This window comes from Panicum hallii, chromosome 8 (genome assembly GCF_002211085.1).
Source record: "Panicum hallii strain FIL2 chromosome 8, PHallii_v3.1, whole genome shotgun sequence".
NCBI classification, from domain to species: Eukaryota; Viridiplantae; Streptophyta; class Magnoliopsida; order Poales; family Poaceae; genus Panicum; species Panicum hallii.
The window spans coordinates 7,184,213-7,254,747 of record NC_038049.1 but is presented as its reverse complement, the minus strand read 5'-3'; the positions used below and the strand labels follow the sequence as shown (position 1 = coordinate 7,254,747).

General features: G+C 43.9%; 5 protein-coding genes and 2 long non-coding RNA genes across 19 annotated transcripts; 4 read left to right on the top strand and 3 right to left on the bottom strand.

Moving 5' to 3' along the window:
* Window positions 1-10,737: 10,737 nt before the first annotated feature.
* LOC112902058 lies at window positions 10,738-13,568 on the bottom strand. 2 transcript variants are annotated; one of them, XM_025970956.1, is made up of 2 exons: window positions 11,429-13,568; window positions 11,017-11,348 (listed from the first exon to the last, which is right to left on the bottom strand). In XM_025970956.1, exons 1-2 carry the CDS (start codon window positions 13,061-13,063, stop codon window positions 11,157-11,159), a joined length of 1,827 nt encoding a protein of 608 aa, XP_025826741.1. In that variant the 5' UTR covers window positions 13,064-13,568; the 3' UTR covers window positions 11,017-11,156. The 2 variants fall into 2 exon arrangements, with proteins under 2 accessions (XP_025826740.1, XP_025826741.1); XM_025970955.1 differs by having other exon boundaries at window positions 10,738-13,566.
* A 1,595-nt stretch (window positions 13,569-15,163) lies between these two features.
* Window positions 15,164-16,707, top strand: LOC112903181. Its single transcript, XR_003230748.1, has 3 exons — window positions 15,164-15,656; window positions 16,143-16,216; window positions 16,358-16,707. It is a non-coding gene; the product is annotated as an uncharacterized LOC112903181 (long non-coding RNA).
* Window positions 16,708-18,318: 1,611 nt separating this feature from the next.
* LOC112903455 lies at window positions 18,319-19,099 on the top strand. Its single transcript, XR_003230811.1, has 3 exons — window positions 18,319-18,672; window positions 18,757-18,840; window positions 18,928-19,099. It is a non-coding gene; the product is annotated as an uncharacterized LOC112903455 (long non-coding RNA).
* A 23,228-nt stretch (window positions 19,100-42,327) lies between these two features.
* Window positions 42,328-46,685, top strand: LOC112903593. The gene is made up of 4 exons (XM_025972840.1): window positions 42,328-42,744; window positions 43,150-43,761; window positions 44,729-46,252; window positions 46,370-46,685. Exons 1-3 carry the CDS (start codon window positions 42,328-42,330, stop codon window positions 46,184-46,186), a joined length of 2,487 nt encoding a protein of 828 aa, XP_025828625.1. The 3' UTR covers window positions 46,187-46,252; window positions 46,370-46,685.
* Window positions 46,686-46,963: 278 nt separating this feature from the next.
* On the top strand, window positions 46,964-50,174 carry LOC112903458 (putative cysteine-rich receptor-like protein kinase 20). Of its 3 annotated transcripts, none has more exons than XM_025972728.1 (7): window positions 46,964-47,173; window positions 47,430-47,620; window positions 47,710-47,980; window positions 48,172-48,403; window positions 48,491-48,641; window positions 48,749-48,940; window positions 49,234-50,174. In XM_025972728.1, the coding sequence occupies exons 2-7, from the start codon at window positions 47,483-47,485 to the stop codon at window positions 49,255-49,257; spliced, it is 1,008 nt and encodes a 335-aa protein (XP_025828513.1). In that variant the 5' UTR covers window positions 46,964-47,173; window positions 47,430-47,482; the 3' UTR covers window positions 49,258-50,174. The 3 variants fall into 3 exon arrangements, with proteins under 3 accessions (XP_025828513.1, XP_025828514.1, XP_025828515.1); XM_025972729.1 differs by having other exon boundaries at window positions 47,014-47,173; window positions 47,433-47,620; XM_025972730.1 differs by lacking the exon at window positions 46,964-47,173 and having other exon boundaries at window positions 47,480-47,620; window positions 47,723-47,980.
* A 3,894-nt stretch (window positions 50,175-54,068) lies between these two features.
* Window positions 54,069-62,292, bottom strand: LOC112903592 (NAC domain-containing protein 21/22-like). The gene is made up of 3 exons (XM_025972839.1): window positions 62,106-62,292; window positions 60,896-61,167; window positions 54,069-54,533 (listed from the first exon to the last, which is right to left on the bottom strand). The coding sequence occupies exons 1-3, from the start codon at window positions 62,290-62,292 to the stop codon at window positions 54,069-54,071; spliced, it is 924 nt and encodes a 307-aa protein (XP_025828624.1).
* Window positions 62,293-63,662: 1,370 nt separating this feature from the next.
* On the bottom strand, window positions 63,663-69,901 carry LOC112902343 (disease resistance protein RPM1-like). 10 transcript variants are annotated; one of them, XM_025971369.1, is made up of 4 exons: window positions 69,672-69,794; window positions 68,226-68,290; window positions 68,002-68,107; window positions 63,663-66,701 (listed from the first exon to the last, which is right to left on the bottom strand). In XM_025971369.1, the coding sequence occupies exons 3-4, from the start codon at window positions 68,084-68,086 to the stop codon at window positions 63,973-63,975; spliced, it is 2,814 nt and encodes a 937-aa protein (XP_025827154.1). In that variant the 5' UTR covers window positions 68,087-68,107; window positions 68,226-68,290; window positions 69,672-69,794; the 3' UTR covers window positions 63,663-63,972. The 10 variants fall into 10 exon arrangements, with proteins under 10 accessions (XP_025827154.1, XP_025827152.1, XP_025827155.1 ...); XM_025971367.1 differs by having other exon boundaries at window positions 68,226-68,723; window positions 69,672-69,785; XM_025971370.1 differs by having other exon boundaries at window positions 68,011-68,107; window positions 68,226-68,723; window positions 69,672-69,785.
* Between the last annotated feature and the right edge of the window lie 634 nt (window positions 69,902-70,535).

Genomic DNA, 70,535 nt, shown 5'->3' with positions numbered 1-70,535 from the left:
AGAGATGTAGTCATCATCGTTGTCGATGCGGTAGTCGTCAAGTTGGACGTGCTCCAAGCCTTCATTGTCTAAGTGCTGGATTTCTACGATGCGAATCATGAATACTCCTCACTCCAGTGCAAGGTCTTTTGTTCTCCAGGTGGTCTTACCTTCTTATTTGTCAGAATAATCGAGAGGTCTACCTTCCTAGAACGGGAGTTCATCGGAGTCGGTAGCAGAGCGTGGTAGGCTGAGGTCGAGTAGTTTGGAGGGTTTTGTGTCCTTCCGATACGCAAGCTAGCCCAACGGATTTGATGTCTTCATCGGAAACAGGAAGCCCCATGGTGGCTTCCCCCTCTCCGAGTTGTAGTAGACAGTCCAAGTCTTCCTCCAATGTGGAGAGGGACTTGCAGTCGTGTTCAATTTCCCTAACTGGGTCAGGGGATGGCACTTCGCCGAGTTGATCGATGAAGTTGTCGAATTGGAGGTTGAATGCTGCAGCGGTCGGTTCTGCTTCCTTTGAACGGAGGGTGGCTTCCGCAAGCCTGATGCAATCAGCAGTGGATCGGTTGACTCGATCAATTCTGGAGAAGATGCCGCCTACGCCGGCGAGAGGGCGTTGAGGAGTCTTGGGGCGATCCTAGGCCGAGGAGCCCATGTCACCAAGGCGTTGAAGAGCAGCTTCTGCGAGCTTGATGCACCCGGTGATGTTGCAGCCCACCCAATCTACTCCGGCAATTAAATCCACAGTGTTCATTAGGGAACGAGGGATTGCCCAGAGATGGCTTGCGTAGTTCCCGATTAGATCGAAAAGTCAAAATTCACTGAAATTCTCGACGAGGTTGTCGATGTCACGAGAGGATGTTGATGCAGATACCTCCAGCTTCCTGGTGTTGGAGAGGTGGCTGTTAAAAACAACCAACCATTGGCGATGCAGACCTAGGAGCCGAATGTGAAAATCGTGCCCTCGTTGAGCATAGCGCTAGTGAAGTTGAACGATGCCATCGAGTTCGCTTGGTGATGGTCGATGACATCCCCTACCTGGCGCGCCAGCTGTCGGTGTTTTACTGCCAAGCCCACCGAGGGATACCCCGAGGTGGTAGGTTTTAGGTGGGGTGTCGCCGAGATCTGGAACTCGAAGATGCAAGCAACACAAAGATTTAGACCGGTTCGCACCACAAGGAGCGTAAGACCGGTTTGTATTGCCTTAGATGTGGATTGGTTTCGAGGGGGTCCATGCCTACCCTTATATAATCTGGAGGGACAGGGTTATGTGACATTTCAGGTATTTTGGGGCAAGACACACTAGGTTTAGTGTAAAGTTGTGTTTGTTTTTGTGAATGTGCTTAAAACCTAAGTGCAAGTTAAAGGGTGTTTTTGTAATTATGGAAAAATTAGGGTTCTTTTGCGAAATGTGTTTGAATGAAAGGTAAATTCAAATTGTATGAAGGTTAGTTTTGAAAAAGAAAGTATTTACTTTTAAACCACTGTAAGAAGTAGATTTACTCTAAGGTTTCAATTGGAATGTGAATTTTAAAAAGGTTTTATTTGAAATTGGATAGTTTGTCGGATTTTGAAATAGTTTCAAAACCCTAACTCTTTTGAAGCTAACCCTTAAAGCAAAGTTGTAGTTCTTTTTAAACTCTACACTTTTGCTTTTGGGCATATTTTCATTTGGGATATGTTTTGAAAGAAAATCTTACTTTACAGTGAATCCCTTGAACTTTTGAAAAATTGCGAACAAGTCCCCGTCATCTTCCTCCCTCCCCCCTCCCTCTCTGTTGCTCTGCTGCACTGCCCACCGCCCCTCGCCGGCAATCTCCCAGGCTACCAGCTGCCCCTCGCCGCCCTACCCGCACCACCTGGCCCTCCAGCTCGCCCTCCCGCCGCTCGCCTGACCCTCGCTGGCTTTTCCCCGCCCTGCCACGTCGCGCCACCGTCGCCCGCAGCCGCCACGCGTGCTGCCGGCCGCCAACAGCTGCTCCAGCTCACCCGTGCCTCTTCTTTGTTCCGTAGCACGTCCAGGAGCCCTCCTCGACTTCTTTTATCCTCTCACGCGCTCGCATTTCGCCCCTCTTCTTCTTCTCCGTCAGCACCGCCGCCAAACCTCCACTACAGTCTCTTCTCACCACCGTCAGCCACCTCCGCCGCCCCACACCCGCAATCCCGTGCTCCATCGGCACCACCACATCCCCCTAAAGCTTCCTAGCCAGCTCTTCTCCATCCCCTCATGCTCACACAACCAGAACGCCGCGCTGGTAGTCCTGTCCACCGCCGCCACTCGGCCTCACCGACATCCCGATGCTTCGCCCCCTCTTGGCCCTCATCGAGCTCACCACCAGCACCACATCTACGCGTAGAAGCTTCCTGGCCATTTTCCCATCACCTTCTTGCACTCCGACCGCCGGAACACCACCGCCGCCTCGGTAACTTGCCGCGCCGGCTCGGTCCTCCGTCGAACCGCCATCTCTACACCTTCCTTCTTCGAAACCTGCCACCCCCGACTCCGCCGTGAGCTCCTGAACCTTGTCCCCCACTTCCCCCTCACCGCCGGTGAGCCTCCTCACCGGAATTTGATCGCCGTCATGCTATCCCTCTGTTCAAACCGACCAGGGACCCAATTGCAAGTCTTCTTTTCTTTCTAGGGTCTTTTCTGCAAAAATATCATTACCCCCTCAATTCAAATCAGCCAGCTTTGAAAATCGGTAGAAATTTGTAGAAAAATTCAAAAATTGTCAAACCAGTTCTGTTATACTCTAGGAGTCTTGTTCAACAACTTTTGTTACTAAAGTTTAGTTTGAAACTTAATATTTTAAGTTCTATTTTAAACTCTATCAAAAGTGAATCTTTTAAGTATCTTTTACATGTTAGCTTTATTTCATGTAATTTTTGGTATGCAACTTGTATGTGATATGAGTGAACTTGTATGCAAATTTCACCATCAGTATTGCATTCTAACTTGAACTCATTTAAATTTGTGCAAAGTAAGCTTGAAATGAAGGAAATTTATTCAAGCATGTTACTGATGCTTTCATGCTTAAATCTTTTTACCATGTGTTGTTCTGATACTGAGTAATTCATAATAAATTTTGAATAATTTTAAAGCACTATTTTGCCATAGGTTTTGACTTGAACTTGAATGTTGAATTTAATTCAAATACCTTAGTTTCTATCTTCAAAAATTTATGAACAATTTGTTGCAAGCTTATCTAATAGAGGTGAACATACTTATAAAAATTTAAAGCTAGAGCCTCTGTAGATTTCAAACTAAAAACAAAACTTGTTATCTTAAGTTTGAATTTGTTCATTTTTATACTACTATTCTGTTAGGTTTAAAAATATGAAAAATTAACAGAAGTCTTGTATTAACTTCAGGTGTGTGTAGTTAAATTCCTAACCTCAGTACTCCTATGCTTGAAGCTATAGAAATTAATTATGATGCTAGTGAAGTTAATTGGTTTAATTTATAATAAGTAAATTTGAATTCTTAGAATTCAAATCCATTGTTTTGTGATGTATTGAATGTGAGTTGTTGAATTGCAACCTTATCCTGAAGGAAAGTTATTGACTTAATAATCACTTAATTCAAATCATTGCATATCATGTAGAATCGATGACGCTTGAAGACGTAACCTACGAATCGGTCCCGGAACCCGAGCAGGGTATATCTGAAGACCAAGTGAACGTCGCCGAAGATCTTACTGAAGCCCCGAACCAAAGTTCGGAAGTTATTGACATTCCTGACCCCAGCCCCACCCAAGAAGGCAAGCCCCGGTGCATAACCCAATTTTTTTTAAATTATGTACTTATTATGTTATATATCTATATTGGGCATTAAGTTTTAGGAGTTGTAATGAAACCCTAGATGCATGAAACTTAGGAACCTATGTAATGTTTTTTCGAGTCTTTACCGAATAGATGCTCTGCTAATAGGACCGGCAGAAGTCGAGTGATTTCGTGTCACTCGCGCGATATAGGAGTTGATTGTTTATCTTTCTGCAATCACTATAAGGATAACGGATGGGGTTATGTATGATATCATGACTTGAAAGAATACCCTGTCTGTGTTGATTTAAGTTTGATAAGGTCACAGTGTGTGGTAGTGGTGGTCAAGTGTTTGAAAGTACTAGCCACATACCGTAAATATGGTACGCGGTAAGCCTATTACCTGATTGGCCCGGCAAGTGGACTTACCCCACCACTCGAATTTTGGTTTTTGTCACACACACGCAAACACCGACATATGGGAATACGTTCTGCGTAGCGGATGGGAGTATGGCCGTACAGTCGCGCTGCAGGCGTACGTCCCACACAGTGAATGTGCGTATGGTCCTACAGTCGCTTGTGGTGGCCCTGATCCACGACCCGAAATAAGATGGGAACGGTTGCTCGAAAAGTTAAGTTTCCGAGCGTGTGAGTTAGGATCCCTTGCAAGGTTATGAAATTCGATTCAGAATCATTCATTTCTCGCGGAGACTGCGACTGCTTGATACTTCTGCCACATAGAGTAATAACAGTAACAGTTAATGGAATAATTTTGATGTATGCTTAATATCTACCTTGCTTGACTAGTATAGGTGCTTACCTAGAATGGTTAAAAGAAACTAGAATATGAAAGCTAATATATGAAAGTAAGGACATACTCTTTGTTGCTTTTTAGCAAAGGAAAACTAGAGCCGTTCAAACCTATCATGGTCTAGTTATGGGCTAAGTATACCCAATGTCGGGCAAGCCTTGCTGAGTATTAGCATACTCAGCCTTGCTAGTAATATGGTTTTTAGGTATGTCGTTCATGACTCAAGAGGATAGTCTAACTTGGCCCGGTACTATTCCGCTTGGCCGGTCTGTGGAATGGCATCCGTCCCCAGCCAGTAATGATCCTTCGGAGTAACGCCATGCTTTGGGCTAAGTATGGTGCCTACCTCTGCGACGTATGTAGTCACGTTGTTGTTTTCGCTGCTAACTCTAAATACTTCTCGGTAAACTTGAAGTTTCTAATAATGCTTGTATAAATTTATATTAGCTAGGATGAAATAAAACCCCTATGTAATAGTGTTTAATTATCCTGTGGTGTAAAAGTTGCAACCTGTTGTAAGGCTGGACTCGTCTTCGTACGAGGTAAACCTACATCGATCCTGTGTAACCATGGTTGAATCGGGCGGTGACCCGACAGACCAATGAGTTGTTCCGTTTGAAGTGCACTAAGCTTCTATCGCCTGCCTAAGCGATGACTAGCGCGCTTGAGCCGGAATAATTCAAGCGGTTCTGCCACAGGTTACATGGAAATGCTAGCCCGATACTAGCTTAGGAGTCCTACCCGACTACTATTCGGGTAGTTTTCTTCTATTCCGACTAGTCCTACTCCTGTACGAGTAGTTTACAACAAGCTTAAGGTATAGGACATGCCCCGTCCCTTATTCTGGAAAGTCTATACCATGTGCGCAGTCCCGTGGCCCCGGGTCTGACAATGTTCTCTCATCTAAGACCTCAATGCGAATACTACTATTCTAAGACATGGTTTTCTTGTCCCTTGCGGCAATATAAAATAGATATCCATTAATACCATACCCTTTCTATGATGTGACCTGGCTAGATGGGCTAGCTGCCAATCTTTTGATCCTTTGTTCTTCCACGGTCTCCCCATCTGGTAGATCCAGGTCCTTCAACCATGCAGTCAATCACCGCTTGTGCTCTCTCATGATCCAATCATCCGAGCGGCCATTAGTTTCTGCACGAATGCTCAAGTGTTCATTGACTAAAGGTGTCATTATCGTGAGATGCTGCAAGATGCTATAATGTGCTTGTTGCACACCTTTGAAATCCTTGTTGATGAAGGTTTTCCTCCCAACTGTGTCAACTCCTTCCAACCTCCCAAAAAAGCGTGGAACGGGCAAACCAATGCCTACTTTATCCATTAGGTAACCTAGGCAACACTCGATGATTTCCTCAGTACTATATCCCTCTATCATGGACCCCTCAAGGTATGCACGATTCAGTTCGTACCAGTTTAGAATCGATATGAAACGCTCATACGTCCGAATTTCATGCAGGTAAAGTGGACCAAGTTCACGTATCTGGTCGACCATGTGAATCATTAGGTGCTCCGTTATATTAAAAAATCCCGGAGGGAAGCACATCTCGAGCTGCGCCACAGTCTCTCCAATAAATACTTGGAGATCCTTCAATTCATCTTTGTTGATCATCTTTTGAGAAATCTTGTTGAAGAAGTAGCACAACAGAGTAATTTCCATCTTCACATATACTGGCTTGATAGCTCTGATTGCAATAGGGAGGAATACCGTCAACAACAAATGACAAATGTGACAGTTATAGCCGCATAGCATGAGGCCTTTCATCGAGACTAGTTTCCTTATGTTGGATAAGAAATGACTTGGGACTATGATCCCCCGTAAGCTCTCGCACATTGCCTTCTTCTGATCATGTGTCAAGTTGTAGCTAGCTGGGTGAAGTTCATATCTTCCATTCACTTTATCCACAGGGTGAAGATCTTCTCTTATCTTCATGGCTACCAGGTCTTGACATGACTTTAAGGTATCCTTTGTCTTTGCTGATGTCTCCAGAAGGAGCCCAATTGTGTTACCAAACACATTCTTCTTCAGGTGCATACCATCGATTGCATGGCGGACCTCAAGATCCGCCCAATACGGCAAGTACTTGTAGTAGAAGATGGATTGTTGCTTGAATGGTATACCTTCGATAGTTGCCTTATCTCTGTTTCTCTTCTTTCCATCTTCCATCATCTTCCCATAGTTGATTTGGATGGTCCTGACCATTTCGAAAACATAGGGCCCATCTCACTTTATTGGAGCAAAATGTAACTCAGGCTTCCATCAAAAAAGTTGTAGAACTTCTTCAGTATTGATGTCCTTCCACCAAGAAGCGCCTATACCCAAGGTAAACTATCTTTCTAGAACCTTCCAGGAAAGATGATACGGTGTCATCCACGCAGACCGTGCATCCTGTCCTACCTTTGATCTGTCCCGAAAGGACACACATAGCTGGTAATCATGGATGGTGATGAAGATAATGGCTCTTATATTAAAGGTCTGCCGTGTAAAACCATCAAAGATATAGATACCCTCCTTCCATAGAGTTTCCATCTCTTGCATTAGAGGCTCAAGGAAAATATCAATATCGATGCCAGGATGCTTGGGTCCTTGTATAAGGATGGATAGTAGAAGATATTTTCTCTTCTAGCACAACCATGTAGGCAGGTTGTACATCATCAAGATCACTAGCCATGTGCTGTGAGTGCTAGTCCTTTCACCAAACAGATTCATTCCATCTATACTCAACGCAAACTAAACATTCCTCGGGTCCTTTCCAAATTCTAGATAATACCGCTCATCGAACTTCTTCCACTGGCGAGCATCAGCTAGATGTCGAAGCTTTCTGTCACCCTTCTTGGGCTTATTTGAATCCCACCAGCGCATCATTTCAGCTTCCTTTGGATTGGAGAAGAAACACCTTAGGCAGTTGGCAACTGGGAGGTACCACATAACCATCGCAGGAATTCTGCTCTGCTTCTCAGAGATGCCTAAAGTAGGGTCTGGTGGCTCAACAGAGGCAACACTATTTGTGGCATCCTTCCTCTTCCTTTTATTCCCATCTGCTGGACCTTGATTGTCGCCACCACAATAGCCGGTATTGTTTTTGTATCGACTTGCAGAACATACAGGGCATTTGTCCAAGTCTTTGAAAGTATCCCTACGATAATGATTTGGGCATGCATGAATTTTTTCTACACCTATCATGAACGGGCTGACAAGCTTCTATGCTTGATATATGTTATCAGGCACTTTATTGGGCTTTGGAAGCAACAGAGTTAGGATACGTAGAAGATTATTGAAACTACCGTCTAACCAGTTGTGCTTAGCCTTTAGGGTCAACAGCTCAAATACGAAATGAAGAACGGTTCAGTGTTTCGGGCATCCTTTAGATGCTCGTATATATTTTTCTCTGCCGATTTTTTCACTGTCATGAAGTTTGCCAACCCCTTTGTACTACCAACCAATAGCTTTGCTTTCGTGTGATGCAACAACTAGCTTAGAAAATCACCGTCATCAAGTTCATCGTCGCTACTATCATCACTGCCACCATTGATAGGCCCTGCGTAGACACCATCACCATAGCCTCCACCAATATCTTCATCATCGCCGCCAGTATCATCAAAATCATCATAAGCATCAAACAATCTATTAAACTTGATTTCTTGTATGATTTTATCAAGTAGATTCTCCATCGGAGGTGGTGCTTTCTCGCCATGATACGTCCAGATCATGTAGTTATCTACAAAACCACCCACCAACACATGCGACCTGATTGTAGTTGCGTTATTGAATACTCTTATATTCTTGCAGGTTTTGCATGGGCAAGGTATCATCTGTGTCTTCTCAGTTTTTGCTCACTTTTCCGCAGATTGAATGAATTTATTAAGTTATCCAAGGAAATAGGCCTCCGTCCTTCATGCTTTGTACATCCATAACCTATCCATCTCCGAACAGCAAAAATAATTTAAATGGATTAAGAAAAATCTCTTCAATAATTTGATAAATAAATGGTAAATAAATGTATACTTCTATATATGCGTAGATATTGGAAAAAAATCAATTTAACATGTACTAAGTTAAAAAATTCAAAACCCAACCTATTATTGCACCACTAAATCTTAGGGAAAAAACTATCATGCATGTGTGTAAATATAGAAAAAATCAAATCTTCTTCTCTCTCCTCCATGGATCTAGAAAATTATTTACCTAGAAATGAGGCTAAAACTTAAAGTTTGAGCCCAAATGGTTCATAATCTTGTTCTCCTACTAAAATAACATAATTTCATCCAAAAGTTTAAACCGAATGGAGCCCCAAATAGCCATCAATATATACCTTTATATATACGTAGATATTGGGAACAGTCAACTTAACATGTACTAACTTAAAAAAAAATCAAAACCCAACCTATTATTGAACAACTAAATTTTAGGGAAAACCTATCATGCATGTGTGTAAATATAGAAAAAAATCAAATCTTCTTTTCTCTCCTCCATTGATCTAGGAATTTGTTTACTTAGGAATAAGGCTAAAATATAAAGATTGGGCTCAAATAATTACATAATCTTGTGCTCCTACTAAAATAGCATAACTTCATCCAAAAGTTTGAGGCAAATAGAGCCCCAAATGGTAAATCCACACCATAGAGATCTAGATCTAGCTAGAGGTAAGAGAGCTCCATTTGAGGCTTAAAACTATCCAAAATCCTTAGAAAAGATATAAAATTAGTATCAATTTACCTCCAAGAGACCCAACTCGAAGGAAATCAAGTTTAAAATCTCCCCTCCCCTTTTTTCCTTTTTTGGATTTCCGGGCAGCACCTCCCCTGAGCAAGCAATGGACTGTCGGGAGGAGCAAGAAGGTTTGCACCCAGATTTTTATGGGTATTTTTAGGGACGGGTGATGGCGCCACCTACCTCTAAATATGCATTTCCGGGGGCGCGTGGCGCCATCACCCGCCCCTAAAAATACCCCTATTCTCAGGGGCTGGTGATGGCGGCACCCGCCCCTGAAAAATTCTATCTTTAGGGGGTGGTGACGCCATCACCTGCTCCTAAAAATGGGGCTCAACTGCTGCAGTAACTCAACTTCTTTTGTAGGAACAGGTTATGCCTCTAGAAAAATAGAGCGTTGCTATAAATCGTTTCTGTAGTAGTGAGTGCTGGTGGTCCGTAGGCGGTCGGCCTACTGCATATTTGTGCTGGCGGCGGCCAAAACTAACCATCATGCTAGAAGGTGCCAGAAAAACCCTTTCCGCACTAGTTATATTTTTATTTTTTTAGGACGTCTATTTTTTCTAAGGGCCAGTCACATTCTGGCCCAGCTCAAAAAATAACCAAATGTCCTAAATCTTCGGACCGCGACCAGGAAAACAGTACCTTTTTTTACTATGTCAGCAAGTTTGCCATTGGAGTAATAGTTATTTTATATCTGTCACATCTAGAGTTATATCATGAATCCAAACATGTATGGACTAAAGTTTATTCATCTAATATTTAGTCATCTAAAGTTTAGTCCACGGATCTAAACAGACCGCTCTGTTTAGATCACCTAGCACTAAACTTTACTCCATGGACTAAACGTAGACCTAAAATTTAATCCATTAGGTAATCCAAACAGATGAACTAATTTAAATGTAGAATAAAGTTTAGTTTCACCCCAACTAAAGTTTAGTCCATTATTAGTCCTCAAAATCCACCTAATTTAGACTAAACTAACAAACGAACTGTGATAAAGACTAAACCACCCCTCACTATGCGCACTTAGGTATAACATCAACAAAATAATATTTCTATATTTCTATATATGTGCCACCTAAAGTTTAGTCCATGGATCAAACAAGCATAGAGTTTAGTCAAGACTAAAATTTAGTTCTAGGCAGTGGCAGATCCAGGCCCCAAGCTGGGGGTGCTGCGGACCTGGGTGCTGCAGCCCAGATCCGCGGTACATAAAACTTCAGTATTTTCAAGTGCAAATCAGCTTAAATAGAGTCAAATCAGTCCTAGTATTTTCATATAAAATCATTTTACATTGGACCAGCCCTGGCCCAACTGCGATTCTGGATACGCCCCTGGTTCTAGGTGGTCCAAACGGGGCCAAACCAAAGTTCTAGCGCCAATACAACTCTAATTTTTAAATGAAGCCGCAAAATTTGTACATATAAAACTAGTGTGAGCTCTGGATCTCCCGTCGTTGCAAGCACACACGGACTGTACTTTAAACTCATAAGAACTCCATGGATTGACTACTAGTATTACACTGCTTATCAAGGCTCAGGGACGTGCCGAGCCGGCCTGCTGGTGATGCCGGCGTGGAGCAGCAGCACCCACATGAGCGTGATGAGCTCGCCGCCGTGCTGCAGCACCTGCATGTGGCCCTTGACGTTGTCCGATGGTGAGAGGTAGAGCAGCATCTCCGACCAGAACTCCGCCAGGAGCTTCCACACCGTGTCTTGGCCTCCGTCTCCAGCCTCTCCGTCTTCGGATCTCTGCTTTTCAGCCTCCTCCACAAGCTGTTTTCCAAGCCTTGAGCCTTTCTTCAGCACCTCGTGGGAGCGCTCGCTGCCGAAGGAATCAACCAGGCGTCCGTACACGTCAACTTCAAGGTCATCAGGACCGCTGCTCCTCAGCAGCGCCGCCTTGATGCTGTCCTTCACCACCTGGTAACGGCGCCTCGTCCAGGCGGAGTTGTCTGGCAGCAGATCTGGAGCCTCCGCCACCAGGTACATGCAGTATCGCGACAAGCAAAGGGCAACGCCCATGTCGGTGGCCGTGACCTGCTCGGGCGGCAAGGGAGCCTTTCTGGAGGAAGAGGAACACCTGTTCTCAAAGAGGCCCGTGGCGATGCACCACACAAGGATCGAATCGGTGGCGGTGGTTACCTCGCCGCCAAGGCACGCCCAGGTGATGCCATGGCGGAACGCTTGGCGCCGGCGATGCACTGCAGCCGTGCCGGCACTGAGCTGCCCGCCGCTGCTCCTGAAGGCGCCGAGGATGGAAGCCTTCACCTCTGGCGGGACGGTCAGAGTGTTGCGGCGGCTCCTCATTTGGTCGATGAGCCGTTTGAAGAAGTGATGAGCCCATGACTGCTTGCCCAGAAGGCTTCTTGGCTTGGTGAGTAGCAGTAGGTCGGTCTGACCCATCTCATCCTTCCACTGCTTGGGAGATTTGCAGCGTCCTAGCAAGCACGATAAGATCCTCCGGGCCCAATGGCTGCGGCACCTGATGTAGTGGCCTACAATGCTTATCTTGGTCCAGTTTGAGCGCACGCTGGCAACCATCTCCGACATCTCGGTCCACGCTATGACCAGGGCGAGAAGGGCGGGGAGCTTGGGCAAGATATATTGGGCTGGTCTTTCATCCGAAGGACCACCGAAGGCACCAAGTAGCAGGATCAGGAAGACGAGTGATAGGACGAGTAAGCAGAGGGAAGAGAAAATCAGCATGGACAAGACGAAGTGGAGGCCAGCATACAGGGTGCCCAATGAGGCAACGGGAAGAGGGTAGTAGTAGAAGTCACTCGCGAACGTGAGCTCACTGGCTATCACCCGGAAGATTCTCTCGTGGTCGTCTTCTCGCCCGAGCAGCCCATCCCGAACGAAGCGGAATGCCCAGCTCGAGCCGGTCTCCGCGAGCTGGTACCCGGCGAACCGTCTGCGCAGGCACTTGAACAGAGCGAAGGAGAGGCACAGATCCTTGAGCTGTGGGACTAGGAGGGTTCCACCTTCCAACCAGACTCTGTCCAGTGTGACCAGGCTACTTGCTGGCTCATCTTCCAGAGCCGCCCGCCTGAGACGGTACCCTAGAGGGCTTTCTTCGATGTCCCGTTTTCTCTCTCCCGTCACTATGAGACGGGGTACTGCTGTGGCTGCTGGGACAGCTTCTTGGAGCTGCACCATGTAGCCATCCATGAGCTGCACATTACGGCCGAGCGCAAAGGAACCGGTCGCCCTATGGAAGGCGACGAACTTGAGCACCATCCTGCATGCTCCAAGTGCCCAAAGCGGTGAAATGAAGAGAATTACGACCTCCAGCTTCCCGGCATTATTGTCGAAGAAGATGTGGTAGATGACAAGCCCCGCCACCCAGAAGGAGTAGATGAGGCTCTCCATGGTCGGCCGGACCTTGAGGCTGTTGATGTCATCGTCGGCGGCCACAGGCGTGGCGACAGCAGCCACAGCTAGAGCTTTCATGTCGGCCTTAGCCTTGAGAAACTGGACGAGGACGAGGGAGACAATCAGCCATAGCTGATCTTTCGGATCCAAGGACCAGAGATTGGTGGTCATGTATGACAGGACGTAGGACATTAGTGGCAAGTAGGCTGCGGACAAGCTCCAGAGGACGAAGCGGAGCGCCGGATGGCGGCTGCAGCGCCGGCGCGAGCCGAGCCACATCAGGAGCAGGGCATGGACGGTGACGATGGCAACGAAGATGGTGGCCCTGATTGGTGGATCCATTGCTGCATTGACTAGCGTCGGCGTGGCGGGTGCCATCGGAGAAGGTTTGGGAGAAGACATGGTTGGCGACTGCGCTCTGCGGCGGCAAGATTACTATAAGCTAGACATGCAGCAGCTGAGCGCCGAGGAATAGGCTTTGTTAGGAAAGTGCGCCAGTGCCAGCATTCTTAAAGAAGACGGACAGGGAGGGGGACAATAACGTACATACTAGGCAATCTCCAGGAAAGAACGTCCCTCAACTTGCCCCAAAGGCCACTAGAGTGGACATGCAGGCTGCAGATACTGCTCAATTCTCAGCATGCCTACTTTGAACAAGTCAAAAGGAAATTCCACTGCTGATAATCATTGTTTGGTGAAGCCACTGCTGAAGACTGTCCCTTGTTTCGAGTCAAGATGGACGCGAGCTGTGGTGGACCTAGCCCCAAAAGACTGTACAGTGACGACCTTAGCCGACACCGTATCCAAGTACACAGGTAAGCAGAAAACCAGGGGCGACCTGACGACAGAAACCACGTGACAGGAATCATCACGCCCACAATGAACAACTTGCTGCTCCATTCCAATTATTTTGCTCTCTGGCTTTTGTCCCAACGCAAACGCCAACCCGAAAGGAATCAAGTATAGAAATGCACAGAACCTGGTTTGGCATCATCCCCTTTCTTTCTTTCCTTTTTTCCTTGAAAAGAAGCATCATCCCCTCTCCGATGGCGACTTCTGGTAGCTAAATAATAATAATAGTTTTGTTTGAAGGAAATTAATAATAATAGTCGTTTTTAGCTAGCTAGCTGTAGCAAAAGATTATTGTAGCTAACTAGTCATTAGCTGGATCCAGCGACTAATTTTTAGTCCGGGCCACATCGGACATTTGGATGCTAATTAGGGGAACTAAATGTGAGCTAACTATAAAACTAATTGCATAAATGGAGACTAATTTATAAGATTAATATATTAAGACTAATTAATCCATCATTAGCACATATTTACTGTAGCATAATATTGTCAAATTATGGACTAATTAGGCTTAATGGATTCGTCTTACGAATTAGCCTCTATTTATGCAATGAATTTTATAATTAATCTATATTTAATACTCTTAATTGATATTCAAATATTCGATGTGATAGCACTGACCGAGGAACCAAAACCCTGAATAGATCATGCTATTTTTTGCGCCAAGACTTCTACAGCTCTCTGTGCTGGCGCCAGTTTTTCTTTGTTCTTTTTTTTTTTGCCGAAGAGTGCGAGCTCTCCAATTGGCACCAACTCTTTTCTTTTTGGCGGAAGACTGCAGGTAGCTCTGTTCCATTTGTCGCCAGTACTGAAGGCCTTGTGTTCCCTATCGGCAAAACGGCAGGTTGCTTTTTTTTTACCGCCAACAGAGACAACTGCATGATCCTATTTTTTTTTCCGCCAACACAGGCAACATGTAGTGCTACATTCTGAAAATGTTAGGTTGGAGGATAAAGGCACACCGTCGCGGGCCCATGTCCAGTGCGGGTGCCACGGCCGATGCCCCCCTCTGCAGCAGCCATTTCACTGGTCGACCAAACCCCCCATGGTGTCAAAAGACTCCATGTCGTCCGCAGCCTGGTGATTCAGATCGAGGCCTCCCACGTAGGGATGGCAATTTAACCCGCGGGTTCGGGTTACCCGCGGGTACCCGACCCGACGGGCACGGGTCTGGGTACGTATTTTGACCCGTGGGTCTTACCCGAACCCGACCCGTGAAAAAATCGGGTCGGGCGCGGGTCTTAATTCCCGCCCGCGGGTAACCCGTCGGGTAACCGAATTCGGCCCATATCTAAATTTGGCCCAGCCCACTAAACTAAAAACCCTAGCTCTCACTGTCTCACACCACCACTCCACCTGAGTACCTGACCACCCACGACCCACCCCACTACCACTACCAGACCATCTCACCAGCCGCCACCAGCCACCCAGGCACCCAGCCCAGGCCGCCGCCTCCTGCCCCGGCCGCCGCACGCCGCCCAGGCCGCCGCCTCCTGCCCCGGCCGCCGCCCGCCGCCCAGGCCACCGCCCGCCTCCTGCCCGCCCGCCGCCCAGGCCACCGCCCGCCGCCCAGGCCACCGCCGCCTCCCAGGCCACCGCCCGCCGCCCAGGCCACCGCCCGCCTCCTGCCCGCCCGCCGCCCAGGCCGCCGCCCGCCGCCCAGGCCGCCGCCTCCTGCCCCGGCCGCCGCCCGCCGCCCGGGCCGCCGCCTCCCGTGCCGCATGTCCTCGCGCCCAACGGCCGCGGCCAGCTGCGCCACCCGTCCTCGCGCCCGCTGCCAGCCACGCCGCCCGTCCTCGCGACCGCATCCGGCCTCCTTGCAGCACGACGCGGCCGGCACTACGCGCCCAAGGGCCACCGCCAGACGCGCCCCCTCCTCGCGGTCTTGCCTTCCGTCGTCACGCCCACGGCCGGCCTCCTCACGCTCACGTCCGCGGCCGCCACCACACGCCTGAGGCCACCGCGAACCGCGTTGATCGGAGCCACCACGTCTTCCTTGACGCGCTACTGCACGTCAACGCCGGAGCTGAGCCCGTGACGCCTTCTGCAGCGACCCTAGGAGCATCCTGCCACGCCGAAGCTGAGGCTGTGACGCCTTCTGCCTCCACCTCGCGCTTCTGACGCCGTCTTCAATTAGACTGAGGTAATTTTTGATCGTTTTCTTCAGAAATCAGTACATGTTGTGCTCTACCAGTGAATGTGCGTTGTGGAAATCGAATGTTTATTTGACTAATTTGTTGCTAACCACTATAGCACTGCTAAGTTGTATTAGCCATGCTGCAGCACTGCTGCTTGTTAAGCCTAATTCATGATTTCAGATGTTCATATTTAGATAAGATGGGAATTGGGACAACATTACAGGTATTAAGGGAATGGGGTTATCTTTTGAAAACAATAATTGCTAGTAAGTGTTGTAGTGTAGTGCTGCTTGTTATGGCTGTGATCTGAAATTAGTTTTGCAGTATCTCCAACGCTAAAATTTGAGTATAAGAAGAGATGCTACAGCTTCCTTTCCTTTTCATATGTTATAGCTAATATGTTTTGTTAATCTGTAGCAAGTACTGCATGTACTAGGTTGAAACTTGGGTCAGATTATTGTGATTCTAAATATTTTATCTTTTTAAATCAGAACCAAACAGTGGAAGATCATGAATTCAGAATAGAGGCGGTTCAAGACCATGGGGAGAAACACAACAATTGCTGGTATGGAATTTTTAAGCTTTTCATTGTTTTTACTTCTGCTACTAAATGAGACTCGCTATGAATAATAATGCTATAATTTTACATAGAGCTAATTACCTTAAGTTTCAAACATCATGTAACATTAGTCGGATGGTCTTGTAGGAACATAAATTTGGTCCAGAGAAGGCTGGCACTTTAAACACATCTGCTCAACATCTTCGGTCATCCTCATCTATGGCATCAACAAGTGGATCTGGCTCGCGAGCTCCTCGTCCTCCTCGTGCTGCTGGCGGTACTCCATCCTCAAGCATTGGCGCCAGCAGCGCTACAACCCCAACATTAAGTGTTATCCCTACTACTACTCCGAGTGGTACGCCATCGTCAAGTGCTGAAGCTCAACCTGCGGCAGCACAACCAGAACAAGGTATAGATCGTGTGGTTATAGATGATGAAGATGATGTTCCTTTTGTGAAGAAAAGGAAGCTCAAATCTGATGTTTGGCTAGATTTTGAACAAGTAACCGTTAATGGCAGAACTAGAGCTGAGTGCAAATGGTGTAAAAAAACATTAGCTGGGGATGGTAGAGCAGGCACGACTCACTTGCGTAATCACATTGCAAGTTGTCAATCGAGACAAGTTAGGAAAGGTTTAAAGCAATCAACCTTGAAGTTGGGTAAAGATAAGAATGGGGCAGTATTACTGGACAAGTATGTCTTTGATAAGCAAGTTGCTAGGAAAGAACTCGCACTAATGATATGTCTTCATGAGTATCCACTTTCTATGGTTGATCATGCTGGTTTTAGGAGGTTTTGTGCAGCAATGCAACCTCTTTTTAAAGTAATGTCTAGGAACACTATTAAAAAAGACATATTGGATATGTACGAGGTGCAAAGGCGTTCTATGCTGAATTTCTTCCAACAATGTCAATCTCGAATTGCTGTAACAACTGATATGTGGACAGCAAATCATCAAAAGAAGGGATATATGTCAGTTACAGTGCATTTTATTGATAATGATTGGAAGTTGAAATCTTTTCTTTTGAGGTAAATGATGTATTTTCTATTTTTATACTATCCTATTAGCTGAAAATCATACTATCCTATGTTGATGCATGCTGTATTGCTGTTTGTAGGTTTATATATGTGCCCGCTCCACATACCGGTGAAGTCATAAGTGATGTACTTTATGAAGTCCTACAAGATTGGCAAATTCAAAAGAAGATCTCGACAGTTACTCTTGATAACTGCAGCAGCAACGATACTTTGATGAATACTATGCAAGATAAGCTACCTCTTTCCTCTCTCATGTTACATGGTAAACTGTTACATATGCGTTGTGCGGCACATATTATAAATCTTATTGTCAAAGATGGAATGGCTGTGATGGATGAGGGCATTGAAAGGGTGCGTGATAGTGTTGGATTTTGGTGTGCCACTCCCAAAAGACATGAGCGTTTTGAGCGCACAGCAGCCCAAATGAATGTTAAATATGATAGAAGGATAGCTCTAGATTGTAAAACTAGATGGAATTCTACTTATATTATGCTTAGCACTGCATTAGAGTATCAATCAGTTTTTGATCGCCTAGCAAGTAAAGAAAAACTCTGTGCTCCTTTTAAGCCAACGGAGGATGATTGGATATTTGCTAGGGAGCTATGTGGTAGGCTGAAAATGTTTTTTGATGCAACAGAGTTATTGTCAGGTTCCAATTATGTGACAGCAAATCTTTTTTTCCCCAAAATATGTGGTATCTATTTAGCTATTGAGAAATGGAAAACTAGTGGTATCCCAAAGGTAGAAGAGATGTCAGCCTTGATGAAAGATAAATTTACAAAGTATTGGACAGATGTGCATGGCCTTATGGAGATAGCCACTGTTTTAGATCCTAGGTATAAATTGATATTCATGAAAGCATTTTATAGAACTATTTATGGGGAAGAAGCTACAGATATTGAAGTGTCTAGAGTTAAAAGTTTATTGTATGAATTGGTATTGGAATACCAAGATTTTATGGAGGGTATGGCAACAACTGATGCTCTAGGTGCAGCTAATAGAAACGTTGCCCTAAATGAAGGAGATGATCTTATGTTTGGTATATTTGATAAGTTCTTGTTAGAAAAACCCGAAGAATCCTCAACTTATTTGCGCACTGAGTTGGATTTGTATTTGGAGGAGCCAACATTGCCTAGAACTCAAGAACTTGACATCATTAGCTGGTGGCAGTATGCAGGAATTAAGTATCCAACTCTTAGAAGAATTGCTCGAGATATAATGGCAATTCCTGTTACGACAGTGGCATCAGAATCTGTGTTTAGTACTGGTGGAAGGGTAATTAGCCCGCATCGAAGTAGACTTGCTCCTAAAACAGTTGAAGGGTTGATGTGCATGCAAGCTTGGTCTCGTGCTGATATGTTAGGTGATCAATCTGGTTTCATGAATGCACTAATGACTTGTTTGGAGGATGAAGAGGAGGAAATGGTAATATTAAAGTTAAACTCATTAGCATTTATATTATTTTTGTTTGTTTATTGAACCAACTCTTAACATTATCATTATTATTAGGATGATCCTGATTCTACCATCATTGATTGAAATATAGGAAGATTGCAACACAATCCATGCTGCTTTTTCATGTCAAGTGATTAGGTGAGGTGTTTCCTCATGCTGTCAAGTGATTCTACCATCATATTTTCATGTTGTTTTCTCATATGAGGTGTTTTCTCATATTGCTAGGCCTACTTGCTGCTTGCTGCTGCCTACTGGATTGTTGGTAGGCCTAACTGCTGGTGGTTCTTTATATGTGCTAGCTGCTGCCTGCTGCTATGCTGCTGGTTGTATGAACTGTAATTTGTGGTTGGAATTGTACTCAATAATGCGTGTATGATTGTAATTTCTTGTTGTATCAACTGAAATTTGTGGTTTTACTTGATCAATTGACTTTCATATTCATATTTTCATGTTATTCAATGCGGTTCTACTTAGTATTGCTGTTGGAATGCTGTTGCATTAGAGTTTTGTTAGTTGGTCAGTGGTTATGCTGTTGTATTTAACTGTATATCGCTGTTTTTGAAAAACCCGACGGGTACCCGAAACCCGCCCGAAACCCGACGGGTTCGGGCATGGGTACGAGATTTTACCCGCGGGTACGCTCGCGGGCGGGTATGAGCTGTGGCCGCGGGTACGCTCGCGGGCGGGTATTTGCTCTATCCGACCCGAACCCGACCCGTTGCCATCCCTACTCCCACGGCCCGCCTAATAGAGGACGAGCCCGACGAGCAGAATGCGCTGGCGCCAGAAGACGCCAGCCAGTAGCCAAAGCGGCCTCGATGCCAAATACGGCTGGAGAGGAGGCACGCCGGTGGCTGGGGTGACGCAAGCAGGACAGGGAGCGGGGAGGGCAAGAGGCGTGGACGGCGGCGCCGACGTCCCGTCACAAATCGCTTTACAGGATTAGCTTCTTTGCATCTGAAGGCCAGGCCTCTAGGGTGCAGCGTCGTGCAAGATGAATTGATTGGACTGGAACATTCCGCGCCCTTTGCGCGCTCTATCATATTCCAGATAGACGATTCATATCACTCAAATAATTATAATTGATATATAAAAATACATCAATATAAAAAATAAAGAAGACCATAAGGCACCATTTTTTAAGAGAGTATGTTTGCATATGTAAACATGTAATCGTTTTTGTAAAAAAAACTTAACATAATTACCTGGCATCTTGTTAAATATCTAACCATACAAGTGTGTTTATTAAATTAGTCAACGTTCAACAACCTATGATACAAAGGAAAAATTCACCATTTTTCTCGGTAAATGATAGCACCCCGATCATCTAAGATTGACAGACATTTCTGTCATTTGCATCAGATCTATTTAAGATTATATTCAAGTTCTAATTTGCTATTGATAATCTATGATGGAAGTCCTTCCAGATAACACGGTGACTCAATTCACTTTGATGGATACGTAGCAGCACGCCTCTTATTTGTTACGAAGAATGCAGGCGTGAACTCCTGCACCTGACTCTCGAGATGTAGTGTGCCATGTTTGTTGCTGGCTCTCTTCATCAAATGTTGGGAACACGCCCGGAAATCATTTATGAGAGACATCACAGACTTCTCGGTGCCAACCTTGCATTGCAGCCAGAAAAAGAAAAAGAACAAACTCTGCTGCCCCTGGTACCAATCAGACCGACCCAGGACCTGCACACAAAACAGAGGCAACATGGAGGGGAAACAGAACATCACATGGAGTGGGATCTAAGCTACAGAGAGCGTGTGACCCATCGAAAGGGTTAATGCATGCACCAGTTGCTTGTACCTAAAGAGAACAAACGCTAAATATGCACTACAGGAAAACGGGTAACTTCCGACGGTTTAGAGCTAAGCCGTCGGAAGTTTGCTCGACGGGCCGAAGTCGTCGGAAATATTAAACTTCCGACGGCTTAACCGTAAACCGTCGGAAGTTTCTTAACTTCCGTCGGCCTGGCGAAACCGTCGAAAGTTAGCGCTCAGACGGCGGCTGATGACCGTCTCTTAACTTCCGACGGTTTCAACGGCCGTCGGAAGTTAAGCCAGGCAAACTTCCGACGGCTTCCCAGAAACCGTTGGAAGTTAAGCTTTCCAAACTACCAGCACAACTTGAAACCCCAAATCCAACCACAAACACTATATATAATCAAATTTCATCCACAATTATAATTCACAATCACAAATTGCACGCAGGTATACAATTCATATATCCACATACATAAACTTCACAGGTTCATAATCAAAGTTCACAAACTTTATACAAGTATCATATTAAACAAATTCATACAACAATAATGTTTCACTTAAGTTTGGCCACCTCCATCACCTGGTTGAGTTGATCCGCCACTTCCAATGAATTGATCCGTCCAATTCGTTGTTGGATCAACGTGTGAGTCTCCCGGTGCTGCTAAGTTAGGTGGTGGGGTGTGAAAAGGCTATAAAAGATAAATGGACAAGATTAGTTTGAAAGATAACTAATTGGATAACTATGAACTAACATTTGAATCCTTGACTATCATACCTGAGGTGAAGCTGATGGCCAACCGGCCTGTGCAAAAGGTGGAGGTACCAATGGTGGTACTTGTATATTCTATTGGGTCGCTATTTGCTGAAAGATCAAATTTGTCAGCAAGAATGTAACTTAATCTAAGTTGTAACAATTAAGATTTACCTGCAGTATTGCATTCTGTTGTGCAAGTTGAGCTTGGAACCACTGCTGTTGTAGCTTCTGTTGTCTTACTCTTTCACGCAGCCTTACAACCTCCGCGCTGTCGTCGCCACTACTTGTGCTACGACTTGCTGACCGCGACGATCCCGCTCTTTGATGTGATGGCACCTGACTCGAGTCAATGACTTTGTCGAATAATGGATACCTACAAATATTGACCAAATATAGCAAATTCAAAATATGTATTTTTGCTTAAATTATAAAATTAGATTGAAATTTAAAGAAATCTAACCGGCCATGAGGTTTTCCACCACCACTACTGTAAACGGCCTCAGGATCAATAGGCGCGTTTCTCCAATCATAACCCTCTCCATGGCGAGCAATCATTTGGTCACCATATGCCGCCTTCAAAGAACAAAATCGCACAATTACATAAGATTGTTTCATGACAACTCGATAGTGCTAATTTTGTAAATTTAGATATACCAGACACTCTGTAGCCGCCTGAGAGCATAACTGATCTGGATTTGTAGGATCACGTCCTCTATGACCTTCGAGGTAGACCTGAATATCACTCGGCGCTACACCTGTGCGAACTTCCTATACATACAACAAAAAATTAAAGAAGCATGCATTGATAAATGAAATTAATAGAATTCATTTCAAAGAGTTCACTTACAATGCGTTTGGCCAATCGGAAGTGCCCATCACCTCCGTAGGTGTGATAGGACTCAGTTCCACGATTTCCTCTATTTCTCTGGGAAATGCTTTTGAACTCATCCGTGGTCCAATAGTGACATAAGGCATGATAAGCCTCCTCACGTGTGGCCATCCACGGAATCATTTCCTGCACAACAATATTTCGTTTCAAGGTAACAAACAGAATCATACTAATTGCAACTTGCAACAGTTTACCTCGCGGTATTGCTCCTCAGTCAAGTAATATTTTCCAGCATCCCGTTTCTTCTCAAATCGTATCCCTTGAGTCCGTTCCAGATAAGAAGCAACAACCTGAATTCTGGCATAAGAAATCATATCTCTAACCATAATGTGTGCGTTATGGTGGAACACACGTCTGGCATGATCATCATAAGCTCCCTCCTCAGGCAACTTGTAGTATTTCTGCAAAAATTTTACACAATCAGTAGCCATCGTATGTAGAAAATTAAATCAGTACATAAGAGCAATCATACCCAAAACTCAGCCCAAACTGCCTTTTGGGTATTGCCGAACGTTATGTTGACACCATATCTATAATGATTCCAAGATGTAGCAGGGATCCGTTCACCAGATACAAGTTCTACCATTCCAAGCCAAAGCATACGGCATATGTTACCTAAAATTTTGTTCACCTGTCTTAAATGACCAACACCTGCGAAATTAGGCTCAAACCAAGACCTACAAGTATATAAAACAATTAGAATCAATTCGGAATAAGGATTATGTACTAAAACATAGAAAAACATACTAACCCATCTCCATTCTGTGTGATCACGCACTTTTCTTCTTCTCGTGGAGGTTTAGGCGGCGGAATCCAACCAATCTTCGACCGCCGCCTACGTGTCCGACCCTGCCCTCCAGATCCTCCAGCTTCTGACCCTCCAGTCCCAGCCCCAGCCTCTCCAGCTCCTGCCCCTTCATCACCAGCTACTGTCCCCGCATCACCAGCACTAGTCTCTCCAGCTCTTGACCCATCAACTCTTGACCCTTGACCTGCCGACCCACCACCAGCAGATCCTTCAGACCATCTATCCCAACCACCTAAGTCATTCTCCCAGCCCGCCTCGTCCGACTCCTTGCTACTTGTCTCCTCTTCCGTCTCCTCTTCACTCTACAAAATACATAACATATTGCAGTAATTATATTGAATCTCAAAATTAGAATAAACATATAAACATTACATATATACCTCATCTCTCTGGAACGCAATCTGCCCCTGCATCTCTGGAGGTAAGCGTTCCAGCAATTGTCTACGCCTTAAAGCTCTCGCAGAAGTGCCCGCAAACAGATCGTCATCTTGTCTCTTTGATAGCCTAGTGCTTTTCATGAAACTCTTTGCTAGGTTTTTTATCCTTTTTGACATCCTGTTAAAAAAAGAAGTTAGTACATCAATACAAGTATAATTAATAGTACATATAAAATAAAGGAAACCTAAGGTATTTACTTATCAATCATATTCAAAATTAGGATCAAGTTGTTTTGTACGCTTCGAAGGACGCAAAGTAACTTTTTTCTTCCTTGGCACTCATTTTCTTTTTGGAGGAACTACTACATCATTTTGATCTCCCACTAATGCATCTGACAACAACTCTGTATCTATGTTGAAAGAGCTCGGGAGTTCATCTTCTTGATAAATTTCTTCAAACCCTTCTTGCAAATTTCTTTGATAATACACCTGATCGTCAGCGATGTGTATCCATTCACGAGGATTGACCTTGTACACTACCCACCAGTCTTTTAGATCCCTGCATGGGTACGACATATAATACACCTGATCGACTTGGTGAGCGAGCACAAATTCGTTGCACGCACGTGTTCTGTTCTCATGTCGTACTTCTACCATACCGAATTGATTTTCTCGAGTGCCGTGATAGGGATCAAACCAATCACATTGGAAGAACACTACTTGAAGATTGTTCGGTCCCGTGAAGTCGTAAACAAGTATGTCCTTAACAATTCCATAATAATTAATCCTCCTTTCTCGATCATCCTTTGTCGTACAAACAACTCCAGTATTTGTTGTGGCTACTAAAGGATGAGTAGATTCAAATTTTGTCGAACGAAACGAAACCCATTGATATCATACCGACCATAGCTTCTAACAGTTACTATACCAAGCGACATCTGACATAAATCCTTGTGTATGTGGGGTACTCTGTCGCACTGTCAATTATATGACTCAATTAGATATTTGAAACATAGTAAGAAAATATCACAGAAAATTATAAATTCTTACATAATCCCGGAACCAATTAAGAAAATTTGGCTTCCCATCTCTACCATATCAAAGCATGTTTTCATATTGCTTCGAAGAAAATTTACGTCTAGATGACCAAGTTTGCAATTCAAATTCCCTGTTTGTGAAGTAAACAGATGAGATATCGGCCACGATAACTAACAACATAAATTAAGTAAAAAATTAATCTTACTTGAAATATGGAGCCATCTCATCAATATTAGCATACATGTAGAGCAAAGCAGACAAATTTTGCTCACGATCAGGGTCACATCTTGTAGAGGCTCCAACGGTCTTTCCCTTGCACTCGAAAATTGAAAGATCACTGCATCGAACTTCTTCATCTACATGGTAACGCAACTTAGGTGCATTCACATTGTGTTCCTCTGCAAAGTATATACTTGTGAAGGATGATATCTCTTTGTACTTAAATTCTTCCGCAATGCATCCTTCAACTCTTCCTTTATTGCCAACCATTGCACTAAGCTTTTTTAACGCTCTTTCAATATGATACATCCACCTATACTGGACCGGACCAGCTATCTTAGCTTCATATGGAAGGTGGTCAAGTAGATGTTGCATTGGATTGAAAAAGCCTGGAGGAAAAACTTTTTCCAACTTGCATAAAAGTATTGGTATCTCTTTCTGCAACTTCTCCATCATCTCTTTCTTGATTTCTTTAGCACAAAGTTGCCGATAGAAGTAGCTTAACTCAGCCAACACTTTCCACACATCATCATATACAAATCCGCGAAACATAACAGGAAGAAGTCTCTCCATAATTATATGGTAATCATGACTCTTCAACCCATTTATTTTTCCGGTCTTCAAATTCACAGCCCTCCTAAAACCTACCGCATAACCATCGGGGAACTTCAAATTCTTCAACCACTTCATTACCTCTTTTTTCTGTTTGGATTTCAGACAAAAAGCAGCCCATCGCTTACCACCACTTTCAGTCAACTCTAGGGACGGTCGATTACAAATCTGTGCCAAGTCCTTTCTGGCCTTTGCATTGTCTTTCGTTCTATCAGTGAATTCCATGCACGTACTTATAATGCTTTCACCAACATTACGTTCCTGGTGCATCAAATCGATATTGTGCATTAGAATCAGCGATTTGACATAAGGAAGATCCCATAATCCACATATATGAGTCCAGTTGTGCTTAGTTCCAAAACCAACATATCCATTTCCATCTGTATTCATCTTTAAATCTTTCAACATAGCTAGAATCTTTGTTCCACTCATACGCTTCGGTGGCCCCTTCGTGACAATAGTATCCTTCCTGAAAGCGTTCCTCTGAAATCTGAATGGATGATTCTCTGGCAAAAAGCGTCTGTGGCAATCAAAGTAACATATCTTATCACTGAACTCAAGGTGGAAACAGTCTGTATCTTTACCACAGATCGGACAGGTTAAAAGTCCATGACAGTTCCAGCCAGCAAATATACCATATGCCGGGAAATCATGGATCGACCATAGAAATGCAGCTCGAAGGGTAAATCTTTGTTTCTTGTAACAGTCATATGCCTCAACACCTTGCCACAACTTATCTAGATCATCGATTAAAGGTTGCATCATCACATGAAGTCGTGTTCCAGGATGTTTCGGACCAGGAATTACAAGGCACAAGAACATATAATCATATTTCATGCAAAGATGTGGTGGAAGGTTGTACGGAATAGCAAATACCGGCCAACAAGAATATGATGATGCAGTCATATTAAAAGGTGAGAAACCATCTATTGCCAAACCAAGCCGAACATTTCTCGCATCACTAGCAAAATTTGGATCAAAATCATCTAAAGCTTTCCATGCATCAGTATCAGACGGGTGCACCATCAACTCTGGGTTTGCACGCACCCTCTCTTTGTGCCATCTCATGTGCTTAGCAGTATTCTTTGATAAAAATAACCGCTTCAACCGAGGCATAAGAGGCATGTAGCGAAGTTGCTTTTGTGCTATCTCTGTAGTCACCTTTTCACCATCTTCATTTACAACCTCCACGAACCTTGATTCTTGACACTTTCGACACTTCTTCAAATCTATATCATTTTTCCAAAACAGCATATAGTTATTTGGACAAACATCAATATTTTTGTAGTCCATACCAAGCCCAGACAACAATTTCCTTGACTGGTAGACATCTTTAGGCATCTTGTGATTTGCCGAAAGTATATCACCAATCAAATTCAAGATCATATTGTAACAATTGTGAGATAATGTGAATTTGGACTTAATAGCCATGAGTCGAGTCACGAAAGCAAGGACAGTCACTTTTGTGTGCTCGTGCAACGGCTCTTCTGAAGCTTTAAGGAGTTCAAAAAAAATTTTAGCCTCCGACGTGGGTGGATCCTCAGTCTCGGATGGGAGCTCCATATCTTCCCCTAAATCACGAAGCATCTCATCCATTCTATCATACTCTCCATTATCATTACTTAGAACTTGTGGTGATGTCGCCACTTCTAATGGTATTGGGACTTCTGGTGCATTCTGAGGAGGTAAAACTTCACCGTGATACACCCACACCTCATAGTTAGGCATGAAACCATACTTTATCAGATGTGAGGACAAAACTTTCCTAGTCTGACAATGGCAAATACAACAACGGCTACATGGGCATCTCACATCATTTCCATTCTTTGACATAGCAAAAGCACGCTTAACAAATTCCTCCGTATTAGCTATCCATTTATCTGACAAATTAGGCCAACCTTCGTACATCCATCGTCAATCCTCACCCATACTTTAAGTTAAATAATTGCAAAGTTAGAATATAGTTATCTTGAGCGATTAATTTTAAATTAGATATATCATAATTATAAAGCTTTAGTTACTAAACTTAAGCGATTAGTGTTTAATCACTATAATATGCATATCAAATACAATATTTTATTTAACTTCCGGCGGTGCTGCACTAACCTGGACGGCGGGGGGTCGGGCGGCGACGGGCTGGGCGGAGCGGCCGGGCGGCGGGGGGCCGGGCGGCGACGGGGCCGGGCGGCGGCGTGGCCCGTGGGGCGGCGGGGACGGGTGGCAGCACGGCATGGACGGCGGTGGGGACGGGCGGTGGCGCGGCCGGGCGGCCGCGGGAACGGGCGGTGGCGCGGCCCGGGGGGCGGCAGGGACGGGCGGCCGCGCGGCACGGACGGCGGTGCGGCCGGGCAGCGGCGGGAACGGGCGGCGGCGCGGCCCGGGGGCGGCGGGGATGGGCGGCAGCGCGGCACGGATGGCGGCGCGGCCGAGACGGGCGGCGGCGGGGACGGACGGCAGCGCGGCACGGACGGGCGGCGGCGGCGGCGGCGCGGACGGGGGGCGGCACAGGAGGCCGGGCGGCCGCGCGGCCCGGGGGCCCGGCCAGCAACTAGGCAAGTGTTTGGATATTTATTCAGCATTACTTTTAGTTGCTAAATTGTGTTCCACATATACATATTTTGTTGCCTTCCCAAGCTCCACATATTTCTCTGGTTCTGCAAGTATTTGAGCTTTGCAATCGTGTACCACTATCTCAAGGTAAGAACTAGCCACTGGTTGTACTTCCCTTTGTTTTACGTTGGTAAGATCCTTGTAAGAGCTTGGTAAGACACATTTGAGAGGGAGTGATTCCACTGTCCGTGCATAGTAATTGATAGGATAATCCTTTGTATGTTCTCGTATTTTTATTTACAATGATAGGAATAAAAGACCTCACGGAGCGCGATCTATATGATGCCATGAAAGCCCACATCACTGCAGCTACATCTACTCATGGAGGTCATTACATTCTTTCATCCCTTCCAACTTATGATGGTATAGATGTTGATGAGTATATTGCTTGGGAACTAAAGATTGATAATATTTTTGCACAATGTCGTATGTGTGAAAGAAGAAAGATTAAAAATGCAACTAGTGTTTTAACTAATAGTGCATTAGTTTGGTGGGAGGACTTGTGTGCTTTGGATAAACCTAAAACTTGGAATGGTCTAAAAATAAATATGAGAGAAAATTTTGTTCAGCAACATTTAGAGGAGGCAGTCTCGATTGCCCCTCCTCCTATGCCTAATCTTTTGCAGGATGTTGCAAAAAAGAAAGTGGATTATGCGAAAGAGAATGTAGTACTTGCTATGTCATGTGAACTTTTGGATCTATCAACTGGTCCTGCACCTACTATTTCGGAAAATGAGATCAAAGGTAATAAAAAGAGTGTTACACTCACGCAAGGTGAGAATTCTTTTGATGAATTGACTTTGTCCACAAATCAACAATTAGTGGAATCTTTGACTTATTTGTTACAAGATGATTTGCCTATGTTACAAGAAGATTTTATAGGTGATTCTTGCGATAAAGAGGAGTTGTGTGTTGATAGTTCTATTAGCCATGTGCCACAACTTGTTGAAAACTGTGATACTTTTTCTTAGAACCTTACATTTGTGCTGAAAATAAATTTTTTCTTCCGATTACAAAGTGCACAAGATGAACTGAATTGTTGTCTTCTTTAAATACTCTGGGTTATATTGAATTTGATGCTCCGTGTAATCTAAGTTGTTTGGAGGAGAGACTTTTTGCAAATTCTAAATTGTTATGGTTGTCTCATATTACATATCACTTTATCGGTAAACATAACTTCAGAGGAGAATATATGGTACATCGAGTTTATATTTGTTCAAATCTGAAACCTCCTTTGGTTGTGCAACAACGTGATCAAGTAGAGGGCTACAATACCACTAATCCTATCAAGTCAAGTTCCTCTAGAAACAGGTTCAATTCAAAGAAGGGGAGCACTATTGGTTGTTACCTATGACATCTTCAACAACTGCAGTCAAACCGCGGACGGTTTGTTTCCAAGAAGGGAGAATGATATGGGCATGACACGCATGGATAGGACCATTCAAGGAGAACATACAGTAAACTTGTTCCTATGTACTTTTAGAAATTTTGAGAATAGATTGCTAACTAAGAAAATTATTAATTAGAAATAATAAAGAAGCCCAAGAATTGTTTGGAGTGAGGCATGGAGAGGAGAATACCAGCTCGGGCATCCAATCCAAGCGGAAGGCCCACAACATATAAAATTCGACTCCAACTCGCAGTCCTGGATCAGGTGCCTTAAAAACAACGCCCAGATCGCATACGGATTCGATGTTCTACATATGTACGGAAAGCTAAGGAGATAAGCTTTCCAGTGGATCCAGTCCCACGTCATTATTGTGTCTGAGTCAACCAGAATCGTCGAAAGAATGGGACATCCAGAATCTATCAGGGTGCTACGCCGCCATATTTTGGACCGTTGGTCCGTGTATCGTCTTGGAGCCCATTAGGGGTGCATCCAGGGGACTTGCACGCCCCTAAACTCTTTTTATTCAGTAGAGGAACTTAAGTTAGGGTTTGTGTTTTGCTTAGATTGAATCTATCTTTGAACTGTCGATGTTCAATGGTTTGTGAGACCCTAACTTCGTGAGTTAATCCAAGGATTCTGCAAACTCAGTTGTGTTCTTCCTTGCTCTTGCTTATGTTCTTCGATTCGCATGTAGGAGATAGCCTTCATGGGGAGGTCAACTAGGCAGCGCACGGTTGATAACCAAGAGACGACATGGTGCTTCGATTGTGGGCTTGGGTCTTGTTGATCGGAAGGCGGATCGCTTGTGTCGGGTTGTCGACAAATCGATAGTTATCCTCCTGACGGAAGATTGGGTACCCTTGCGTTCCCATCGTAAAGGCTGTTACCAATCACCCCGTGCGGCTGCTCCCGCTGGGCCCACTATCGGTACCAGTGACGGATGTCATGTGACGACCGTTACTTTTGATCCATCACTGGTAACGGGCGTCAGTTGATGACCGTTACTAAACATCGTTACCAATCACCCCGTGCGGCTACTCCCACTAGGCCCACTGTCAGTATTAGTAACGGGCGTCCTATGACGCATGTTACCTTTGATTGGTCACTGGTAACCAGCTTCACTTGAAGCCCGTTACCAATGATGTATCAAAGGTAACGGATTTCATTTGATGCCCGTTATAGGGTACATTCAAAGGTAACGGTCATCACTTGAAGCCTGTTACCATTGATCTATGAAATGTAACGGGCTACCTTTCAAAGGTAACGGGCTAAACATGATGCCCGTTACCTATAGATGTGCCAGCCCTGGGCTGGCCTGTTTCCTGGCTGCTTCCTGAAACTAGCCAGGATTTGGCAACCACCTTGAACCTACAAGCAATATATATACTCCACAACAGCAAGGACAGGTTTATAATGCAGAAAGTCAACATAAACATATCATCACATATCATAAGTTTACAATGCAGCCTCACATATCTTCACAAGTTCACAACCATGTAACCTAACATAAACATACACATGTACATCAAGTTTAAATTTTCTACACATGTCATAATCACAAGTTTCATAGTTTCAAAGCGGACCATAGTAGAAGCTGTCATCTGGTTGGATGACATCCTTGATGATGAAGTCACATAGCATCTCACGGATCATCTCATATGTGTCTTTGGAAATTGGGCCAGGTGGAGCTTTATAATCCTGTAGAACACCATGCTTAATAAAAAGTATATTAGCAAATAGTAAATAAATAAAACAATTGATTAATGCATAAGCGCTCTATGAAGAGTACATACAACATTCTTTTGTAGGTTTTTTCATCACACACTAGGTTCATCATGTTGTGTGCAACGTAGAAACCACATAGATTGGTCCCTTGTGGTTGTTGAACGCACTACAATACACAAAATATTATGCTAGATGAAACAGCATAAATTAAGGCAATACGGAGTTGAAAATGGAATCCTTCATTTCTTTGCCAGAATTACCTGAAAATCTGTCTTATGCGTGAGTTTCGCTGCTTTGGACTTTGGTTTCGGTCCTTTAATCTTCATGTACTTTCCAAAGGCACTGCATGAAGTGGTAGTGATTAGCAACATTAAAGAGTTAGCAAATTTGCATATATAGAAACAAACCTACAAAAAACTTACCAATTAACAACTTGTTGGACATTTGTGAACTTTTGCTTTGGCACAATTTTCGTGGAGTCTAGACAGAATACAAGACTCCAGTTGATGACTATGACTACTAGTACCCAATGGCCACCCGGGTTGTACACTCCTACCATGAAGTCATGGTTCATAAGCTTAGGAATTTGATCTACTAGAAAATTGGTTTCAAATTGGACCATTGCGGCCAAGAATGCTTGTGGGTCCAAAAATCCGACATCTACCCCCACCTCTTTTGCCATTTGAAACATTTTCCTACATAAAAAATAAAATTGTTAGTTTGAACATTTTGGTACTAATTAATGAAACTCTAGTGTCAAGGAACTTACAATGAGAAGCACCTCAGCAAGCTAACGTCCAATGCGTCAAGGTTGAATAGGTCATACAAGTCTTTGAATCCAATATAAAAATTTTCTACCAAAGCAGTTTCAAAGTTGATTGCATGAAACTTTACACCAATGTTCTCAACACCATTTGCACTCTCTAGAATGTAGTGATTATGCAATTGCTGATATGACGGTCCAGCAGCCTTTAGATCCTCCTCTGATAGCAGAGGCTCACCAGGCTTGTATTTAGCATTAGCCTGAGTCCAAATGGTGCTAACAGATGAAGTTTTTCCCATCTGAGGCACCGCCTCCTTTTGAGAATGTGGCTCTGACAAGTCACCATGAGGTGGCTCATTGTCATCTGGTTGAGGAGGAGGAGGTGGTGGTGGCTCTATCACTTGAGCACCAGGTGGCTCATGCTCATCCTTTTGAGGAGGAGAAGATGGCGAGGGTGACTCGTGAGGATAACGAGCAAGTCTAGGTGCACCTGAAGATGATGTGGGGCCAGAATTGGGAGGCCTGGTCCTTGGTGGTATTAGGATACTTCCCCTTGGCCACTATATCCAATTAAAAAGAGCTTCACCAAGCTTTGTGATCTCATCACCAACTGGGATAGGTAATGGGATTTGCTTCGAATTGTGCCACACAAAAATAGGGTTGCGCCACACCATATCCATATTCTATAGGTATCGTATGGCACACCTCCTGACCTAGATAGACAGTGGCAAATGCGAGCTCCATATTATACTTGCTATCCAGAAGGCTGCAAATTGTCGGCTCTGTAAGGCCATCTATGTTGTCTGGTTCGAGTGATGGACCCGGTATTCTCTGATCCACGTCCCCACAACTATTCCTCCATCTATGGTGGTATTGCTACGCCTGCACATCTTAGCATCTCCATAACTCACATGTCTGTTTCACCTACTATCTCTTCCTTGTTCACATTACTAGATCTCTTTTTCTTCTTATGCATCCCAACATATTCTTCACTGAAACCTTTTTGCCAGCCGGTTGAACTAGACACTCCATCCTCGAACTCGACCTCGATGCTCAGGGTTTTCAAGTGCCTTGGTGAGAACATCATTTTCCCTAGTACCAGTAAAAGAACCATTGCTAGCTTTAGCTGCAATGGCTTTCACCCTATCTACCAAAGCCGACACCAAAGGGGAACTGAATGTTATGTCTCTGCTTTCAGTCCTCTTATCTGACCTAGCCCGCAAATATGGCCTTGATCGACCAAGAAATTGCATCCAAGAGTTATCTTTTCCTTCGGTGGCCAACTTTTCATCCTCCTCCTCATTCCTTCCTTTTCCCAGCATAACCTTTTCAGCCCATCTTGTGCGTCTTTGTGTGCAACGCTCGCGTGTCTATTATCTTACGGCTCTTCTGCTCAAAATCTTCAGATGTGGTTATCTACACAAACTGGTCCCAATCTTCTAGCTTCAGAAACGGATGTTTCTCATAGGGTGTCAATTCTTGCATCACGAAATCTGATCTTAAATGGGACTTGAAGCGTCGGTGCAAAAGACCTATCTCTTTCATAGCTGCCCTAATTGCCTTCTCACGTTCCGCTCTGGACAGATTCTGTGGGTACTCTAATTTGTCCTCTATAATAGGGAACAAATCTATCTCCTTCATCTCCATTGGGATCGATTCAAGCTTGACATTTATTGAGACCCTCTACCAAGCAGTGAGCCCACAAACCAATACGAATCAATCCCTCGCAGCTTGTGGGACAGGCCAATTGCCATCATCGATTTTAGTGGCAATGACCTTGTCTTCTAGCCATTTGGTTTGTGTTCTTGCCTTGCGGGCTCGAGTAGTACTCCCTGCTATCTGTGAGGTCTACGCTGGTCCCGGTCCAGGCAAATGAGGTGGTGAATTGTTGTCACTAGAGGACCCCGTTGTAGACATCTAAATCAACAAATTTGAAATTAATTTCTTAGAAAATTGATCACATTCAACTAAATACATATGATAATATAACAAATAGGAACTAATACAATATAACAAACAGTGTCTAATTAAGGAACTAATATAACAATATAACAAACATTTATCAAATAGGAACTAATACATATGAAATTCTATAAGGACACATCAAAATAAGATACTAGTACTATATTGTTTCATGACACATCCTCCCAACATTTACTTAAGTCCACTAAGATGCATTGTGAATTTCTCATCTTAAACAAACTGTAATATGTCCTATTACTAGTAGATACTAGTATTGTATGTATACAGTTGCTGCTACCTGCTAGTGCTAGCGCTATCTATCCATTGTGTACATTACCCCATCAAGAACATCAACAACACAACCCAACATTCCACTAGCATGCCAAAGGATTATGCAACTCGAACATTCATTCATGCATCTAAAGCGCAGGGAAAAGGTACATTGAAATTAACCTTGTATTCAGAGGAGCCTAGAGCAGAGGAGTGTGGCTGGTAGTGAGGGGCACCGAGGAGTGCCAGCGTGGAGACCTACACTGAGGAGGCCCCGGTGCAGAGAAGGGCCGGCATGGAGACCCTGGTGTGGAGGAGGGCGGCCATGGAGGCCAACGCAGAGGAGGGGCTGCGGGGTGGAGGCCTCGGCGTGGAGGACAGGCGGAGGGCACGGACAGAGCGGCAGGGCGGAGCAGCAGCAAAAGAGTGTCAGTGCGGAGGATGTCCTGAGGGCATGGGCAGACTGGCGGGGGGAGCGGCAGTGGAAGAGCAACGATGGGGCGGAGCGGCGGGATGGGAAGAACTGAGTTCAATTTAGGGCACAACCCTTTTTGACGGGGTAGAGAGGCGCCTATATTCAAAATGTCATCGGTAACGGGCAATATTGACGCCCGTTACCAATGGGTAGTCATTGTGACGAGTCCACGGACCCGGGGTCCCCAGCGGGCTCATCTCTTGTTGACCAGTCTAAGGCTCCGCCTGGAACAAGCACTCATCTGGGTAGGGCAACAACTTCACCTAGGTCGTCTCGGCCCACAACACCGGCTAACAACTCGGACAGGATGACCAAGGCCCATATCCTCAACTTTGGGAATGGTTGGAGGCTGGGTTTGTACCAAGGCGCCGACCGGGAGCTCTGACTGGGCTCCGCCTTACACGTGCCCGCCTCCCCGACTGGCAGGCTGGTCGGGAGGCCAGGCCCAGCTTACCATCGGGCCCTAGGGGTAGGTACGAAGGATAAGGATGAGCCTCAGCGTCAACCTATCATACACGGCCAACCACTCCCTCCACGGGGGTTACAGTCCCCTCTGCTGTGACAACAGGCGCCACTATTCTACCTGCCCATCCTCACGAAAGGATGGGACAAAATGTCATCATGATACGACCGGAACGCCCCCCCCCCCATCACGACTGAGTGGCCGGGCAAGGTGCTAGGGATAGGGATGGGGCGTGATAGCCGTACCGTACCTATCGACGCCCCCACGATCGCTGGCCAATGGAGCATGACACGTAGGGACAAGACAAGATGCTTGCTCCATGACGTAGGACTTGGACGGTGGTCCTCCGATTGTTGGGATGGGAGGACCCGACTGACAAAGCCGACGACCCCGACCGGCTGGGTTGGGAGTCCTTTCTTAGTCCTTTCTTTCTATCCTCACACCCTTAGCTCCCCTGTAATGGAGCCTCCCTTGGATTATAAAAGGGAGGGTCTTCGACCTAGGAAATAAGAGAGACAACTCATCAAATCCAATCTCTCAATCGACCTAAACCATAGACTCTCGAATCTCATAGCTTCCGCTCGAAAGCTTGTAACTCCCCAACTCTCACGAGCACTTGGGCTCAAGTAATACATCCGACTGACCCCGATTGGATGTAGGGCACGATTGCCTGAACTAGTATAGGTTTTGAGTCATTGTATGCTAGGCCATATCCAATCACGACGCGCGATACACACTTCGAGTAAGTTTAGCTGCCTGCCATTTCCGGAACCGACACATTGGTAACGGGCATCTATTATCGCCTGTTACCAATTTTTAATCATCTGTAACGGTCATCTATCATGGCCAGTTACCATTGTTTAGTCATGTGTAATGGGCATCTATGATTGCCTAAAACCAATGTCTCTCATCTGAGTGCATAATATGCCCGACCCTCTTCCCATCTCCTCTTCCCATCTCTCCGCTTCCCATCTAAAGTCTTCCCGGCGGCGCAAGATGGTCGACGGCTACTCTAGGAGGAGATTGTACGAGCGCGACAGTCAGGGATTGTTCACGCGTAATGGCCACGGCGGCAGTGCCTTGGAGGCCACTCGCATCACCCTCACCAAGAGGAAGTGGGCCGACTGTGAAGGCTAGGAGTCCGCGCACGTTGCCCCCGCCATGAGGGAGAGTGCCGGCGGTGATGGCTCAAAGTCCACGCGCGCCGCCCCCGCCAAGGGGGTGAGGGCCGGCAGCGAGGGCTCGAAGTCCACACGTGCTGCCCCTGCCAAGGGGGTGAGGGCTGGCGGTGCTTCCTTCTTGGTGCACCGAAGGAAGGGAGAGGCCGGATCTTGGAGTTGATCGAAATCATCGACTCCGGTGATGAATCCGGCATCTCCGGCCACTCCGGCCATGACTCCGGCCACTGTGGCCATGACTCCGGCCACTTAGGCGATGAATCCGGCCACTCCAGTGATGATGACTGGCCACTCCAGCGAGTACATCTGCCCTTGCAGCAAATGCCCCAGCCACTTCGGTGATGACTCCATGGACCACAAGGCAGAGGTTCTTATTTCTTGGTTGTTCTTATGCTTTGTGAAACAATGTCCTGTAGGTAGCATGTGCTAGTAATTTGAGATGACAATTTGAGCATAGTGAAAGATCACAATTTGAGCATTTTGCATGAAAATTCTACTAGTAATACAATTTTAGTAGATAGCTATTGTGCTATAGCTGCATAGATATAGTGTTAGTAGGCAATTAGAGGTGAATAGCAATATGGTTAAATGTGACAGCCGCTGCCTTTCATGCGTCATGACATGTAGCAATATGATTTCTTGGTTGTTCTTATGCCTTTCATGAGTCATGACATGTAGCAATATGATTTCTTGGTTGTTCTTATGCCTTTCATGAGTCATATTGCTTCTAGTTAACCTGCCTCAATTAATTATGCCTTTGTTTTAGGCATATGTTGTAACTGAGGATGACATCAACAACATATGGATCGCAATCAACAAGCAAGAGAAGATCCAAGACAAGAATGTTGAGAAGAATATGTTGGGTTCAAATGAAGTGTAAAAATTAAAATCAAAGGTGAAAGCACTTAAACATGAACTGAAGAAGAGGGGCACTGAGCTGGCAGAAGCGGCAAAGAAGAATATTGAGCCGGCACAAGGACTTGCAAAACTTGAGGCGAAGATGAGTGCAATTGAAGAAGCACATGAGAAGGAGACTAAGGTGGCACAAGCTGCAAACCAGAACAAGGATCTGGTAGAAGAAGAGAAGAAGCCACCTGCTGAGTAGAAAGATGAATCATTGCACTCTTCAGTTGTGATTTTGGTGATGTTCTGGTTCATTTTGGTGATGTAATTAACTAATATGCGAACCTAATATGTGAACCTGGTTAATGTATAGTTATTGTTTGCTGTCTCTCCTATGATAAATTTTGTTGCATAACTGAGATCTTAATTGCTGCATATATAATGTTCGCTGCTGATGTTAATGTATGTCTATCTAATATGTGAACCAAGTTCTAGTACATGAATCCAGTTGTTGAGTCTACATCATCGGTGACAGGCATCTCTCATTGCCCGTTACCGCCATGTCACTGGTAACGGTCATCTCTCATTGCTCGTTACCAATTTCTTGTCAATGGTAACGACTATCTATCATTGCTGATTACCAATGACTTTCTGCACCAGGGTCTATTTCAGACAATCTGAAGCAGAACAACAGTCAATTCTGCTTCAAGCTGTCTAAAAACGAACCGTGGTACACATTGGCAACAACAACAATCATTTTTTCCCAGGCATAACCACATCAAAATTAACAAAATAGCTCAAGTTCATCAATGCACATCAAATTTTGGCAAAATAGCTCAAGTTCATCAATACACATTAAATTTTGAGAAAATAGCTTAAGTTCATCAATACACATCAAATTTTGAAAAAATAGCTCAAGTTCATCAATACACATCAAATTTTGACAAAACATTCACTCAAGTTCATCAATTCACATTAAATTTTGACAAAATAGCTCAAGTTCATAAATACACATCAAATTTTGACAAAATAGCTCAAGTTTATCAATACACATCAGATTTTGACAAATTCACTCAAGTTCATTGATACACATCAACTTTTGACCATAGTACACTCAAGTTCATCAATACACATCAAATTTAACAAATTTACTCATGCTCATCAATACACATCAAATTTGGTTATTCCTTGCTTTTCGGACATGGATTGTTTCCGCATGTTCAGTTCGTAGGTATGGAGTTTCATCATGCATTAAGATTCATGGCATGTATGTAGTAGCAAAGGAGGGTATTTCATCAAATAGATTGTACTCCTCATCAACCACATTGGCAACACCAACAATCCTTTTCTTCCCAGGGATAACTACATGTCAGTTCTTCTTTGCAAGGTCAGGCACATAAAACACTTGTTGAACATCCTTGGCAAAGACGAATGGTTCAGTTCTGTAACCGATGAGTCATAAATCAACACTAGAGAACCCATATTTGTCATGTGTCACGCCTCTTGTCCCATTTACCCAGCGACATCGAAACAGAGCTACCTTGAATCCCACATAATTCAGATCCCAGATCTCCTCGATTTGACCATAATATGTGCTCGTTGCCATCTCATTGTCTATGGCATCCACACGAACACCACTGTTTTGGTACATGCTCTTGGCATCCTTGTCTCTAGTGTAAAATGTGTACCCTTTTATATCATATGCTTGGTATGTGGTAATAGTCAATAGTGGCCCCCCTGCTAGTTTTCTCATCAGATCATCAGTTATAGGAGTAGTTGCATTTTGGATTCGATCTCGGAGCCAAGTGTTAAATCTTTGCATCTTGTTTGCTATCCAAGAATCATTCCGGTTAGGATTCTCCTCACAGAGATGTTGTATGTCTTCATAAACATACAGTGCAACTACATTGGTTTGCTGTAGCACAACAAAATGAGCCTGTTTGAATGCATTACAGTCCGGAGTGATTGATTTTTTACCCAAAGTCCCAACACCTACGAGCCAGCCTTCATGTCATGAACGAGGCGCACCAATTGGGTTCCGGGGGTCAATATAATCCATGGCCCACTCCATGCCTTCTATAGTCCCATAACCATGAACAATGCATCCCTTTGGAAATGATCGATTATGTACCAATGATTTAAGGAAGCCATAGAACCTCTCATATGGAAACACTTGATGCAGATATGATGGACCAAGGAATAATATCTCCTTCACTAGATGTGTAGTGAGATGGACCATCAGATAAAAAAATGATGGAGGCAATGTAGCCTCAAGAAGGCATAGCGTCTCATATTGTCTCCTCTCTCGATCCAATAGCGAGCTCTCATCAATTACCTTTTTCTCTATTGCATTGAAGAAAAAGCACAAGCTCATGATAGCCTCACGAGTCTGCAGTGGTAGGATACCTCTAATTGATACGGGAAGCAGAGCTGTCATCAACACATGGCAATCATGAGACTTCATAATGTGGAAATTCATTTTGCAATCTTTCACCGACACAAGCCTTTTGAAATTGGATGAGTAACCTGAGGGAACTTTCAAACCATGCAAAAACTTGCAAAATTCATTCTTCTCCCTCTTTGATAGTGTGGTAGCCACTAAAGGAAGGTCCTTGCCAGTGCCCGTTTCCCTTGCATAAAGCTCTGGTCTTATGCCCATCTCTTGAAGATCAACCCTTGCATTCTCATTATCCTTTCCTTTTCCACTCTATTGTAGCAAAGTGCCACAGAGGCTCTCACATACATTCTTCTTTAAGTGCATGATGTCAATTGAGTGGTGAACATCTAATACTTCCCAATACTCCAGCTCCTATAGTATTGATTTTTTATTCACCATCTCATTTTCGCTTGCCAAGAATCTCCTTTCCAGCTGGTAACTCCTCGATAGTTTGGATGCCTTCCACCTACTGGTGGATCTCAATTCTAGATACATGCTAAGGTGTTGTCTGTGTTTCCTTTTGCCTATCAAATTGACAGTCCATCTTCCGGTATGCGTGTTTCTTTGAAAGGAAGCGTCGATGCCCCATATACACGAATTTCTTCAAGTTTGGCAACCACAAAGAGCATGTTTCCTCCAAGCAGTGGGGGCAAGCTTCACCCTTTCTTTTACTCTATCTTAACGCGTTACGATGTGCCGGAATATCATTGATGGTTCTGAACAACATGCCATGCAAGCGAAAGTCCTCACGCTTGAACTCATCCCAAACATCCACATCAGGTCTCCAAAGTTTGTTAAGATCATCAACCAGTGGCCTAAGATACACGTCAATTCTGTTACCAAGTTGTTTTGGTCTGAATATTAAGATCGACAACATCATATATTTTTGTTTTTTGCAAAGCCATGGTGGAAGGTTGTAAATTGACAATACAACAGGCCATGTGCTAGCTGAGGCTTGGCAGGATGGGAGTGAATTAAGGTCGAGGGAGCAGGAAAGAGTTTGTTATTAGCTATTGGCTTAGTACGGCCTATTCGTGTGGAACTCTGGTTACCGAATAGATTCACACCATTTGTGTTCATAGCGAACCTATTATTTCTGCAATCATCGGCAAACCATGAATATTGCACATTGATGTGTCCCCATTGAGCAGCATCAGCGGGGTGCCGCATCATACCATCAATCTTTTTGTGACCTTCCTTATGCCAACGAGCTCGGCCTCCTTTGTAGTGGCAAACATGCGTTTCAAGCAGGAAATGATGGGAAAATACCGTGCTACTCTCATAGGAGCACCTCTGTTACTCTTCTTGCCTTTGATCTTCTCAGGCTCATCCCCATCCCTGACATTATCTCCACCACTTTTTTATGCTTGTACCACGATAAACCACATTTAGGGCAATTATCCAGATGTTCATACTCTCCATGAAACATAACACAATTATCCTTACATGCATGTATTTTCTCAATTTTCAATACCAAAGGACAAATTATCTTCTTAGCCTCATACACAAAGTCGGCCACAAGGTTCCCCTCCGGTAGGATGTCCTTTATCAGAACCAATAGTGCCTTGAAACTATGATCGGTCCAACCATGAGCTACCTTCAGCTGCACAAGCTTGAGGTTACCAGATCGGTGTGAATATCTATTACATCCAGGATAGAGGGGTTGTTTGGAGTCTTCGACAAACTGTCTGAGTCTAGCTAACTCAGCAGTTCTGTACACACCTAGCTGCTCAGCATCCCTCACCATCTGGTCCACATTGTCCACACGAATCGTGACATCATCACTATTCATACCAAGTATATCCTCCTCGCTCATATCTTCAGGTTGTATAAAAAGGCGGGAATGCTTCCTCTTCCCCAAAGTCATCGTTCCCACCTTTGTTAAGGCATCCCTCTTCTTCTTGGTTGCGGCACGGCGATCTGCTTCACCTTCATTGAGGCATCCTGCCTCACCTTCATTACGACCTTCCTCGCATGTTTGTTCCAACATGTATATTTCTTTTTGAATCCACGCATGATCAAATGTGTGAAAATATTTTCCCATTGCGCAAACTTCTTTTGATTATTGCAATCAAAACATGGGCAATACATTGTCGGTACACCTCTATTTCTCATATCCGCCTCTACGTCAGCAAGGAAACCCTTCAACCCACGCAAAAGCTCATCACAACATCAGGGCTCCTTGTACATCCAACTTAAACCAGCCATCTAGAAAAAAAATGAAAAAAAGATTGTTTAAAAAATAATCAAGCTGAACTAAGATTAATAAACATACTCTATTTAGAATAAGTCATTCTAGAATTCTAAATTAATTTATCAAAAAAATACATCTTACCCTATTTAGAAAGCGTATGTGCATGCAAGAATCAATTAGTGTCAAATATGGGTAATAAATAGAGGCAAACTAGCAGATCTGAGCCATTTGATACTGATCAACCTATCCTATATAGGGCATCTAACATAACCAAGCTCTTTGTACCCAAACATATCATAAATATGTAAAATTCAAATTTTGCTAAATTCACTGAAAAATGCATGGAGGAGAAGGGATGAGGAGGTGAAGAAGGAGAAGAATGATAGAAAAATGCATACCTCTAACACGGAAGCAGTAATCCCAAAGCAAAACTGAAAAAATGGTAAAAATCGTCCCCAAAGCACCAGCTGTCCGCCAACAGTGGCGAATAGAGACTCTGTTCATAGGCAGCGATCACCAGCTGTAATAATGGAGCTAGATCATTGGTAACGGGCATAGAATGCTGCCCGTTACAAATGTCCTATGCCCTAATCAAATGAGGCTGCTCTAGCTGGACCCACTGTCAGTTGTGGTAACAGGCGTCAAATGAAGACCGTTACCAATGGCTCTCATTCGTAATGGGAGTTGAATGCTGCCCGTTACAAATCCTGTGCCCCTAATCAAATGTCCCTTGCCCCACGATGGGCCCACCTGCAGGCCTAGTTCGGACCGTATGTTCGAACCGATAAGACGGCCGACCGGCTGGAAGCAGCTTGCTTGGTTGGTGACTTTGTCCCCAAACCCATTATGGAGATGAATCAGCCAGCAGCTGCCGGTCCATCTTCTGGCATGCTTGCCAAAACAAGGGACACAGCCTGGATGCAACGAGACCTCGAAGAGCTGACCAATTTGATCACCAGGAAAGGAAACGGCCTTGAAGTGATCTCAGTATGGGTAACGGGAGGCGACTCTGTGGCAACATCCATCACAAGGAAGGCCTTTGACGACCCAAACATCTGGGGAAACTTCACATGCCGCTCTTGGGTGAAGCTATTGCATCCTTTTAACCTCCATGACTTCATCAGGAGCTTGTTGGATCAGTTCTATGCAAACTTCCGTGAAGTGCAGCAAGAAGCAATCATTGGGACTGGTCTTGTTCAGGAGTTCATGCAGCAAGTGAACAACCAAACCTACCTCATTGTCCTGGAAGATGTGTCCACCATGGTAGAGTGGGAAGCCATTCGAAAACACCTTCTAGACAGGGGGAATAGGAGTCGCATTGTTGTGTCAACACAGCAGTTTGAGATCGCAAGCTTCTGCACAAGACTTCCGTACTTCCAGCGGTTCTCAGCTGATCAGTCATTTTGTTTCTTTTTTAAGGAGCTAAGCCTGGAGCATCATTAATTACTTCAGCTAAAGATTTGCTCCATCACCATGGATTCTCTTTTACCTGCCAATCATTGTGCATGAGATTTCCAATCTTATTGTAGCAAAGGTATAACTGCTCCTTTCTGTGATACTTCTCATTGTGCATCCCACTTCCTTAATTGAATGGTCCCCATTGGTGAATAAGATCTAGAATTGGAACTCCTTGTCTGCCAAACACCTCCTAACAAATCTTACTTGCAGTGTCCTCAAACTGATGGAGGCAAGAACAAGGCAACCGATAGGGGAATTGTAATGGTCCCTTCCCCTCTGATGGGACGCATTCCAGAAATTGATGAACTTCCTAGGTATCCCGCTTTGGCACGTGTGAACGCTTTGCAAGTGATATCCCTGTGGGGGGTAGCTGGTGCTGGGAAGTCTGCTCTTGTTAGAAATCTGTACCACAAAAAGGTGCATATGCTTCAGAATAATGAATTTGATAAGCATGGTTGGGTGGATGTGTCCTATCCATTCAATTTAAGGGTTTTCTGTCTCAGCTTACTTTTGCAATTCCATTCACATTCTCTCAAAGCAAATGAAGCTATATACTGCAGCACCAGAGGAATCAGAGACCCCATCGAAGAGTGCCACAACCTTCTAAAATATCACCGGTGCCTTGTTGTTATTGATAATCTTAAGTCCACAGAAGAATGGGACTTCATAGAAGCTGCCTTGGTATCGAGACGCTCTCAAAGCATTATTATTGTAATTACCAATGAGGCAAGCCTTGCCTTACGCTGCACAGACAGAAAGGAGCTCGTGTTTAATGTCAAAGGTCTGGAAATTGGGGCAGCCATCGATCTCTTCAAAACGGAGGTGCGTTTAAGCAGATAAAAGTTCCACTTCTATAGTTCATCATTTAATATAATTTGCATAATGCATCTTGTTACAAACTTAAGTCTCTCATGGGTGCATGAATATAGGATTTATTTCTCTCCTATGTGTTTCAACTGCCACAAGTCACGACCCATCACTGTTCCTGTAGGAAGTGAGCTTAGCTGAACTGGTTAGGGAGGGAAGTGTGGTTGTCCCTCCTAACCACCGATGTTCAGAGTTCGCTTCGACTTGAATTTGGGTGCCTATTTTTCCTTCCTAGTGAAAAACCACATTGTTACTCCTAGATTGGATCTCAGTTCACTGTTTCTTTCAGTCTGCTACTGCCACTTTTGGTGTTGCATCTACTCTCTGACACATTGCCTCCGCTGTTTTTCGTGCCACATCTTCGTTTAACACGTCACTCCTGTTGTCTTGTCCTGATTATCGTGTGGCCACATGAAGCTTGAGCTTGTTGACTCTTGCTCATCTTCGTTCGGTTGAGGCTGATCTCCTGGCTTGTCAATAATTTCAGTTATTCCTGATGTTGTGCTGAATTGACGCATGCACTCTTTAATCTATGTAACTTTTTGATTGTATGTCATGCACTTTATAGTTTCCAATTTAATGCATCCAACGTAGTTTAATTTCTATTTATGCTCCGTAAATAAGGAAGAATGCATATTTCCCAGTAGACGATATTGCCAATGACAAGGAGCTACGACAACTTATATCAAAGTGTGATGGACTTCCAAAAGTAATAGTTGCTATAGCTGACTCTTTGGCTGAAGTATACACCTGGGCAGAAAGAACCAGAGTTTTGAATGACCAATTTATAACAAACCTGGAGACAGGGCAAGAGTTTGCTTGTTTACAAAGCCTATTTGGCTGGATACATTCCTACTTTCGTTATTGCCCAGATTTCCTGAAGCCTTGTATCTTCTATCTATCAATCTTTCCTAAGTCCCAGGTCATCCGGAGGCGGCGTTTGGTGATGAGATGGATCGCAGAGGGTTACTCCAAGGACAAGTCCAACTATACTGCAGAGGAGAATGGGGAGGAGCTCTTCTCTAAGATCATTGAGCTGAGCATGATTCAACCACCAGAGCAGGCAATGATCACAAACATGAGAATGATTTGGTTCCAAGTCAGTGCTTTCTTCCATGAATACATCATCTCGAGGCCAAAAGAAGAGAATGTTACCTTTGCACTGGAGGTCTTTGCGCTAGCGGGATGCTGCCGCCAAACCACCGGGCGCACAGGACGGCACCTTGTTATAGAGGAAAGCTGGGATAGAGACAGGATTGTGTTTGAGAGCATCGACTTCTCTCGGCTACGCTCCTTCACAGTGTTTGGGAAATGGGAATCATTTTTCATTTCTCCAAGTATGAAAGTGCTTCGGGTGCTTGATTTGGAGAATTCATCAGGTGTCACGGATGAAGACCTCAAGAAGATTGTAAACCTTCTCCATCGCCTAAAGTACCTATCTCTGAGGGGATGCAGTGAGATCCACCATCTGCCAAGTTCTCTGGGTCATCTGAGGCAACTTCAGATTCTTGATGTCAGAAACACCTCCATAGTCACATTTCCGGTGTCCTTCACCAATCTAAAGAAGCTGCAGTATATCCGAGTAGGCACTACCACCCCTGCCGACCTCACGAGTCGTCATGAACGAGTAGCTGTTGAGCTGCATGCTGGGATTGAGAAGCTAACCGCATTGCACACGATTGGGGTTGTTAATGTCGATATTGCAAGGGGGAAAACCATCCTGAGTGAGCTCAGGAAACTCACTCAACTGCGGAAGCTCGGAGTATTCGGCGTAAATATAAAAAACAGCAATCAGTTCTGTTCTGCCATCTCAGGTCATGCTCATTTGGAATCCTTGTCAGTGTGGATAAATAAGAACAATCAAAATTGTTTGGATGGCACCCTGCTTCCGAAGAACCTACAGAGCCTTAAGCTGTTTGGCCTTGTAAACAAGTTGCCAGTATGGATCAACTTGCTTAGAAAGATAAAAAAGTTGGTTTTGGAGATAACCGCACCAACAGAACATGACATGGCAGTGATTGGTGGTCTCCAAGAACTATGTGTTTTGTGCCTTTATGTCAAGCCAATTCAAGATGGCAACCTCAATTTTCTAGTCAAGACAGAGGAAAGGGTAGAGTTCCTGTCCTACGAAAAGGTCAAGGTCCTCGAGATTGCTTGCAGCTCCCCGTTACTTGTAACTTTTGGATCATTAGCAATGAGAAGTCTTGAGCAGCTGACAGTTCACTGCTGCAGTGGGTTGACGTTGCCATTTGATGAGATAAGAAATCTCACTAAACTCAGGGAAGTCCGGCTTATTGGTTCCCAAGATGATGCACTCAAGAAACAATTGGAGGAACAACTCAAACGTCATCCAAATAAACCTGCTTTGAAGCTTGGGTGACCGTGTATTGAAGTCCAGACAATTGTTATCTGTTCTACCTGCTGGGTTCGCAGGATTACATGGCAGGTGCTGTTCAGATCATCTTTGTTCTCTTTCTCTCCCTCCCTCCCTCAGCCATCTCCTTGCTTTTTGACCTTGAGTCGTCATTTTCAAATAATCAGTACGATTGTTCTGCACCGGCAGGAAAAGAGGAATACTTTCACGGGATTAAGTCAAGTTCATTGGAGTTGTACTGACAAGGCTCAGCTCATATATGTGCCAATAAAAAGCCTTTGTTGGTGTAAACCATATGTGTAGTAGGATCGGACATGCAAATTGATGTGGCAGTTTAGTTGTGTTGCTGTAATTTGATGGGGGTACTACCAATGGCATTCAAGTATCTAACGTTTCTCCATGGTTTGGTGTGTACATTTTCTGTTCATGGCTTCTGTAATAACTGGTCGCTGGCTTCTCTACAATATAATTGGTGTCAACAGTATATAATACCATCTCTACAAAAGTACAAATCTTAATGGGTGTTATCCATTGGAGTGTAAAAAGGCAAAATTGAAGCGGCAGTTTAGTGAAAGAGCTGCAGTAAACAGACTTGGGAGATATTGATATGCGGCCTAGTGCTAACTAATCAGCCGCCTGCAGCGTGTATCACCATAATTTTCACTGAACAGGCGTGCATTTTGCAAATGCCTTTCTTTGTGCCAAGTATATCCTCACGGGGGATGTTCAGATGAGTGTGCATAGCAATGGAAGTTTCATAGTACTTGCCCAGCTTTTTCCAAGCGCGTGACCACATGCTCTCTGAATCTCTTTGGACAGGGCAAGCTCGGGTCAAGTCAACTTGTCTTTGCTTTACGCGGCTGGTCCCTAGCCTGTCTGCTTCTTTATATTCTTGCAGCAATAATAGCACTCATCTCACAGCCTTATCCGCCTGTATGCTCCTTCTCCAAGATCTATCCCTGAAGCTAGGATCCTTCAAGAGTTCTTCTCCAGGTCAGTTCTTCTCCAGATCAGTGGTTCTAATAATCTGTTTATTTCTGAAGTTATTTTCACTTGCTACAATCATACTTGTGCTATTCAGTGTTACACCCATGGTTTAAGCTGTCTATGTACATTCAGTCCCCCTTGTCACTATATGAATCGAAAAGAAAAGAAGCGTGGTTACTTTCCAATGGTTTAAGAACAATCATGTTCTTGCTATATGTATGCATGTGTGGTTAAGAAAACTTCCTTGCTTGTTTGGGTACAGTAGAAGCCTCGATTTGTAGCAGTTCAGATCCATAGCTACTCCAATCATCAGAAATGGCGAGCCTGCAGAGCCAGCAGAGTCTTGCGAGTACATTACCGATGAACCTACCGGCGACCTTTATGAAGGAAATTACCAGCGATTTTGCTTCTGAGCGAGAACTTGGCCGCTCTGTATTTGGAATAGTTTACAAGGTAAATGATTAGGCCCTAACATTTAAACATTGAATTCTTCGATACAAAACCCTTGTACTAATGATCCATGGAGGAGGTTAAATTAACAGGGTGTTCTTCCAGAGACAGAAGGGAACCGCATGATTGCTGTGAAGAGGCTTGCTGAGAACTCACCAGTGCCGGCTGGCAAAACATTTGAAACTGAGGTTACAAATCTTATGGCACTTAAACACAGAAATGTAGTAGAGCTGGTTAGCTTCTGCCATGAAGCGCAGAAGAAAGTAGTTCAGCATAATGGGAGATATGTGATCGTAGACGTGATCGAAAGCTGTCTTTGCTACAAATATCTACCACAGGGAAGTCTTGACAAGCATCTTTATGGTATGCAATGCCCTATCCCACACATTTGTCTTCTCTCTGTACTATTCATACTCGAGATGTAAACAAATGTGTGATACATCATGATTCTTATTTTCGATGTTCGTTTTATTGACACTAATTTAAGCAATAATACACACTTTTGGACAATATTATCTTAGAATACTTATGATCTTTATTTCCTACTTCTTCAGCGGACACTACATCAATAAACTGGGACACACGATTCAAAATAATTAAGGGGATCTGCCAAGGTTTACATTTTCTTCACAAGGAATTGGATGGGCCCCTTGTTCATATGAACCTTGTGCCTAGCTCGATATGGTTGGATGATAACTGGGTGCCAAAGATTGCCGATTTTGGTCTCTCAAGACTCTTTGGCCAAGAGCAGACCAGGATGTACACAATCAATGTTAAGGGATATAAGTAAGCCGAAATAAACTGCAAAGTATGATTATTCCTTCTAATTGTTATAAATTAAAATGTGTTTCATTCTTTGATAAACTCTTGCAGTGGGTACATGGCTCCAGAATATCTGTACAGAGGTGAAATCTCCACCATGTCAGACATATATAGTCTAGGCATGCTTATTCTTGAGATCACGACTGGAGAGAAGAACTGTGCAGTTTCTGAAGACAGATCTGCAAGAAAATTTGTCGACAATGTAAGATAGCATTACTTGGTGACTGGAATTTCGAAACATTGGCTTTTAGAATGTTTCCATGTATTCAGTTAATACATTGTCAATAAGGATTAAATCCAACTCTGTAGGTACATCAAAATTGGAAGACAAATGAGCAAATAATACACAAGTACCCATCACTAGATCCAAATGGCCTCCAGCAAGTAAATGCATGCATTGTAATTGGGCTAAAGTGTGTGGAGGCTGATCGGAACAAAAGGCCTTCCATAGTTGATATTGTTGATAAGCTCAATGGGAAACGTGTACCAATTTTTGATCAGGTATGAACATTTGACAGAGAGAAAACATTTGACATTTTTGGGCAAGAAAGTTTCCCTCTCTTTTTTCATTGCAAAGAGAGAACAAAATCAAAAAAAAAATGTTCGTTTGTTACACTGAGCATTTCTAGAGAAGCCAAGACATGTTAAACGCAGTGTCCAAACCAGATTCTATCAAAACTTGTCACCATCGATTTTAAATATATCTTCGTCTTTTACTTAAATGCCTAATACCAGTAGAATCACAGAGTTTATGCTATTCTTCTGCGCTGCTAACCTCCTATATGAAATTTCAGGCCTCCACATCCCAGCAGCCATGAGACATGGTCTTTCCAGGGAGAGATCAATATCCAAGAAAGATCAAGTAGAACCTGCTCTGTGATCATAGGATGACATAAAGTTTCTTCAGAACTAATATCTATTTTTTTAAAAAAAAATATTTGCTCTTCCTTGCAAAAACGTAACTTCCACTCCAGTCATCTTCCTTGCTAACCGAGATTTGGCACTGAATTATTGAAGCGCCATTGTCTCTGTTGATCTCATTTTAGAGTAGAATTTCTGTTCCTTCTCTGCTCGAAAATACTTGTTTATTTTTTTCTGAACAGCATATCATAACCTTGTCGCTGGGAATTGGTGTGGAAATATTTGTGGTATTTCAAATTAAATTTGGACATACGAGATCAGAATAAAACGAATCCAATTTATTTCCAGGATCCAGGCTCGGCTTTGTCTTTCCACAGTTCCATCCGTAACCGCAGGAGCCTCTCGTACACCACAGGCTTTGGGTTTATGAGGGGATAGCCATTACATATTGCACAACTTGTCCCAGATTTCATTCCCCTTATTATCCATCAGTATCCCTGTAGATTCTCGAATCTTCAGATGAAATGTGATCACTTGACTAGGTATTTGTTTGGGGTATTGACATCTCAACTTCAAAGACTGATCAAAGCGCCAGTAGCAGAAAAGGTATATTGTCGATTGAGCCGTGTAAAGGCCCGGTGGGATGGATCTCAAGCAGAACAACTGGGCCGCAGCAGGGATAGGAAACATGTCATGGCCCAACTATCAGTCCGTACCAGGGCTGGGCCAACTCGAGTGTTTTCTTTTTCCCTTCCATCAATGGGGTTTTTGCATTGTCGGCCAGTTGTTCTTTTTGCCTGTATTTAATAGCTGTTTTTTGTTCTCGGTTGGATGCAGCCCGGTCGGCCAATCTTTGATTATTTTTTTCTTGTCACTTTTCTCTGCCGTCTCACTCGCAGCGGATGTCTGTTGTGTCTGTATTTTTTTCTGTTTGATTCCTAGAAGGCAAAATAGTTAATTTCATCCAAAAACTTTCCTCCAAGGTTCAAATTCGTTCTTGAACTATCAAATGGACTAATTTAATCCTCAAATTTTTTATTTAGGCTCAATTTAATCTCTATGGTAATATGGCATGCCAAGTCATACTAGAGTGTATGTAAGGTTCTAGATATGTTACCAAGTCCAACATCAGTATCAACTCAAGTGGTATAGTAACACATAATTCACTGACATAGCTAAAATAAGCTATTGATTTCCAAAACTGAAATTTTTCTCTATTCCTATTTGAGTTGTCGTCTCAGGTTTGACATAGACGACCATTTCAGTTCCTGTAGAGAGTAACTTCTCGAGGGAAAAAAGACTGGTGCATGTATATGATGACATCCATATCAAGGAGTTCTCGGGAAATCATTGGCACTAAGAAGAGTACATGATGATGTGATTAATTGGATGATAAATAGGATTATTTTCCTTGATCATTGTACTAAGGTGAATAGATCTATCAAAAAAGAATGGAGGGCATACATCACTATTTAATTCCTTCTCCGATAGGGCTGCTGTGCACACCCAAGCACTCCATAGAAAATGTCCTCCATCCCCGCGGCTCGCAATTAATTGCAAGTTCGTGCTGCTGTCTCCGTGTCTCACTGCTCCTGCGATGTCAGCACGAGACTCCGCCACGACGGCGGTAGCAAGGAGCTTGCTTGTGGCTACCATGGCGGGTGTGGAGGGCCTCGGGTAGCGGATTTTATACGGTAGTGGTTGCAGTTTTCATTGTCGAAAAGATGAATTTGTGAAGAAAGGTAGGAGGAAGGGGATGACGGGGCTACATGTCAGTGAGATAGAGATAAAATTGTAGCAGGGTATTCTAGTCCATACGGAAATACCAGATCCTGCAGGTGGACCTATATGTATAAAAGACATACAGAATGGCATATTTCAAGTAGACAAATAATTGAGCGCGCTGTGTCGAGCTCGAGCCGGAGCTCACGACATGCGCGGCCTACTGCGCGGCCCCGTTAGAAATATTTGAACTGCTGCAGCGCATGTGTTTGTTTTATGTATTTTGCTTCTTTAAAATGCAATAGATTTCTTTTTGAGTGTCCGTTTTCAAATCCGTTTCCAGTGCATTTTTTACACTAAGATATATGCATGGTGCCGATTGGTTGGTTGGCTTAGTTCCTAGCTATTAACACTGCACCATAGGCCTGATTGTAATCACAAAGTTTTTTGTGAACAATAATCAGGTGTAGACCATCAGAGATATAGCGCTCTCTGTGGCACCGATTGCCGTCCCTGCTCCCTAGGCTCTGCCACTTCGCCTTGCACGTTTGCATGGATGGTAGTAGCTCAATTCTATAAGTAAGACAAGACTAGAGATTGCAAAATTTGGGTTGAATAGTTGCAGCTTGCTTGGCCTGAGATCGATGTGCAAGGCAAGTCTGTGGACAGGCCCATAACTGTAACTGTTTTCAGCGAGCTCTGATCATATCGATCGGTTTCATAAGCTCGTGTAGTTGAGCTATTACAATGTACCACGAGTATGAGGTTCTACCCGCAAATAATAACACAAATAAATGCTACTTTAGCCTGCAAATAGTTAAGCCACACACTAGCTACACGCTACCCTGCATGAACGGCCTGCATCCGGGAAACACGTTGTTCTTCAACCTCTCGTCTTTTAGATGCTTTGCTTTATTATGGGGTAATGAGTCAAGCTGATTGCGACCGTTGCAGCACTGCACATAGAACATCTGAACAGTGATGTTGTTCAGAGTAGCAGTAGCTTGGGGTAATGATCCATCAGGTACCGGAAGTCGACCTCACTCACACCCCTGAATGTGAAATAATCCTTTAGGCCTCGTTCGTTTGTTACGGATTGAAATAGGTCCAGAAATTATTCCGGAATAGGAATGAGTGAACCCAAGGTGTTCACTTAATCCGGTTGTTTCCGTTCGTGACCTTAAGAGGTGGGAACAAATTCGGATCTCGGGGCATAAGAAATGAGCCGGATTCAAACCAGGCCAGATCAATCCGTCCGGAACCAAGCCTACCGAACGGCCATTTTGCTATGGGCCGGATTCAAAACCGGGTGAGATCAATCCGTCCGGAACGGACCTCATTCTCGGCCTTTCCGGAGTAACCTAACAAGGCCTTAGTGTCCTTTGCTATAGACGGCACGGTCACGTACGCCTGATCGTCGAGAGATCACTGCAGGCACAGTAACTTGAGTTGCACAGTGTTCTGATGTGAGCAATTGATGAGGCTTTGGACTCAGATCGAACAGTGTTAGATGCTCCGGCCCTAATGCAGGCTACTGTTTACTTTTATGCGGGTGTCTGTCCTCTAACGCAAGGATGATTCATTTCCTGGAAAGACTAGAAAGGCAGAGGCATGTCAATCGGTGTCTCTTCTACCTTCTATCGATCAAGCTATTGCAGCTGTCATCTGAACTGTGGCACGCTGCACAGGACTTAGAGAGGTGCCCAAAATTTTGCAGGCGCGCACACAGGCGAGGACTAGAATTGAATAATAGCACGAGATAGGAGTAAGGTGATTTTTTTATATTTTTTTGGGGGATTTTTTTTATACTTAGGAGCAGGGCTGGCATGAAGGGCTCCTGCTCTCCCGAGAGCTCTCTCACAGGTGCTGGCATGAAGCGCTTCTGTGAGAGAGCTCTCGGGAGAGCACGAGCCCTTTTTATGGGCGGACGGGCGGAGTAAAAAAAGGTGGCTCCGCCTGCTCTAGCTCTGACTCAGGCCTTCCACGGAGCCCTCCTAAACGGCCCTGTAGACGACGAACGGGCGTGCAGCGGGCCAGCAGCATGACACACGGAAGCAAGTCGCTGTACTAAGAAAGAGTAATTTCCTTAGGGGCTCTACTAAATCCTAATAATAAGAACAAAAGAAACAAGTTCCTTTAACCTTAGTGGTGAATCTGTATTCTTGTAGTTTTGCAGAAGCATGTTATACACACTTTTCATTGATAAAGACCATGATTGGAACACTAGATGGCAGCATTGGTCCATCGACCTGCGTTCCGCCGGGGCTAGTAATATGAGAAATATACGTACTTATCTTGCTCACTCTCATTTGTTATATATTCTAATATAAATACTCATATACATATGTACTTATCTTTACCCAGTTGTGATTGACTTTAGTTAGCAGTTCTTCTATACATGTTTTCGTCTACATTTATAGCATTTTCTTTCACTTGCATATCACTCCTCTATATATGTTCAACATTTGTTTAATTGAACCTTTAGTTCGGGATATGTGTTTAACCTTATTGGAAGAAAATTAATGCACAAAGAAAGCAAACAACTACTGACACGAGCATTATTGCTTATGTCTTTATTGTTTCTGTATTTTCCTAAGATTATATATCTTTTATCACGTTGCACACCTCTTCTTATAGAGGCACGTACAACTCCTGGACTCCAGTGCTCCGCCGGCCAACTTTTCTTATATAACTTTTTTTAGAAAAGAAAAGAGTTTTCGACCTCTGCAACCGCACACAGCCAATTTTTACAGCAATCTCAGCTCCAAAGCTGATCACAAATAATAAGCAAAAGTGTACACCAACTAAAGGAAGTAATTAAAAGAAAATTCTTATACATGGAACAGCATACACACAGTACAAATCATCCACTACGATTGCTCCCTCCTTGCAAGGTTGAATACATGCACATGACATGCGTGCAAGAAACTATCTATAGACAAGATTATGTGAAAGATATATTTCATATATGATAATCAAACAGAGTGGAGATAAACCACCAGCTACCAAGCTTCTTATTCTGTTAGAATAATAAAATTCTCAAGAATTAATTCATCATTAAGGTAGAGCTGAAAGATGCAGCTTTCTCAGGAGGCAGGCTTGGCACCACCTCATCTCCCAGATCGCTCAACAATGCCTTGAGCAAATCCTTGTCACGGTCTGTAGGGTCAATGCAGCTTCCAAGTTCAGGCAGGCCCTTAGCATTGTTGCCTGTGACCCCATCAGGAAGATAGCATCGTTGAGCAGCATCCATAACATTTTTGTTTCTGCCACAATTTTTGAAGCTTGTGAAGCAGTATACTTGATCGAGTGTAGCAACACGGGCACCAGCACTGGTGGTGTCCATGGCAGCCTGGACCTGTGCTAGTGTGATGCCCATGAGAGTTGCTGGCGGTGGCGATGAGGCTGTCGTACTCGTAGCGCCAAGAACATCGGTGGCTAGGCTTCTTGACTTTGATCCACCTCCTCCTGATTTCTTCTTGCAGATGACTTTGCACAGCACCCAATCTTCCTGTTGGTGGGACATGGATGACCATTTCATTGATTGTTATATAACTGTAGCTATGCACGCAGTCTTGTCAACTATTGTGACTATACTAGCTTAATTTGACAGTGTAACTTTAAATGGTGAAGAAGAGTTCAATTATACAGCTCTGGTTCAAGTTTCATGTATAAAGTTTGCATCTATTTGTAGGCTTTCAAGCCCACCGAGGGATATCCCAAAGGTGGTAGATTGTAGGTAGGGTGTCGCCGAGATCAGGAACTCGAAGGTGCAAGAAACGGAAGATTTAGACAGGTTCGGGCTGCCGAGAGCGTAATACCCGACTACCGTGTAGTGGTTTGTATTGCCTTAGGTATTGTGATGTGTTTCGAGAGGGTCCTGGCCACCCTTATGTAGTCTGGGAGGATACGGTTACATGAAAATTCTAGAGAGATACGAGCTTAGAAGTCCTACCCGAGTACTACTCGGGTAGTTTCCTTTTGTCCCGACTAGTTCTACTACGGTACGAGTAGTTACAACTAATGTAAGGCGTGGGCCATGTCCCATCTCTTATCCTAAAAGATGTATGCCATATGCGCAGTCCCGTGGCCCCGGGTCTGACAAGCCCCCGAGCTCTCGTAATCGAGTACTGCAGGCTTCCGAGTACTTCTGAAGGCATCTTCGAGTTCTCTCGAACTCCATCTTGAAGGTATCTTCCGAGTACTTCTTTGGCTGCATCGAGTCATAGTCTGCAAGTGCATTTGTTGTCTTTCGAGCTATAGTGGTATCGCACTCCATATAAAAGAAGACTTGACAACTACGGCATGAGCACCTCTTGCTCATCATGACTTATGATTGATTTCCCACGTCAAACCCACATACCAAACAAACAGAGGATATGAATTCCCTTTCTAACTCACTCCTTTAATTCCCTCCACGAATTAAACTAGGGATTGAGACTAAAAAATAAACTTCCAAGTAAATTTCCAACATCAACTCCCACGGATAATTCCCATACCTCTTCCTACATTTGCCAAACGCACCCCAAGTGCCAGCAACGTGTTAGACCCATACAGCCAGCCACCAGCTGGGCCAGTACATCTATGCCTCTAAGTTTTTATTACAAGAAACATATATACTACAGGCATGCAAGGCTTGGTGGGACATGGATGACCATTTCATTGATTGTTATATAACTGTAGCTATGCTTGCAGTCTTGTCAACTATTGTGACTGTACTAGCTTAATTTGACAGTGTAACTTTAAATGGTGAAGAAGAGTTCAATTATACAGCTCTGGTTCAAGCTTCATGTATAAAGTTTGCATCTATTTGTAGGCTTTCAAGCCCACCGAGGGATATCCCCAAGGTGGTAGATTGTAGGTGGGGTGTCGCCTAGTTCAGGAACTCAAAGGTGCAAGAAACGCCAGATTTAGACAGGTTCGGGCCGCCGAGAGGGTAATACTCGACGTGTTTCCGAGCCTTAGGTTGAATCGAAGAATTAGGCTGAGGATCAAATTAGTCTTGAATCTTCTGCTCTTACCTTTCAAAAATTTAAAAAATAAGCCATCGGTGACATATTTTCCCGCAACCCCCGAGCCTTGAGAAAAAATCCCAAGATTTAGAAAAAGGATCCTAAGAATCATGGCATGGGTTGTGGAAAAAATAAGAATTTGATTTGATGGTTAAAATGAGTAAATTGATTCATAAATTTGAAAATCTTTTTTTGGGATAATGTTCCTGAAAAAATGGTTAAGCAAATAACTTTCCCAAATAACCCGAAATTACTGCTCAAAACAAATTTTAGCACGATATGAACTCTTCAGTTTCTGCACAGTGATACGCCGAGTTGTTTCCTGCGCCTAGCCCCAAGCATGGGAGCCAGACGAGCCGCCGAAAATACGCTGAGTGCCCATTTGTGCCCAGCCCCCAAGCACGGGAGCTAGACGAGCTGCTAAAGGTACGCCGAGTGCCTTGTCGCGCCCAGCCCCTGAGCATGGGAGCTAGATGAGCCACCGAAGGTACGCCGAGTGCCTTGTCGCGCCCAGCCCCCGAGCATGGGAGCTAGACGAGCCACCGAATGTATATCGAGTAGCGTAGGTACCGGCTGAATCAGAGGAGATATGCCACATGGTTGGCGGTGCCAGCCCCCGAGTATGGGAGTCGGCCGAGTCGCTGAGTGGTATACAGGAGCCGCGTTTCGTAACCCGAATATGAGTCGGGTACGCTCTTGCCCCAGATCAAATTCCATCCGACCCGAAAAGTCCTAGTGCAGTAGAGTCGAAGTCGCATCGAGAGCGGACTCCTCCTCGATCTCCTTGGCTAGGTTAGGGAGTATGGGAGTGAGGCCCCTTCAGTAACCTTCAGTAACATAGAGTACTAGTCGGGAACCAGTAAACTGAGTGTTACTGGAAGTATGGGAGCGAGGTTAGTAACATACACAGTACTATTTCGGGAACTAGTAAACTGAGCATTACTGGAAGTATGGGAGCGAGGCCCCTTCAGTAATATAGAGTACTAGTCGGGAGCTCAGTTTAAACTAAGCATTACTGGAAGTATGGGAGCGAAACTCCTTCAGTAACATAGAGTACTAGTCGGGAACTAATATACTGAGCATTACTGGAAGTATGGGAGCGAGGCCTCTTTAGTAACATAAAGTACTAGTCAGGAACTAATAAACGGAGCGTTACTGGATGTATGGGAGCGATGCCCCTTCAGTAACATAAAGTACTAGTTGGGAACTAGTATGGGAGCAATGCCCCTTCGGTAACATAGAGTATTAGTCGGGAACTAGTAAACTAAGCGTTACTGGAAGTTAGATAATCACGTAGATGCTTTATTTAGCTAATTAACGGGTTCCACTGGTCATTGTCAAACGAGGCGACCACTTTTAGCAGTCACATGGCTTGGCTGTGACAGGGTTCCCTGAGCTTAGCCTTGAAGAAATCGAATCATTTTCTTCTTTCCTGAGCCCATCCCCGCTGGCCCTATCCTTAGCCCCCAAGTGGTAAAAAAGGCTTGTGACATGAGGAATAGGTGAGAAGAGATCGGCTGGAAAAAGGTTGCACTAATTAGGCTGGACATTCATTGGGTACGTCTAAGAGTAGTATAGCGAGAAAATCATGATTAACCCGAATAATAAACATAAATGGCAACCCTGACTAAGTGGTAAAAAGGGGTGTTTTTAGGTTTACGGGACCCTTTATTTTAAGATATAGTCCCAAAACAATAGTTGAACAAACGAAACACCTAAAAGACCCTCAGAAAATCTCCTTGAATCGCGTACTTAATTTATGAATAAATCATTATTCGGATGGTCCCGTCGCCTTTCTTCATAGTCTTTGTTGAGTGGCGGAGCTCCCAAGGCCCTCCGAAGGGTTTGACATTCGAAGGTGGAATGCTTGCCCTTCAGGTGCCATGAGCATCACTTGTGGAGAGCCTCCTCGAATCATTCCTTTGAGCTTAGGGTTTTCTTTCTTCGAGTGGGTTGTTCCCCGACTTCTGGCTTGCGTTTCCAAGTTGTACCCAGGTAGTCGAGAGGGATATGATAGTTGGTGGGGCTGTAGGCCTCCACCTCATCGCGCTCCTGCGCCTGGCGATGATGATGTTGCGTGTGTCCCGGCCGACGTTGATGATAGTGCGGAGGTCGCTTGTGGAGCAGTCGTAGAGGTTGCCAGGCTGATGTTGGTGCTGTTCTGGTACATGCTGCCTGCGCACGCCACGCTTGGTGTTCCTAAACTTATGCCGCTCTTTTTGGACATCATCTTCACCTTCGATCTTCGCGGTTCCCAAAGTGTTGAGAGCATGTATAGGTAGATCGTGATGGGCGAATGCCCCCACTGCGTCTGGGTCTGGACCGGGTGTGTCAGAGATGTAGTCATCGTCATTGATGTAGTAGTCGTCCAATTGAACATAGTCCAATCCTTCACTGTCTTTGTTGATGTGAATCATGAATACCTCACAATCTGGTGCGAAGCGTTTGGTACTCGCAGCCCAACCTTCTTCATCATTGGAAGAAGCTAGAGGTCTGCCTTCTTGGAACGGGAGTTCACCAGAGTCGATAATGGATCGTGGTGGGCTTGATTCGAGAAATTTGGAGGGCTTTCTGCCCTTCCAATGCTCGAGCCTGCCCGACTGAGTTGATTCTTTTGCCAGACTCTAGCGGCTGCCTATTATAGGTATTGCGTGAGTAGCCAAAATCCGAATGGTTGTCGTAAACGGTAGCCCCCCGACGTCCGGTGGCTTCTTCTTCTCCGAGTTGCAGTTCCAATGCGGAGAGGATCTTGGGTAGGAACGCCTCAGACCGAATTGGACCTGGTCTAGGGGTTTTGAGTTTGCCGATGAAGTCGTTGAAATCGCGATCGAATGCCTTCAGCTCCCTACGGTTGATGCACTGAAGGGTGGTTTCTGCGAGATTGATGCACTCTACGATACCTTGGTTGACTCAGTTGATACCGGAGAAGATGTCGCCTGTGGCTACAGGAGGATGGTGAGGAGTCTCAGGGCAGTTCCGTGTCGAGGATGCCGGGTCAGGCTAATGGAGAGTGGCTTCTGCAAGCTTGATGCATTCGGCGATGCCATCATCCACCTGATTTACCCCGGCAATTAGATCATCAGGACTGATCGATGGGCGAGGGTTTACCTTGATATGACTTGCGTAGCTTCCAATTAGATCGGAAAATTTGATCCCGTTGAGATCATCGGCAAGATTGTCGATGTCGCTTCTGGATGTCGGAGCACATGCCTCTGGCTTCTTGGGTTGGCCATGTGGTTGTTGAAACCACCTAAGCCATTGGCAATGCAGACCCAGGAGCCGAATGTGAACATGTTGACCTCGTTGGGCACGGCACTGGTGAAGTTGAAAAATGCCAGCGAGTTCTCTAGTGGATGCTCGATGAACATCCCTACCTAGCGCGCCAGCTGTCGGTGTTTAACCTTCAAGCCCACCGAGGGATATTCCCGAGGTGGTAGATTGTTGGTGGGGTGTCGCTGATATCAGGAACTTGAAGGTGTAAGGAACACAAGATTTAGACAGGTTCGGACCGTCGAGAGCGTAATACTCTACATTATGTGTGGTGGTTTGTATTGCCTTAGGTGTTATGATGTGTTTCGAGAGGGTCCATGCCCACCCTTATATAGTTTGGGGGGACAGAGTTACATGGAAATCCTAGCGAGATACAAGCTTAGAAGTTCTACCCGAGTACTACTCTGGTAGTTTCTTTCTTTCTGGACTAGTCCTACTACGGTACGAGTAGTTACAACTGATGTAGAGCGTGGGCCATGTCCCATTCTTTATCCTAGAATATGTACGCTATGTGCGCAGTCCCATGGCACTGGGTCTGATATAGATTGTCTGTTATTTTGATCAAATAAAGTTATTGTAATGAAAATTGCATGTTTTATGTGAGTATGAAAAATATGCTCACTATGTTAATAAGAATTAAAATTTTAACTCTGACTAGCTTTATACAAGCACATGGAGAACGAACAAACTGAATTCTAAGCAATTTGGTACTTTTTCTTGTGTCATTGCTGTAAGAAGAATTTCATATGTTAAGATGAACTATTCCTTGTTCCTTTTATTAAAAAAATAAAATCAGTTCTTTTGAAATGCCTACAAGTACATGTCTACATTATAACACAATTGGTTCGAAACAATTGTGAGCAAGTAAATGGTGCGTATCTTCTGGCGCAAATGGTCATGTGGTCAGCAAACACAAGCGTGAAAAAGGTCTTTGGAAATAAGAAGAGTATCCATTCTTTATATTCTCTTAATGTTATAATTATCCTTGCAACTCGTTACTAGCTCCCTCTATTTCACAATATTTGTATCATCTGCATACCTATATGGCATGTATCTCATTGATATTTAAAACAGCTATTTTACACTTGTACCCAGTGGATATATAGACATACCAATACTTTATCTATCTAACAAGACCAAGAATGATGGAAAATGCCATACAAATTTATGTACCTTTATTTTAAGCTTGATAGGTATGAGGACTGGACAAATATTGTGAAATGGAGGTAGTATATGTTTCATAAACATTAATTATGTCGGTGACCCAAGGAGTATCAATAATGTTTAGCACCATGCCACCATGCAAGAAACTAACCATGAATTTATATGGGCCAAACGTGACTAGAGCTAGTAGAGATGTTCATCCTGTATCATCAGCATCTCAAATAATCATGATGGCACCTGTTTAATAGAAAATGCATACAATAATTCACATGCTGATATTCTTATACTAGGTATGAACAAATTAATTTGCACTGCAAACTATCACAATGTGTTAACCCCTTTTAGTTCCATGTTTTTGGAGATGAAATATCTTTTGTTATGTCATGCACGGGTTAGCTAGAGTTAGTAGCAGCTCTGCACACTTTACCTTGGAGAAGTTGGAGGATTGGTCATGTGAACCCTCCACTCTGTACTCATGCATCACCCATTCCGTTTTTCTTCCCTTAGGGGCTCTCCCCTTGTAAAATACCAGCGTTTTCCTCATTCCCACCAGCATCCCTTGATGCTCTACCGCACGGTCCTTGCCTGTAGCCTTCCAATAACCAGACGCTGTTGCCCGGTTCGTACGTTGCCCCGTCGCGTACTTTCGGTCCCTTAGGCTGAAGAAATACCACTCCCTAGGTCCCACAAGTGCTGTCCCTGACCACAAAAATAGCAACATATATTAGAAAAAAAAAACAAAATGCACTGCTGAGTTATCCTATAAAATTAACTGTAATATCTAAGGACAAATATATGTCAATATGTGTAGAAATGGTTTCCTTTACATGGATTTAGGGTTCTAAACTCACGGTTTTTAGGATTCATACCCTCTTTTTTCATCCTTTGTTTATTTTTCCTAGGGGCATTGGCTGCTAGAAAAAAAACTATTGCATTGAAAAATGAACAAAGAGACACTAACAACGCATTAGGAAAAAACATAAAAAGATGGTTTGGATCTCGCATGTATGATTCCTTTACTAGTGTTCTTGGACGTACATGTGTCTGCATGCATGTCAAACCAAATCATTTGAAAGAAAAAAGGAACATTCTTTAGTGAGGACCTGACCATATACATTCAACGTCTTCTTACTATGCTACATTTGTAAAGAAGCGTTTAATAGACCATTTGTAATGGATGACAATTGAATATAAAGTTAGTATACATAAGCAAAAATTTAGATTTATTACTAAAATCTTCTATACATATGTTCAAGTCAAATTCAGCACCATATCAAATGGCAAATTGAAAGAAATATGACAAAAAACAAAATATTACATTTTAATTGAACTTGTATTTTCATATATTTCTTATAACTTATTTACTGTTTGAAATGCAATTAAATGGCTGTATGACACAATTGACAACATCTATTTTTGTACCCTAAAAAACATCTGCTTTGTTATTAATTTTAAAGAATTTGTGATGTTAACGCATATGTCGACCAAATGAGACTTAAGTAGTTGACATTGAATAGATGTCAAATTCCTCTAGATATAGCAGTGATTTCCACCACTTGATGCGTGCACAGATATATACATAGAGAGAGAGAGCTAGAGAGAGAGAGAGAGGGAGAGAGAGAGAGGGAGAGACTCACTAGGGAGATCCCATGGCTCAATCTTGTTGAGATCAACGTCAACCATGGGTGGCCGGTGGCCAGAGAACCCAGCCCTGCCACAGACCTTAGGCGCGAGGTAGTCACGGATGAGTTCATCATCCCTCGGGTGGAACCGGAACCCCGGGGGCAGCTCTGCCTCCACCATGGACACGAAGCTCATGGACATCTCTCTCTCTCTCTCTCTCTCTCTCTCTCTCTCTCTCTCTCTCTCGTTTTCTTGTATGTAGTGCCGTCTTGCGTGAGATGAGAAAGAACAGGAATTGGAACAGGAGAGAGATTGAGCTGGGAGCTTCGAGCGCAGAAACCTCTAAAGGCCTAAGGTACGCTTGTGTCTGAGAAGACGGGTTTATATATAAGAGTCACTGTACATGTGTTTGGTTTCGAGATGAGTTGGGTCCATCCCTGATTTCAAGGCTAGGTCAGACCCAGTTTCTTGTTTGGTTGCTAGGTTGGGTCGGACCCAGTTTTTTATCTGGTAGCAAGGATAGAGTGGGTTGGAGTGGCTCCATCTCTTGTTTGGACGGAGGGATAGGGTTGATCAGTGAATTTGGTCACCTTCTTGGTAAGATTAGCACAGTTGAAACCGTGAGACAGCAGTACAGCAGAGTTCAAATCCGACTCTTCATATCTTCATTTGGCTATCCACTGCATAAGATCCCCGCTCCATGCCATATTTTAGGAGACTCCATCGGACTCTCACTCCCCATATCATGTTGATCAATATTTTATTGATATTCTAATTAACATGTTAATATGTTTTCCCTAATCGTTGAGAATTAAATTGATACCCTAAAGTTCAAATAATTTACAAAAACAGTCAATTTCGAGGAATTATTAATTTAAAACAAATAAGAGATGGTGAGAGTTAAGTGCAGTTAAAATGGGTTCCTTGTTATTCATTCTATCGATATGAAAATAGCTAGTCATGATTTTATAGAAGCTCGACGATATAGCCACCTTTTCGATTTATGAAAGAGGGGAAAAGGGATCGAATTGAAGAAAAACAACATCGATACCCTCTCCGCTGTTGGGCTGTTGGCTATTCTGCTGAAGGCTTGATTTAATTTAATTCCTTGCAGAATGGCTAGAAGCAGCGATGGCCACTTCGATACCCTCTCCGCAGGAGATGCTCTTAGACTCTTAGGTGAACACATGCTCTTTCTTCCGATCCACTCAAGGGATGACCAGTTTGGTGCATGCAGATGGTATATACCCCACTAATTATTGAAAATGGTCAAACCATTGTCGCCTTTGTCCCCGCCCCGGTCGCAAACCGCTAACATCACACCATTGCCTCCAGTCGCCACCTGCAGCCTGCAGTTGTGACCACCAGCAGCATCGGCAAGCCATCGGCCTCTAGCTGTCACGAAGATTGCCACCGCTCGGCGCTGGCACGGTGGCGCCCCATCCTTTCAGTGGTATTTGGAAGTCGTGACCTTTAGATTCTATAGAACACATTTTCCCTTTATCAAACTCACTGGATGTCATGATCTTTCTATTCTATAGAACTAGAACAGATTGAGAGATTTTCCATAGCATGGAGATGAAATGTTTAATGCATTATTGACAAAATCATGTCAAATTCAAATGGCACTTGTTCTTCCAATAAAACCAAGCAGAGAGCAACTGAATAAGGAGCACAAATTCTTGGGCGAGCTTCCCAAAGACGACAAACATAAACATTTCACAATTTTTGGGCAGTGCTGCAGTCACCAGTAATTTGACTCAGATTGAAATGTGGAGCCCTGCCGAAGATGTCAGTGACTCAGTGACAGTATGTTGGAGACGGTTGCAAGTACTAGATCCATAGAAGTATAGTAGTGCAGAAGGAACCAATCCACCACGCCTAAACACGAATCTCTAGGACATGCCGCATCTTATGGTGCATCTCGCTCTTGTTCCACTGAGGTAGAAAGCCCCTATGCAGGTTCACCAGCCAGAGCTTCTTCAGGGAGCGAAGCAATTCGATGCCTTGAGGGACCTTATCTAGCTCCACCAGCGACACAATGTACAGGCCTTCAATGCAAGGGAGGGCGCCTTTTCCTAGCACCAGCTGGTTGACATTAGGCATGTGCTTCAACACAAGCATCTTAAGGTGGGGAAATGATCCTTCAGGAAGAACCAAAGTCTTTGCACTACGAATGTTGTTAAGTCTCAGGTTTGTGAGGTTTGGCAAGTGTGGTGCGAGCATCTCCAGTGGATCTTCCCCAAGTTCACACCAACTTAGAGCTAAATACCTCAGATGTCTCCCATGGCCTCGAAATATCGGGCACTGCAGTGTTCCCTTAGCCCATTGCCCTCTGATAATCAACCTATGAAGTTCTGTCGACCTTGGTTTGAGAGCCTCAAAGCAAAGTGCCTCATTTTCATCCTTTGCAGAAAGAAGCAAGCTGGAAAGTAGTGGCATATTTGATAGGGTGGCAAATATATTTGCACAATCAGGAGCACAAATGTTGTCAATCCACACAGTCCTTAGCTGCATCAGTTTCTTCAGCTGTTGAGCCAAATCCTTGCTGGCTTCCACAGTCTCAAGAGTCTGCAGTTCTTCCAAGTTCGACAGATCTTTAGGTGCTTGCATCCCAATGAAGTAGCGAAACTGTGACTGCTTCTCATCAGCATATCTGTCAGCTAAAAGGTGTCGTAGCTTCTTAATCTTAGAGATCCCTCGTGGCAGTCTCTCTATTTTTGTTTGCTTGATGTCTAGAGTCTGGAGGTTCAAGAGCTTCTCAACAGAATCAGGGAGTGACCTGACCTTGGTACGGCGCAAGCTGATGTAACGTAGGTTGAACAGAGTCCCTATAGATGCTGGCACTTCAGTAATTTCAGAATCTTGTAGCTCAAGAACAGTTAGGTAACTGGATTCACACAAAATTGACAATAACATGTCTGGGGAGGATGAAATTGTTCCAAGTGACACTAGAGTTCGAAGACGTGGAAGTTTAACTTTTAGTGATGCATTGTCTTTCCATCCATAAGATGATAGGCGTCGAACATCCTTATCCTTATCCATTAGTATCATTGCTTTATAATTATTTGCAGTGCCAAACCTCTCGTCTTTTGCAACAGCAAGGGCAAGATCTCGCACAATATCATGCATTGTACATGTACTCACCCTTCCCTGCTCATCGGTTTCCATTGTTACCAGCATATTGCGGTAGATTAGTTCCATGAGGTTTCCCTCAGCTACCTCCTCCGATGTATTGTTTTCTTTGCTCACCACAAAGCCTTCTGCAACCCAAAGCCTCACCAAGCTCTCACGTGAGATTGGGTAATCTTCAGGGAAGAGGCTGCAGTACAAGAAGCAATTTCTGAGGTCTCCTGATAGATCATGGTAGCTCAGGTTCAAAATTGCTCGGACATGATCATTGTTCGATAGCTCACTTCGAAGCTGATTGTACATTTGATTCCAAATGTAATACGTCCGTGGCCTTGAAGATAATAGGCTAGCAATCGATACAATTGCTAGTGGCAATCCCTGGCACCTATCTACTATAGAAGTAGCAACCTTCACAAGGTCATTGGGGCATGTGTGGTCCTTCTTGTTACAAAAAGTCCTTCTGCAGAAGAGATCAAACGCATGAATGTTACACAGAGGCTGGAGATCAAGGCGACGTGTTGGGTGAGCAAGAGCAGCCACATGATTCTTCCTTGTCGTGATGATGATGCGGCTTGCCTGGAGATTTTGGAATGCATCAGACATTTGAAAGTACACCTCTTGGTCCCACACATCGTCCAATACAATCAAACATTTCCTAATTTTTAGCTTTTGCTTTATTTTTTCTTTCAAATCATGCACATCCAATTTGTCAATATTCTGCTGTTCGCCACCAACCTTCATGAGTAACTTCCTAAGCAGAGCATCCATAGTGTAGGTCTGTGACACAACCATCCATGCAGGAGCAGGAAAGTTGATTTTTTCACGTTCATAAACATTTGTAACAAGGGTGGTTTTTCCAAGTCCGCCCATACCTGAAATCGTTATCACCGTGGTGTCAAGCTCGTCAGAATACAGCCATTCGGTGAGTGTTCTCCTGTTATCTTCAATCCCAACAAGATCTTCATCCTTGACGAGTAGAGGGAAGCTGTCCTGGGACCGTTGTCTTTCCATCTCAATAAACTGGTCAGGAACAAGCTGTGATGGCTGCAACCATTGCTCTTTAAGTTCTATAACGTTCTTGATCTCCTTTTCGATCTTGTCCACCTCATCTGCAATTTGACTAAAAACCAAGACATAATGTGATCCTTTTATGAAATACTTCTTCAGAAACCATTCTTCCTCCATCTGAAGTGTGTGATATGAGTACTTGTCCATTACATCCTCAACACGGTAGGCCAGCTTTCGCACTTCTCCAATCCAACCCCTGACGACTTCATCAGTTAGGTATACCGTACCAATCTTCCGTATAACATTGTTCATGGCAGTCAGTTGCTTCCTTATTTGCTCGATCTTATCTTCCAGATCTCTCAGATTCTTAACCTTTTCAGATAGTTTGGCCAGCATGGTCTTGGCAGTTTCATCTGCTAAAACGCTACCAATCTTTGTGAGAGCAAGGAGTACCGCTTCTGCCATGTCTGCTGAAGAAAATGAAAACAATCATGTTACAAAATATAAAGAAAATTTTCATTGAAATGTAAGTTTAACTTGCAAGTCCAGACAGCATTTTTCTTGAATGGTGTCATTTATAACTGCTAGTTTTTCCTGGATAATTTGTGGCTTCTTTGATATTTAATTCTAATTTTTACTGTGTGAATGTGTAGCTTGTTTGCTTTCTTATTTTTGCAAAAACTCAAGGCGTGGTGATACTGAAAAGAATCATATCAATCAACAGAGTACACTGTGTCAGGACAGCAGAAAATGTATAACCAGATTTCATCGTCTGAGATCTAATAGGCAATGAATGGCTAATGTAATTTTCTAATGCAGCCTCTAAAGTAGAACCCTTTTTACTGAAAATCACTACAGACAGGAGTTTAGCTAATCAGCCTTAATATCATCAATAAATTGTATAACGAAAAATGTTCAGTTCAAAATATCTTTGAGAATAATGAAATAGAGGTCAGGCAAGCATTGAAAAGATGGGCAAAACTATAATTGTATCTCTTGAATTCTCTAATCCAGGTAGTGCTACATTTGTTGGCACCATATTTGCTACGTTCGTGGCATCATACAAGGCATATATCTTTAATGCATAGCAATCAGGATAACGTAACTTGCAAGCTCAAACCTGATGGCCAATACAGTGCCAAGTTGGCCAATAAAGCATACTGACAGTTAAAAAGTCAACTTACAGAAGAATTCAAAGGATTGTTAGCATCTCTTTAAATATATATGGGAAATACACGTGCAAATCAGTTTGGCGGAATTGTCATACAGCTAACTATCAAGGAAGTGAAACTGTTAGCTACACAGGTAGGATATCCTATGATACTGGGAAATGCATGGATGAGTGACGGTAATGTGATAAACCCTGCATCATTACATAAGTCATTTTTTAAATTTTCATAATACCCAATAAAGTAGCTCAGCTATAGTTATCATAATAACAAGTAGCTAGTAGAAATGAAATTATATTTAGTGGCGTTAAATGTGAAAGATGGAAAGCATTGACTGCAAAATACAACTTGCTCGACACTATCAAAATAGATGGTAGGCTATTTCTCCTTTAAATCAAAATAACACTTATTTTCTGAAACTGCACTCTTGACTCTATACTATAAATGGTTCCTCTAGGTGGCCGCCTAGGCCAGTCTAATTACACAGGCGTCAGTTGACTTTGTATAGGGAAACACTAAACATCAAAATCCTTTTATTCATGCAAGGTGTGGCTAAACGCACGCGATTTATCCCACTGAAGGAAGATTGAATGAAACGCACGCGATTTACCCCAGTGAAGGAAGATTGAAATGAACAAAAGAATCACCAAGGCATTAAGAAATGAACTATCATCATCAATAGGCATGTAGATACACTTGGAACACGGCTGCAATTGTGCAAGAAATTCATCCGGTTAACAACTAAAAGGCAGGAAACTATGATCTGAAAGTTCAATTCAACTGTTGTCGTAAATGGAGATGCGTATGATAGATCTAGACGCTCACGTGCTGGAGACTCGCCGGCGGATTAAAAAGGGAGCCGCAGTCCAGGCGCTCAGGTCAGCGAAACTCTGCAGCATCGAGTAAGAAGGGATGAAAATGCACTCGAGGCAAGCATCAAGAATGAAGATTGAGTGATGACAGAAGAATCGGATGAATCTAACTAGCCGGGACCCATCTTCACGGGATGTTACAGTAACTATAACTGGCCATCCCTGCGCAGCCCGCAGGCGCGGCACGGGGAGTGCAGGCAGCGCATCTGTATCAGTTCACCGGCGGCGTAACGGCGGCGTGAGGCTGGCCTCTCGACCGCGGGTTCCATTATCGCCGGCGGCGCAAGACAGCAAGGTGCCTGTTTGAGGGAAGAAGAGGAAAGGGTCGGTACTGTGGGCCCTTCGGGGAGGTGAGCACGGCCCAGCCCAGTCGTAGAGGAAAGCCCGGAAATCAAATCACTCAAAATTACTTTCTTTTCACCTCATTCCAGAAGAAACTGTTGATTCTCCTCTGAAAAAGATTTTTAATTTATTTATTCTTTGAAATTATATCCACGTATGGAGGAAAAGAAAATGTCAATGCATGTAATTTTGGTAGAGTTCAACCTTCAAAATTCTTAGAACTAATACAAACTATTTCGTAATTATAATAAATGACCTTAACCTGTCAACTTCAGATCTAACGTGGAACTGGTGTTTTACCAAACAAAACCAAAAGTGTTTTACCAAATAAAACCAAAAGAAAGATCAAAGGTAGGTTAAAGTGTTACAGTAGCGATTCGGAAAATTTGCTAAGCATTTGCATTCAACATATGCTGATTTAATAAAGATTTATCTCTATCTTGCATGTGGATTTTTACAATTTTTCCTTAATGAAGATCCAGTTTTTAACAGGCTAGCCGTCTGAGCCCGGATGTATTACATTCTACAACTTGTATTACTGAACTTAAATCTTCAAATTTCACGCCTACACCATCACATAAGAAAGGTGGCAGAGTACTTGGAAGCATTCCATTGACTTAGTATGCACGACGATGACAAGTGTTGAGACTTGAGAGGATCACAGGATCCAAGAACCCAATGGGGAAAAAAACCTGATTTGAAAGATAATTGACTAACTTATATTAGCAGCGTAAAATGCAGATCGAACCGAACGAACCATGATTTCCTTCTTCTAAGATATTCTAACAAGCACTAGAAAAACTGTCTTCAGCAAATCAAGGCAGAAATGGTAAGGGGAAAGTATCACTTTGGATTCATGGATCTACACATACAGAGGCCAGCTGTGGTAGCCTGGCAGGCGCGGACACAGCGCTTTCAGAGGGGAGATACGATCGAAAACACCTCACAGCACATCAGAATCTGACTCTGGTAATCTAGAATGGCTTCTCGCACGTAAGAACAAGAATCTGAAACTCGGCGCATACACGAGCTACACAAGGAAGGAACATGCACGCACCTGCTGCTTCTAGCAATGGAGGTTGAGCCCGCTGGAGAGGGTGAAGGTAGAGGAGACCTTGACCTGGATGTGGAAGGAGATACAATGCCAACGAGCCAGCTGTGATGATGGATGGCTCATGGCTCCTTCCTGAATTATTATGCCTTTATCATTTTTCTCTCTGATTTTTTTTCTGGGTCAAGTCGTGCTTCGTTGTCGCTTCCAATCATAAATTAGATCTTGCAATTTGATACCGAAGACTTGGCAGAGTCGTCGACGGTGTGCAGGATGCAGCAACAACCAGTAGTCTAGGGCCAGAAACCGGTGGCACATGTTCTGCTGCCGCTGTTTCCGGTGCTTTGCAATTGGACCACTCCTCAAGTGGGCGCACGCGGGGTGTTAAGGACTCCAACGATGACACATTAGCTAGCTATAAGAGTCCAGCTCGTCATTTTACTTACATGTAAGAAAGAGAAGGTAAAAAAGTTCAAGATCTAGCTCATAGAAAGTAAGTGGGCTCCCCACTTTATTGATGAGAGAGGGATTATGAGATGTAAGGTACTTTGAACAATGTGCTATAAGACAAACTATTGGAGGTATCGTTTTTTTACTATCTCTTTTCATAAATGTGGACAAATTTTAAGCTAGTGCACTAGCTCATCATTGTAGGGGATCTAATTACAGTTAAACTATACCATTGTCAGGTCTTCCCCAACAGGTACTAGGCTCACACTGGTAAACAAACTCACATCTATCCATGTTATTTGTCTCGGTAGAGTTTAGATCCAGAACTAATGTACTTATAATTCCAGATCTAAATTTTATGAAAGTTAGAGAACTAAATCCAATTTCTCTAGTAGTGTGAGGTGGCGTCTAGTACTGTGA

Coding starts and splice junctions, on each gene's coding strand:
- LOC112902058 (XM_025970955.1), bottom strand. CDS start 13,063: ATGTCTTCTCCCAAACCTTCTCCGATGGCACCCGCCACGCCGACGCTA.
- LOC112903593 (XM_025972840.1), top strand. CDS start 42,328: ATGGAGATGAATCAGCCAGCAGCTGCCGGTCCATCTTCTGGCATGCTT. Junction 42,745..43,149: donor TGGAAGATGTGTCCACCATG/GTAGAGTGGGAA, acceptor TCTTACTTGCAG/TGTCCTCAAACTGATGGAGG. Junction 43,762..44,728: donor TCGATCTCTTCAAAACGGAG/GTGCGTTTAAGC, acceptor CCTAAGTCCCAG/GTCATCCGGAGGCGGCGTTT.
- LOC112903458 (XM_025972728.1), top strand. CDS start 47,483: ATGGCGAGCCTGCAGAGCCAGCAGAGTCTTGCGAGTACATTACCGATG. Junction 47,621..47,709: donor TATTTGGAATAGTTTACAAG/GTAAATGATTAG, acceptor TTAAATTAACAG/GGTGTTCTTCCAGAGACAGA. Junction 48,941..49,233: donor GTGTACCAATTTTTGATCAG/GTATGAACATTT, acceptor ATGAAATTTCAG/GCCTCCACATCCCAGCAGCC.
- LOC112903592 (XM_025972839.1), bottom strand. CDS start 62,292: ATGTCCATGAGCTTCGTGTCCATGGTGGAGGCAGAGCTGCCCCCGGGG. Junction 61,168..62,105: donor TGAGCCATGGGATCTCCCTA/GTGAGTCTCTCC, acceptor TTTTGTGGTCAG/GGACAGCACTTGTGGGACCT. Junction 54,534..60,895: donor AATCCTCCAACTTCTCCAAG/GTAAAGTGTGCA, acceptor TCCCACCAACAG/GAAGATTGGGTGCTGTGCAA.
- LOC112902343 (XM_025971369.1), bottom strand. CDS start 68,086: ATGCCTATTGATGATGATAGTTCATTTCTTAATGCCTTGGTGATTCTT. Junction 66,702..68,001: donor CCTTCACTGGGGTAAATCGC/GTGCGTTTCATT, acceptor CATTTTCTTCAG/CAGACATGGCAGAAGCGGTA.